We start from the raw sequence: 72,089 nt of genomic DNA, 5'->3' as shown, positions 1-72,089 counted from the left end.
TGCATTACAAAATATTTCGCAGAGCGTGCTTACTTACCAACTGTCTTCATTTATAAGCTTTACCAACTTGCAACAATATAATTGTGTTTTTAATGTCAATGATAGATTGTTGGATCTTGTTCTTTCTGACTTGAAGTGCCTTGTATCTAGGACTCTGCCTTTGTCGGAGCCAGAGGATATTCATCATCCCTCGCTTAGTATAGTGATAAATATTTATTCCATGGAGAGGAATCTTAGCCTTAATCGCCACTTAGTCCGTAAATATAATAAAGCAGATTATAGCATTGTGAATACACAGCTATCAAAAATTAATTGGAGAGTTGAACTAGAGGATAAAGATATTACCGAGGCTGTTGATACGTTCTATAGTAGCGTGAACGATGTAATTGACAGATACATTCCATCTAAATTAGCCACAGAGACTGGGTATCCTGTTTGGTATTCCCGGCGGTTGATTAGACTTTTAAATGTGAAATTAAAATGGCATAAAAAATGGAAAACGTATGGAAGGATTAGTGATTATGAAAGATTCTCAGAAATTAGAGCACAAACAAAGATATTACAAAATTACTGTTACAATTGTTATTTAGAGCGAGTAGAAAAAAATATTAAAATTAATTCAAAAGAATTTTGGTCTTTTATTAAATCTAAAAAAGAACACATTGGTATACCTGATACTATGTATTTGGATTTGCAATCTGGCTCAGATGGACAAACAATAACCAACATGTTCAGTTGCTTTTTCCAATCTATATTTGAACCAAATATATCATTCTCGCTTAATACTATGGATTATAACTCTAATACAATCATTGCTTCTTTAGATATATCAGAGAATAAAGTACAATCATACCTAGCTAAATTAGATGTACGCAAGGGGAGCGGGCCAGATTCTATTCATCCTATGTTCTTAAAACAATGTAGTAAAACTTTAAGCATACCTTTAACTATTTTATTTAAAAAATCCTTGAATACGGGCTGTATACCTAAAGAGTGGAAGAAATCTTTGATAACTCCGATTCATAAGGGTCTTGACAGGAGGAATGTAAGAAATTATCGTGGAATCTCTAAATTGTCCTCTATACCAAAGCTTTTCGAAAAAATTGTATATGACATGATATACCCGGTGTTGAGACCCTTGTTAATGAGTAGCCAGCATGGGTTTATCAATAAGCGATCGACTGAATCTAATCTTTGTGAGTTTTTAGATATTGTACTTAATGCAATGGACTCAGGACACCAGGTTGATGTTATATGCACTGATTACGCAAAGGCTTTTGATAAAATTTCACATAGTCTTCTAATAAAAAAACTTGAACATATCGGAATTCATGGGAATTTACTTAGGTGGCTGACATCCTATCTGCGTGATCGGTCACAGGCTGTGGCGATTAAGGGTTACACCTCTTCGTTTGTTCCAATTACTTCTGGAGTACCACAGGGCTCACACTTAGGACCTCTACTATTTAATGTATTTGTTAATGACATTGATAAGTGCTTTTTGAATTCAAATGTAATATTATATGCGGATGATACAAAAATTTTTAAAATTATAAAGAATAAAAAAGATTGTGATGAATTGCAGGATGATTTAAATAGACTTGAACAATACTGTAGATTTAATAGCTTGTATTTGAATTTAGAAAAATGTTGTACAATTACATTTTCGAGAAAGAGAGAACATATTTTGTATAATTACTCAATCTCTAATGCCAGTTTAAAAAGAGTTACGGAGGTAAGGGATCTGGGAGTTCAGTTGGATAGCAAGCTCATTTTTGACCAGCATATAGACAAGATAACAACCAAGTCGTATAGAATGTTGGGCTTTATATTTAGGCAAGGGATGGTTTTTAAGAATGCTCAGACCTTAATTCTCCTGTATAATGCATATGTTAGATCAAATTTGGAATACGCATCTACCGTTTGGAATCCTCAATATAAGAAATACATAGACATAATTGAAGGAATACAAAATAAATTCGTTAAAAGGTTGAAAGTCAAATTTGGATCTGATTGTTTTTCTGAGTTTACTTCCCTTGAAAATCGTAGAGAACACAGAGATCAGCTTTTTCTTTACAAATTGATTAATGGTTTGGTAGACTCTCAGTACCTACTTAGTAGGGTATCGTTTAGGTGCCCCAGTTATTGCACAAGATCCCGAGCAACTTTCTCCCCCTCTGTCACTCGGACAAGGTATTGTGGCAACTCATTTCTCGCAAGGTCATGTAAAGTATATGACGACCGGTATAATGACATCGACTTGTTCAGCAGTGGGTTCAATGAGTACAAATACTTTTTGAAAGGGAAAAGGAAAACTAATCGAAATATAGTGTAATAGTGTTCGATTTGTATAATGTATATTTGTCTTTGTTTTTTTTTTTTTTTTAATGTTATATATACGCCCTGAGTACATCTATATTTTATTGTATTGTGTAGTATGTATAAATTATAGTTATTGTATTGTCTAATTTATTTGTTCATAGTTTTTCTGTGGAAACTTTGTTGGCTTGATTATTTTTTTTATGTTTCATGAACGAATTTATTCTTTGTGCTGTTTGTTTCCCAATAAAGAAAAAAAAAAAAAAAAAAAAAAATTAATGTATACATATAAAATAACGCTTGGAAGTGTGTATGTTAATTTGTGCTGTACATTGAGGGTTTACTAGAATAATTAAAACAATCAGCGTTGTATTGTAAAGCTATAGAATATGTGTTATATTTTTTGTCAGAAATTTTAAGTATTAAAACATCACAATACAAGCGTTACTTTAAATTAACAATACGTATTGCTAATTTAAAGCGCGCGCTTTTGTCATCGTTTCAAAATTGTTTTTTTTTATGTAATTAACTTTTTTATTATTAATTTTTACAAGCTTAAAACGTTTTAAATTATATTACGTATTTTTTTCCAATTTTGTATGTCACTCGGGTGGCAACAAAGCCTTAAATTCGTATGATGGTAAATGATTATCATGTATTATGGACATCTTTATGATGGTCATCTCGATAGCGTTGCTAACCCATTTCCTGTTGTGAACACAGTAATTTCATGTAAGTGTTATAGTTTGAAGCAAAGAAAAATTGACAAATAAAGAGTGACATTAATGGGGCTCTCCTTCACCCCTTTGACATGGAACTCTAGAAACTACCTAATATGGAAAAAGATTGACTAATTACAAACCAAACTGCCACACGAGCAGCTTCTTAATTAGTTTCGACAACCGTATTTCCGATATGATGATTATATATAGAACTTAATAACTTAGTTAGGAAAGTGATTTTGGATAAGGTCATTATCTTGTAATAGTTTCGCTTAGTTAGTTAGAGGTCATCAAATATCTGTTTGTTGCGTAGGGTTTTATGTACAACTTAATATTGAACACGGTATACCCCGAAAATGTGTTTCGATACTTTATTTTTTATTCTTTATTTTTGCAAGAAAATCAAATTAAATATCTAAATAAATATTTACAAATATCTACAACACACACACAGATGGTCGTCTGTTCCTAAAGTAAGCAACTTAATGCTTGTTTTATAGGTAACAGCCGACTGGTATAGCTATTATACACGTATATATATAAATACTACATATATAAATAAAAATATATTACACCGTATGTGTAGATATTTAGATATATATTGGGTCACTACAAACTGCGCCAACGGGCTAGTCATTGCATTGTAGTCAGGATTACTGTAAGTAGCTGCAACTATAAAGAGTAACTTTTTTGATTTTTTTCTAGGAAAAATCAGATAGTTCATAAGCTGCTTGGGTAATCAATGTAATACTAGCCCGTTGGCGCACTTTGTAGTGGCCCTGCTTTCTGTTATGCGAGTTGCGGGTTTGATTCCCGCCTGGGTCTGGGTGTAATATAATATTTCTATTTATATATATTTTATTTCTATGTATGTTTATGAAAAAAAATGTTATAACAGTCGGCTGTTACCTGTAACACAAGCATTAAGTTGCTTATCATAGGAACAGACGACTGTGTGTATTTTATATGAAATTTATATTTATAATATTCATTTTCTCAATCGAAAAATTTCGCGATATCATCGTCACCGACAGACGTAAAATAAGATCTAAATACTGTATTAGGCATTTAAGAATTTACGACACGAAAGCCCAAATTATGACAAAAATTATATATTTCCTATATATACATTTATCACATGCGGAAATCGGACCTACATTTGTGGAAAATCCAGTTGCTGAGAAAAATGCAAACACAAGAGTAAATACTAAAATAACTGTATTCAACTATTTTAAATAATTTTAATAAAATACTTCATTTGAAAAGGCCTTGTAAACACTTAATGAAAATTGCTTTTTGATGAAACGCTCTCGATACCCGTTTTTAAGACACTTAGCCTGAATAAGTTGAAGAGTTAATCAATTTTTATTAATTTTACCTTCGCTTTACTTTACTTATTCAAAGTGGATTTTAGTCTTAAGATTGCATGATTAATAATAATCATTTTAATTAGAACGAAAAACCGGTTTTATCCGGATCAAACTGGTTGAAACTAGAAAAAAATATAATTATGATCTTTTATTGAAAATGGAATATCAAAGCTGTCATTGATCTAATGAATAAATCATGTTAAAATACTTATTAAGTTTGTAGCGGCCGTTTAATAATCTATCTGACTCTGGTTTTGTTTACCAGCGATAGGTGTTTGGCACAATTTATGTTAATGGCTTCAGCCTTTAACAGTGAGATATGTTGGGCACAGGGCCTCTTTCCCAATGTAGAACAAGGATCAGACCTTAATCCACCATGCTGCTTCAGTCGGGTCAAATATCTATATAGCCAATAAAAATGTTTGTCATATGCGGGAATCCATGCCGCAACCGCCATCGCAATAGCCACAGACCAGTTTTGTGACCGTTGCGCCAACGCAACGCAACAAATTCAGAGATAGATAAAGTATTTCAACTGGCCGTTAATCATCAAATAGCTATGAATATTTAGGTTGTCTTGACTTGTCGATGTAATTGAAGTTGTTTTTATTTAATTTGCAAGCAAATACAATTATAGGAACAGACATTGACGGTCACGTCGAGGAGCACAACATTATCATCATCAAGAACAGACAACTGGGTATTTATGTAATATTTATAGGCTCGGATATTGAGTGCTGAACTTCAGCTTTTTACAATTATTTAATATATAAAATTCTCGTATCGCGGTGTTTGTAGTTGAATTCCTCCGAAACGGCTTGACCGATTCTCATGAAATTTTGTTTTCATATTGGGTAGGTCTGAGAATCGAACATCATCTATTTTTTATACCCCTAAGTTATAAGGGGGGGGTATATATTATGGGGCTTTATAACATATATGGTAAAACAATGTTTGCGGGGCCAGCTAGTAATCACTACATAGTATAAAAAAAACAAAGTCGGTGTCCCTGCACATGTATGTACGCTTAAATCTTTAAAACTACGCAACGGATTTTGATGCGGTTTTTTTAATAGATAGATTGATTCAAGAGAAAGGTTTATATGTATAATAACATCCATTAAATAGTGGAGAAATACTGTTATTTTTGAGTTTTCTAATATTATGTCGTAAATAATTTTTTTTTTCGCTTAAATTGCAAACGCAGGCTGAACCCTACGAGATTTATCAAAATAATGTACTAAGTATTGTACACATTAAAAAGGTCTACAGAAAACTCCGCTATGGTGTATCTCTATCTCTTATGGATATCCCACAATAACATTTTTTTGTCATTTACTTTTTACGACAAATAATGGCTAATTTTCAAAAAGATTTTAACCAACACAGCATTAATCCTTATCTAATTAAATACCTTAAGTACATTGTTGATTTAATATAGATCTATATGTCCCTTTACAGCATATGATTTAAATGAATATTTTCGAAGATATTACAGATTTAAAAATTGCGGTTCGTAGCGTTTGCGGCGGTTCCGGCCGGCTTTTACTCTAAAGTTAACGCGAGCGGGCCACGGGCAGTAATGAATAAATCAAAATTACTGGATCGATTTTAATCATTTTTTCAGTGAATGATATAGGCTATAATTATATTTTATATCCGTGCGAAGCCGGAGCGGGTCGCTAGTTGTATATAAAATAAAAATATAATTACAGTCCTCTATTTCTTAGACGTTTCTACATATTACAGACACGCGTACGACGTATATATCTGTGTGCACGTTTGTCTACTTGTGTCAGTATTTCTAGCAATATCCTACCAGCCTTAGGTGGAAGCAATTTCCTTTAAACTCCTCAGAGAATACAATCCGTAATACCTACTTGGTATAGGCGTGGTTAATTAACTATATAATTAATTGGTTACTTGTTCACATGTTGTAAATGTTTAATATGTTTATTATAGATGTAATGTATGTGTGTGTGTGTGTGACTTCGGAATCTTTATAAAGAGGAGGAAAAACTTCTTGTTCTTTTTGATATAAAACTTCTTTACGTACGCTTAACTTGGGGAGTAAGCTGGCAAATTCGTGACGAGAGCGTTACGAAAAGTGAGATCGGGTGAGGTGAACGGAGCAAAATAGAGATGCGAGCACACATTTTATTTATTTTACACTCTTTCTTTCATAGCGTAACTGACGTTTCGTATATCTAAGACAGTGCCTATTGTGCAGAAGTTTTACGTCTAAGTACATTTTATCGTGTAGAGCACAGCATCCTGTATACGCCGAATAAACATACATCATAATACAGATTATTTCAGCAATCAATAAACGTTAAAAATGTCATGTCATGTCAGTACAATTTAGTAGTTTTTAACAGGAGAATGCTTTGGAATCTCCTTGATTTATTACAATGGGATAAAAAATTTATTATTTTCGAGTCTGATGTAAATATTTATGGCTGATTAACGAGACTATCAAGTTGTCGCAGTTTGTAGTGGCCCTGTTTTCTGTTCCACGGGTGGCAGGTTTTCCCGCCCAAGTCTGGCTGTAATATTTGCATTTATATATGTATTATTTCCATGTATATTTGTAGAGAAAAATTGCTATAGCAGTCAGCCGTTACCTATAATACAGGCATTAGTTCGCTTAGGAACAGAGGACTTCCTGTGAATGTTTTAAGATATTTATAAAATAATAATAAATAGTAATAACCCATATTTATTTATCTTAATATATATAAATCTCGTGTCACAATGTTTGTCCTCAATGGACTCCTAAACTACTTAACCGATTTTAGTCAAATTTGCACACCGTGTGCAATTTGATCCAACTTAAAAGATAGGCTATATTTTATTTTGATATATTATGTTCTTATTATATTTCAGAAAAAAATAAGGTGATACGAAGTTCGCCAGGTCAGCTAGTTGTTTTATAAAACTCGACGTACCTAAGTATTAACTTAAATATTTACATCAGTTACGATTTTTATTCAAAATCTGGCTCTAAATAATAAACATTACCATAAAAGAAACAAAGTAGTAAGAAGTTTCATAGTTTCATGAACTATGAATCAAAACTGAATGCAATTTTAGTGTTTATTCCTCGTAAAGCCTGCGAGTGAACGAAGGCAACTAATTTAAAATTCTTAACAACGTCTTCCGAGCGAGATGTACTTATGGCGGTTGTATGAATTTTTCCTTCACAGAAATACACCTAGATACAGGTAGACATTTTTCACATTTATATTATATTTACGCTTAAACTGTGTGGTTACGGCAGTCCACCACCCCCTTTCTTCCTATGGGTGTCGTTGGAACCTTGAAACTTAAAAAGCTCACCGATGGCAGGATAAACATCCAACTGCTGGTTTTGAAATACACAGGCCGAAGACAGGCAGCAGCGTCTTTGGTGCGACAAAGCCAGCCCTGCCCAGCGTGGTGACTATGGGCAAAAAACATGAGTTCAGGCCGTTTTTGGCGTGAACTTGGGGAGGTCTATGTCGAGCGGTGGACTGCCATAGGCTGTCGTGAAATTTATGTTTATGCAGTGGCGTATTTTAAGGTTCAGTGCTCTGGACAAATAAAGCTTATCACCCCCGAATTTTTCGGTTTACCATTTTTTTTTAATACGTATGTTCGGTCCTAGGGCAAATACGCCCATGCGTTTATGCCTAGTCATTCTAGTGTATTCGTTAAAGTAGAGGCAATAAGGTCGGTGCTAAGTGGTTCGATTTTCACTTCAAACAGTTATTTGTTTTCATCCATATATAAGTTTCTAGTGTATTTTTTTTTACTTTTGTGGATTTTCTGTCACAGAAATCTAATAGCAGTAGCAATGGTAGGTAAATAATCCTTTTACATACTAGGAGTAAAGCAACGTACCGAGAATTTGGCCTTTGCTCAGCAATGATACACTTACAGATTGATTCGATTAAAATATATCCTAAAATGGAAACCAAATCCGTAACCGTTCCTTTATTAGAACTTCTATTTCATCATACCAGAATGGTTCTCACGAGAAATTAAAACAAATATTGAATCGTTGAAGATAGTTATTGAAGAAGATTTATAATAAACATATAATTTTAATCGCAAAACAAAATTAGACAAGATTAATAATAACTATATTACAGCAAAAAATCAAAGTAAGACAAACCAGAAGCTATTACATTATATCTCAAGACTCTATCATTATTTCACTATACAAAAGTATCAAAGATAACTTTCCAGACTACTCTCCTAATGGATTCCGCTTCCCCTAAATATAAAAAGAAAACTTGAGTCGTCAGCATCGATGGACATTACTCGCCAAATATAAAAATACAGAATAATAAATATAGACGCAGAAATTAATTTGTAATTATTTGGAGATATAATAAATTCGTGAACTAATTTACTGTGGATGGGTAAAGCAGGAAATGTTTTGTTCAAATTTGGAAGAGCTCGACTGGGGTAGTGGCACAAACTTAGAGAAATGACAACCAAATAAATCTTCTTTCAAGTAGTGCTGTGTTCCTGTGATGAGTAAGATAGACAAAGTTGCCGTCGAACACTTTTTTTTATTGACACAAACGATAAAAATTATATGAAAACGAGAAGAAGCAATGACATTTCAGCTTTCGTTTATCTGTTTTTGCAAAGTAAATGTTTAATTTCTAGAGTTCTGAACAATGACGTTCCGAAGTGCTTTTAAAGTCTAATTGAGTAAAATATTACTTTTTCAATTTGCATTGATTGCATTTAACTACCACAGCTTCAAAAGATTTTCTCTTAGACGACCACTTAAGAATGAAAAGCAGGAAAAGTCTAGAAACACTTAAAATGGCTTTATTCATGACACAGGCTGGTATACCTAATACCAACTCCTACGAACAACGAAAACTCTTGCGAGGTGTCCATGATCTATATATGTCTGTGGAGTAATTAACTAACTAATATGACCCAGAACAAACAGAAGACCTTTCTGGCGTTTAGGGCGACTAATCGCATCACTACACCAAAGCGACCAACTGCAATATATGCTGTAAATTAATCAGCTCATACTACAAGATCAGTAACCAATAACTTCTCTCAAGAATCTAATTCCCAAAGAAACGAAAACAAGAGTGAAAAGGCAAGAACCTAATTATGTATATTTGCACATAATATAAAAGCAGGTAGAGCTGATAATAAATAGGGGTGACGGGAGAGACATTGATTGAGTCGGGACATTTATACACAGCTAGGGATTTCGCTCACGTACTATCCAGTTTATTAGTTACGCTAAAAAATTACATGTCTTTAACGTTGACGCTAATTTCCGCGTTATTTTGATGCTAAGATACCTTTTCCCTGTTTCGCGCTTGAAAAGTCTTGATAACGATTTGTTTGAATGATAAATTATTGTACTTTATTATTTTTAAATTGTACGTGTAGGGTTTTAAAGGTTGACAACGCTTTCGGTGTACAGATGTCGATTATTTTGAATTTATTTATAATTATGAAGATTTTACGCGAACGTGTATATTTTTTGGAAAAAAGAGAGAATTCTGTTTTTCTAATTTTAGAAGACTTAACATTTTTGAATATCATATCAAAAATTGACCGCTCCAGCGGGATTCGAACCCGCGTCTCCGACTGACCGTGTCGGCGCTCTAGCCAATTAAGCTATGGAATGATGTACCCGCTGGAGCGGTCAATTTTTGATATGATATTCAAAAATGTTTAGAATTCCTAATGTGTGGGTAACACAAAAATAAAATCGTACATATTAAAAATAGCATGGTATCATCTCCTGTCAAAGATTTTCATTGTAATATGAAACTTTGAATAGTTACGGGTCTCTGTAAAGAACTCACTATAGACAGCGCCACGGTTCGCTTAAACCGAAAATAAAAATCATCATATCAAAAATTTCGCTCTAGTGGGTACATCGTTCCATAGCTTAATTGGCTAGAGCGCCGACACGGTCAGTCGGAGACGCGGGTTCGAATCCCGCTGGAGCGGTCAATTTTTGATATGATATTCAAAAATGTTTAGAATTCCTAATGTGTGGGTAACACAAAAATAAAATCGTACATATTTAGAAGACTTATTAATAAAACTTAATATCTAAATCTTAATATATTTTTTTTTATTATTGAAGCATCATATCGTATTACAGATACTTTATGATGAAGAACAAAAAAATTGCTTGGTAAAACAATTAAAAATTGTTTCATAAATATTTAATTAAGTGTAATATCAATATGATAACTTATATTACTGTATATTATATTTCATCATCATCATCATCACCATCATCATCATCATTCCAGCCTACTGCAGCCCACTGCTGGACATAAGGCTCACAAGTACGCATCAAAAATGCGCGAACTCATGTGTGTTGCCCATAGTCACCACGCTGGGTTGGTGACCGCAGGGCTGGCTTTGTCGCACCTAAGATTCTGCTGCCCATTTTCGGCCTGTGTGTTTCAAAGCCAGTGGTTAGATGGTTATCCCGCCATCGGTCGGCTTTTTAAGTTCTAAGGTGGTAGTGGAACCATGTTATCCCTTAGTCGCCTCTTACGACACCCACGGGAAGAGAGGGGGTGGCTATATTCTTTGGTGCCGTAGCCACACAGCACCATATGTTATGTTTAGATTACGTTTTGTAATATGATTATGTATATAACCAACAAAGAGATAGAAGTGCTTAAGAAGATAATTTATTGTGTATGAAATTTATTTTCTTCTCAATATAAGGTCCTACCAACTATACATACATATATACTTATATGGATACTTATATGGATCTTATATACTTACATGCATGACTAAAAATATGTATCAAATATAATTTCAAGAGTAAGCGCATACATTGTTAAAATAATTAGAAATTCTCATTTCAATCAAATCATACAATGGTTCATTAAAATAACATACAAAGTTTCCATCCAAACAAATACACATGTTATTATATTACACAAAGAAATGCACTCAATATTGCGATCCATTTGAAATCGAACAAAAACATGGTAAAATTGCTACTCATTTCTCGATTGTTGCCCGCTAATGACTTTGAGCACTCAAAACGTGAATTCGGTCGTTATAATGGCAGGGAACTGACCTTGAAATGATACTGTGAGTCTAGTACGACACTCAGGTCGATTTAGATTCAGATGCGATGATCTTGATCTTTGCAAAAAAGAAATATAATTAAAATCTGCATTTTCAAATAATTTGTAAATGCTTAAGCGATGCTTTTTTGCGATAACTACTAGGTACCTTTTGTCTGTCTTTCATTTTATTTCGTATACTATATAGATATATAGATTTTAGCCGCCTTTTACTGACTAAGATGTCAAAGAAAATTTTTGAAGTATACTGGATAGAAAAATTTGTCTAATCTGTATCATATACCTATTAAACATATTGTTATTTTTTTAAAGTAAAAAACGTAATATAACCTATAGCCTTGTTCGGTAAATTGACAAACTTAATAATATTATTATAGTATCGATAAATATTTCCTAAATATCAAAATTGTTCAAGCATCGTACGACAAAAAGAAAAGTGTAGTTTAACACTTCGTGTAAAACTACATATATATAGAGCTATAAGGCACCCTCAAGTTAGAATTAAGTTTATTCACCACGAAACAGTCGATGTAGTAACGCTTAGATTAGGAACACAGTCATAAATATGTAAAACGCACGAAAATGACTAATTTGAAATGTAGTTGGAAAAATTTAAAACACAATGTGGCACAGAGCTCTAAGAAACCGGATTTATTCCAGTTAATAATGGATAATACTGAAAACCTTAAACGAGAAAAGGGTGAGTTCTGATGAATTAATCTTCTCAATATTAACCCTATTTCAGAATAACTGTAAAAAAAGACAGTTAATTTTTTTTAAAGCCTTGCTATATAAGAAAACTTAAATATTCTTGTCGTTACGATAAAAGATGAGATAATAAATTGTAGTTTCAAAATAAAAAAAAATTATGCCGTGTCATGGGACACCAGGTAGGAACGAATTCCTTCGGATAGTATAGAAGCAACACAATTTGAAAAAAAAATGTTGAATTTTATATGGAATTATATAATTATGTATGGACTTTGTCTGAAATAAAATTATTATTATTATTATTATTATTATTATTATTATTATATGCATTTTCTAGTTCTTGATTTTTTTTTTATTTTGTTGATTCGTTTTTAACTAAGTACATAAAAGTACTTAGGAAATTTAGTATTTTAGAAAATAAAATAATAATAATAATAATTCAAACTATTAAGTAAAATAAAAAACATATGTCTTTATTTATTTTGGTCGACAGTATAAAATTACATAAATAATTTAAAAAAAAGTTTACTAGTAATATTTTTAGTTTTACAAACGTCATATTATATAGTCGTGTGACTGATATTACGTCACTTCCGTTATATATTTTTCTTACGGTTTTAGTATCACATTTTTTTCAGTTCGCTCGTCCAGCTAAATGTTAAGCCTGCCATAAGGAACTTAAAAATCTTTTACGACACCTATACTTAATTGTTTTGTTAATTATTTAAAAGTAGAAAAATGGGCAAAAAAGCAACCAGTTATATATATTTTATAATAATATATTACACATATATACGTATTTGCAGAAACATTTTTTACAAGCTATCCGGAGAGACTTCGTTCAGTCAAAAGTTAATAGTAAAAATTATTTTTTTTAGTATTAAAACCTTCCGTGGGCTTTAAGGAACATATAAAAAAATAAATTAGCCGAATCGGTCGAGCCATGCTTGAGTTATGCGCTTAGCAACATTCATTTTTATTTGTATAAGATTAGTTCAGTAGCATTTTAGCAAAATTTATTTGTAGTTACCCACACATATATTCACACACATTTATGTATATATTTAAATTTGTTTATGTTTCAAAAACCACACTTTTAAATATTGTTATATATTATTATCATAGCAATAACATCGCTAATTATAAGGTCACTATGTACGATCTAATTACCTCTTTTACTCGTGGTTTATTGAATATTATAGCTTTAAACATGAAATTAATTTTCGTCACAACATGACGAACAATGTTTCATGTGTGTAATATAATTAATCTTTTTTGTTATGTATTTTAAATATGTTGTTCGATGTTTCGAATAAACATGACAAATTTAGTCAAAACGTATCGTTACGATTAATAATTAATTTAAAAAATAAATAAGTATGTTTGTTGTCAAACGAAATAATGACTTTATTTTAAATTGACTGAACTGAATTTAATTGATTATTAGGCATTACTCAAAAACTACTTTTCCCTTCTCGCTCAAACTTTAATAGTTCATTTCAAAACGTTATGAGGAAACACATATACTGACTTGAGATAGGGCACAGCAGGAAATATCCAGCTCAAATCTAGAGCAGCACGATTGAAGAAGTATCTCGACTTTAAAGATGATCACAGCTAAATAATACTTAACTGAGGTAGGGCACAGCAGGAATTTCCTGCTCAAAATATGGAGCAGCCCGAGTGGGGTAGTACCTCGACCTTACAGAAGATCAAAGCTAAATAATACTGCTTTCAAGCAGTATTGTGTTCCTGTTGGTGAGTAAGGTGACCAGAGCTCCTGGGGGGATTGGGGATTGGGTCGGCAACGCGCTTGCAATGATTCCGGTATTGCAGGCGTCTATAAGCTACGGTAATCGCTTACCATCAGGTGAGCCGTACGCTTGTTTGCCGACCTAGTGACATAAAAAAAAAATACTGCTCTCAAGCAGGGTTGTGTTTTTGTGGTGAATAAGGTGACCAAGCTCTTGGTTGTATATAAGCTACGGTAATCCTTTACCTTCAAGTGAGCCGTACGCTTGTTTACCGACCTTGTTGTTTAAAAAATACAGTCGACGCGAGAACCTCGTCCTTTTTATGAAGTAACGTAAATGTTTTTAATGGTTACAAGTATCCTTATCCATTTATTAAACTGAATAACAATAATAATTATTTTCGACTAGAGCATATATCTTATTCTATATAGAGGAAGCGTATAAGCATAATTAACCACACTACTGCTAAGCGGATTAATGGACAATATCAACAGGCAATTAATAGACATTCGAGATAGGAAACGGGGTCGATAGTTTAAGAACCACAAGAATAATCCAGATCAAAAGTAATATATTTTTTTTAAATATGAATGAGAAAAGCTGAATACTCTAAGCGAAAATCGCCCGCAATTATAAGGTTGTCGCTATAATTAAACTTTTACAAGAATTGGATGAATAATTTGGAAAAAAAATATTATGTTAAAATACTATAATAACTAACATCCAAGATTAAAGATCAAGTAATGTTGAATCATTAAAATAATTAATAGAAATAAAATGTCCATTTTATGATAAATCTTACTTGTTTTAATATACGCGTCGCGAAATTCGTCCAATGTTAAAGACCCCGATCACTACGAGCTGACGAATTGATTACCAAGAAAATGTGAGTGGCAGCAATGACACTTTAATAACCCTGTTCCTTTTACCATGATTAAAAAGAAACGGCGGTTTAATTAGAATTCACTAATAGGGTTAAATGCTAATAATTACTTATACTTCATATGGAAAACTGTTTTTTTTTGGAACCATGATAGGTTGACACTAAAGTTTTCTATTTTCTTGTGCCACCTTGTTGGAAAACCAGTGCATGGTCTGTCTGGGCAAACAAGCGCTTAGTGTTGCGTGCATGCTTGTTTCCCTTTTTATTCTTATTCAAATTATTCATTATTATTTCTAGCTTTTTCCAGAATCTACCTTCCGAATAACATACCCCAAGCTTAGTCACCATTACGTTAGAACTGGCAGAACTTTCTGTCAGTGTGCACTCCTACGTGACCTTAATGATTAATTGATACAGTCTAAAACATCTCACTGGTACACATAGTTCTCTACTACCGATATAACAAATTTTGCCTTTCTAACTCCTAACCTATAATATTTACACGAATATATACAACACAGGTTTCTAATTTTCGGTCACAGTCCCATGACATGAGTATTAAATGAAGGGATTTACTGAAAGCATTACGAAAAATGAAATGATCTCACTCTAAATTCAATATAAACATCCCAAGACGACTGACAAATTATTATTTATTCACAAATATCGGATTACGGAAATATAAATTATTTTATGATTTTATACACGTGAATCCGTTTTTACCAAAAAGTTATTACAAAACAATTATTCAAAATTCGAAGCAGCCCAAATGGGGAATTACCTTATTGAAAGTCACAGCTAAATGATACTACTCTCAAGTGGCGTTGTGTAGCGTGTTATCATTACAATGACATGCGGATTTAATTAAAATGAAAGTATTCAGATTGTAAATACAGATCACGAAACAAATTAAATGTTTTTTTTTTTTTTTATAATTCTATTTATTTTGAATCATTTAACAAATTCACAAATCGGCGTGTTACATTGTAATTGTCCGCAGAACATTTCTTTGGTTACAGCTTGTTTTATAGCTAAAGCGTTTATTCCCACATGAAGTGTTGCCAGCTCGGTAGTGTTTAGCGAATGGGCGTTTTCTAAATCTAATCGTTAAACTTTTATATGTACTTGCAAATGAAGTACAGGGATTGTAGTAATTTTAAAATATATTTCTGTTTATATAATTGTAATATTTTGACTGTCACGGCGCTGGTTTATGTCTGCTGCGATGGCGGTTGCGGGTATTCCCGCACATTGCCTACATTTGTATTGACGACACATATCTTTGCCATAGTCTGGACGTTTGTTCTTGTGTATTGTGTGTATATTCGCACCCTAGACACAGAAGTTAATTCTTGTGAAGGACGTTAAGTATAAAGCAAAAAAAAAAAAAACGGGCAGAAGTGAAAACTTAAATATTACCGTTGTGCATTTTTGATATTTTGAAATGGTTAGGGAATAATTTTGCAGGAATTGGTTTATTATCAGTATAAAAGTACCTACTATCATTTATGTGGTTAAATACAATATTCATTTATTGCACTATCGTACACAAACATGAAAATTTATATTACATTAAAAATTTAACACTTCAGAACTATTACAATTATTTGACATTAAAATAACACACACGAACATTTGCGCAAGCGCCCTGCGCCGCCTAAACGAAGCAGCAGACGCAAGCATACATTTTCGCTGTACGGTAGAAAGAGAGGGGCATACATCCTCTCCTACGCCACGCCAGCCACCGGTCTACGAATCGCCCTCTGTCTTACGAATTTTCGATCCAGCCACGCGTCGTGAGGGCTGACGCGATCAGCTGACACGAGCTTAACATTTTTTACCCATCACAAAAAAGTGCGCAACACCGCTAAAGAAGTTTTCACTTCAAAAGTAATACAATTAGATATATATTTTGGTGTTGCCGTACTTATAATCGTAGTAACAACTGTTGGCAGTGGATTCGATTCCCGATCAGGGCTTATATTTGTCTTGTACTCATTGTATTTATTTATTATTTCGTATGATACACCAGCGATATACTTTACTTTACTTTTGACTAGTCCGTTGGCGCAGTTTGTAGTAGCTCTGCTTTCTGTTCCGCGAGTTGCGGTTTCGATTCCCACCTAAGTCTGGGTGTAATATATGTGTGTATATTAAAAAAAATAGTTCTAACAGTCGGATGTTACCTGTAACACAAGCATTAAGTTGCTTATTATAGGGACAGACGACCGTGTGTGTATGGTATAAGATATTTATTTATTTATTTATTCTGTATAATTATTATTACACTGTTTTCCAGTCCAAGTACAATTACCATTACAAGTGTATCATTAGGTAGAATTTGTTCGGTTAAAACAATAAATCAATCCGCAAGCACACACTAGAAATAAAACAGTAACGATTACATTGTTTAGATTAACACGTTCGCGGACACTAGGGCCGATTTTGCAACGCCACTTTTACACTTCATTATTGTATGAAATGCTGTAGCCGCACCGTCACTAGTGAAAAGTACTAAGTATTTAAATAAAATCATAACGGCTATAGCCTTTACCTGCTTTAGCCGTTCCGTCACTAGTAACGATATAATAACTATGCATATAGGACGCAACGGCTATAGCCTTCGTCTGCTATAGTTGTTCCGTCACTTGAAAAAAGTATATAATTATAGAGATAGGACGCACCGGCTATAGCCTTCACCTGCTATAGCCGTTCTGTCACTGTCAAATAGTTTATTACAATCAAATAGGGCACACCGGCTATAGCCTTCGCCTGCTATAGCCTTTCCGTCACTGTCAAATAGTGTATTACAATCAAATAGGACGCACCGGCTATAGCCTTCGCCTGCTATAGCAGGTGCGTCACTAGTGAATGTCTACTACAATACCGATAAGACGCAACGGCTGTAGCCTTCGCCTGCTCTAGCCGGTGTGTCCCCAATGAATAGTTATTACTATACCAATGAGACGCAACGGCTGTAGCCTTCGCTTGATATAACCAATGTTTCACTAGTGAATATATATAACAACTATATAATAAGAGGTACTATGGGATTCAACGCAATGAAAAAACAAATATATGTTTTTTATTTTAATTTCAAGGAAACTACGATAAATACTAGACAACGCAGCAAAGAACAAGATGCTGGCTTTTAAAGAACATAATATTTTCTCCTTATTTTAATTTGACACTCAAGTTTTTAATGGTAAAATTTTGGAAAATGACAGCCAGTTTTATATTATATTTTTTGGCAGATTCGTAAAACTTCAAATTGTTTATAATTATCTAATAACTTAAACTAATTTATAATGGCACTTTTATCACATTTAGGTAGTTCTAAAAATTATTATTAAGGAAAAATTTAACAAAAATGGTACTTCAAACCTCAACATAATAATATTTTTATTCCTATATTAATTACCTATATTAAAAACTTAATATTAAACTTTGGAAAATCACAGAATTTTCAACAATTGGAAGGCATCGTTAGAACTTGCTTATATTAATTAAACAGTACAATTTTAATCACAGCACGATATTATATCAATTAAACTCTTATAATTATTAGGAGGTAATCATAATTATTATCAGTCGATATTTTCTATTTGGCAATGCCACTGCTCAAAACATCCAGGACATAATGGTGGTTTACTGGAGCATCCCTTGCACCGGTAGCTAGTTTCCTTTTTAATTTTGTTTTTAGAGCATAAGCGGCACTTTAAAAAAGCCTTATTACGTTTACAGTTTTCTGTTTTTGGTATTGGTTCAGGCCAGTGGTTTAACGCTTGCAAAGTCGTCCCTTCTTGGCCCCTGTCCTGATTACTTGTAGGTAGGGACATTCTCGGGTTCCCTGATGTTCTTGGGTTTGTCGGTTTTTTAGAAGTAATGAGATCAGTGCAATTTAAGTTGTCAACACCTAGTAAATATCTAATGACATGTTCTCTGAAACCGAGCATCGTTTCTTTATCGTTACAATGTTTTCGAAACGTATAATAGGCATTCCATAAGGCCATATCAAAAATATGGAAAAAGACTTTCTTATACCACCGTACTGTCTTTTTTGGAGTCGAATAATAAGACAGCATCTGGTCTGAAATGTCTATACCAGACATATATTTATTATATACTTCGATCTCTTTAGGCTTTGTCAATTGTTTGCCAAATCTATTCCGAGTTACGACCAGTCGAGGGTGGTGTTGTGTTGTGATCATAGTCACAATTCGTTTATCTTTCCAGGCTGAAACATACACCTTTCCTTTTCTCATCCATACATGTTCATCTTTTTTAAGTACTTTGCTCACAACATCTTTCGGATTGTCTTTTCTATCTTTCCTTAAAGTACCTGTTGTATGTGTCATGCAGTTTAAAAGTCTATCAGATAAGGCCACGCTATTGTAATAATTATCCATGTAAAGCTCATGACCCTTGAATAAATATGGCTGCATCAGATTCATAACCAGTCTTTCAGTTTTTGATTTTGTGTTAGTGTCTATGTCATCGCTTGTTTCGTTCTTGCCCTGGTAAATTCTAAAATTTAAAATGTAGCCGTCACTGGTAGTCAGAATATAAAATTTGACTCCATATTTCGCTTTTTTCGTTTTGATGTATTGTCTGAAAGACAATCGTCCGCGAAATAAAAGCAGTGATTCATCCAAAGAAAGCTGTTTATGTGGATTGTATAAATTCTGAAAAGTAGCAATCATTTGGTTTGCAAAACCTAATACTTTATTTATACCTTTGGCATTCCCTTCATAAACACACAAGCATCTCAATAATTGTTCGAATCTTCTCCCAGACATACAGTGAGTGAATATGGGATGGTAATATAGTGGATCAGTGAATGTAAAGAGTTTTCGAATATTCGGTGTTTCGACATGAGATTGCAAAATGCATAGGCCTAGGAATCGCTTTATTTCTTCTATGGAAGTTGGATTAAAGGTTTTTTTCGACTGCCTCTAGTGTGTGGTCTATTAATATTGCATAATGCAGCACCGTACTTGTTGGTGCGATCTACAAGTTGTTCAATTATTGAGTCAGAAAAGAAACGATTGAATACTTCTATTGGAGACGTATTTGCATCAACGAAAAACTGAGGTCCAACAGCGCTGTCATTGAATTCAAATTCTGGTATAGGAGCAGTTGATGTTTGCCATTCTTCGTCTATGATATGTGGTGACCTAGGACGTTGATGATTGGCACTGGTTATTATAGGTTCCTGATTGTATACTGTGTGCGAAATTGGTATTTGTACTGTCGTCTCAATATTTTGAGTAGATACTGAATTTTTATTGTCCGTCCAGTCAATATCCTGTAAAAGCGTATTTGAGTCTATTGATCTTGGTGGAGATGTATCGGAATCAAACGAAGGTAAATTAATAATATGTGTATGTGATTGGTTTGAATCAGGTGCATTTTCCATATTAGCTGGGGACGAAGCAGCAGTAAAATCGGCAGACTCAACCGAAGCAGGGACACGAACATGTATTCCTAGGTCTTTTAATGTAATTGGAGAATCAACATAAAGCACTTGTTCATCTTGCCTATTACGCGTAATAGCGGCAGACGACATGGCAATAAAGTTATCTGAACATTCAGCCGACTCAGAAACATGAACGCTCCCACCTTCTAAAGTAACTGGAGATTCCACAGAAAGCACTTGTTTGCGTTGAGTTGGCTCCTTAGATCTTTTAATAGTATCTATATGTGACTGAATTGCATCAAGTGAATTTTTCATATTAGCTGGGGACGAAATAGCGATTGAAGCCGCTGACTCATCCGAAGCAGAAACACGAACATGTGATCCTAGGCCTTTTAAGGTAATTGGAGAATCTACTGGAGATTCTACAGACAGTACTTGTTTGCGTTGAGTTGGCTGCTTAGGTGTTTTGAAATGCTTTACCTTACCACTGTCCTCTTCAGAGTCAGACACATGAGTTGTGGATGACCCGCTATCTTCATTAGGTATATAGTTAGTGTCTGAACCGTAGTCACCATCACAATCATTGTAAGGATCCTGTTCCGACTCACTTGACAATGATTCGCTATCACTCGGCATTTCAGGTTCCTCTGAACCAGAAGACAGCTCGCCAGAGGAAGCATCACTGAATAATTTCAATAATCGTTCGTTTTCTCTTTCGTATGGATCATAAATTTTTCGTTTACTCCCATTCGGTTCTTGTCTAGACATCTGAAAAGTAGCCATGTTTTACTATTAGTTTTACTCAAATAAGGTAAACGTAAATAGGTAATTTATAGCAAATATTGTATTAAATGAGTATTGTTATATAATATTAGTAACAGTTTATCCATGTTTACTTTAAAAATTAAGTAAACTTACCACTATAGCAGTACGAAAACCGCGTGATAAATACACTCACGACACCTCCGCTCCTGGGGGCACTCGCCGGTCGACTAACAAATTTCCATACAATTGTCGCTGCTATGACAGGTGCGTCAGTGTGCGTGCGCACACAACGACACAAGTGTAGTGACCTTTCGAAGGTGTAATAAGATATGTTATATGACACCTAGCGATTTGAAAGTTCCAATTTAGGGGCACTCGATGATAAAATATACGGTAGTAATATAGAAAATCGTCTGCTAAAGCCGTTGTGCCCCAAATTGCGGAAAGAACATAAAGGCTATAGCCGGCGTGTCATTCTGAGTAAGTCACTGATGCCTGTTATAGCCGGTGCGTCCGCGAACGTGTTAATTACACAAAACAATAATAATAATAAATAGCAAATAGTTAATTAAAAATTCTTGCATTACAGAATTTATAATTTCTATACACAGATTGTCATTCATTAGTATTATATTGTATTATTAGTATTATATTGTTCATTAGTATCATATGTATTGATCGATGATAAAAATAAATTATTACGATTACAAGTCACAACTATGAATGCGAATATAATTTTTTCCTAAAACTAAGCAGCGTCATGAAAAATTATACAATAATAAACAAAGTATCATGACATTCATTTCTGGTACAAGGACATAATTCCCTACCGCAACTCGGAGGGCACGTAAAGATGGCGGTCTTGGTTTTATAAATAAATAAATAAATAAATAATAAATAAATATCTACACAATACACACACAGTCGTCTGTTCCTAAAGTAAGCAACTTAATGCTTGTGTTATAGGTAACAGCCGACTGGTATATAGCTACATATATTTTTTTTTTTTATCGATAACATACTTATAAATAATACATATATAAATATATAAATAAATATTTATATTACACCCAGACTCGAGGTGGGAATCGAACCCACAACCCTCGGAGCAGAAAGCAGGGTCACTACAAACTGCGCCAACGGGCTAGTCAAATATATAGTAAATAGTCAAAAGGTTTTAATTATAGACGTTTGGTAGCGATAATTACTTATCGTAGACAAATCCTATCTTTTGTTTAATCTTTGACCCTTCTCTCTGGGACGTTAAAGGCTAATTCAGCTCAGCTCTGTACTAACTTTTTATACCTGTGATCGTTAAAAAGTTTTCATAAATCTGATCTTTTAGTATAGCCATTGATACAGATATTGAGCGTTCGGTGACAGAGCGGGGATCGCAAGAGGCAAGGCGTGTGTAGGGGTCACACACAGTAAATAATTTTTTTCTCCCTCATCAGATATATATAGTATAAAATGTTGAAGTAAAACTTTAAGGTTTTATGTAAAGAAAGCTGTATTTCATATAACTTTGACATTCTTGTATATTATTGTACATGTTTCCATTTTTTGTAAGTACGCTTTTTCTCTTATTTTCAGTTCAACGGCTTTGTTTGTAATAATATTGTTTAATGTAAGTTTGATAAATGTCACACTGCTCATTATTTTAGTCGTACCTCATTTTACTACACGTCAACGTATTACACTATAACTAAATAATAATTTAAAATTTAAACATAATACAGGACATAACGAACGAAATTCATGTACCAAAACTATTCAAGCGCTCTATAAATGTCACTGTCAAAGTTCGAAGCGCGATAAGCTCGCTTACGAGTCGTATACTGACAAACTGCAGAGTCAACCAACACCTGTGTGAATATATAACGTAAATACCTACTTAATCGCGTATCATTGTATTAATTATTTTACAAAGCATTCGCGTAGAGGTCACAGCACGCACATGATAAACATTTGTATAGGGTATGCAGGTGTTAGTCGTGGTCTGGGCGTTTGTGCTTGTGTAGTGTGTGTTTCCGATCTCCCAACATAGAAGATAATCCTTCTGGGGTGCCGTTGAGAGTGAAGCGTTTGACGTCAATCTATATAAAACTGTCTTCACAGTACAAACCTAAATATTAAAAATACAGATTTTTTTTTTTACATATTCTTTAATTTGCGATCATTTGTGGTTGTGGTTTCGATTCTAAGAGTTTTCAACTATTTTTAGTTGTTTAGTCAGTTTTCCCCGTAACCAATATATGTAATAATGTTATATTTTACACAGGAATAATTTACTATGGAACAATTAGTTCTTTATTTCACATAAAAACTAGATGAACCCGTGAGTTTAGTGTCGCCACATTTTGTTTTAAATTATTTTTTCTTTTTAACCGATTTCAAAAAAGTAGTAGTATAATTTTTTTAATGTATTTTCAGGGATAACTTCGTCGTTTATGAACCGATTTTGATAATTCTTTTTTTGTTGGAAAGGAAATATCTTAGGTGTGATACCATGATAAGGAAACCAGGATCTGATGATGAGACCCCCGAGAAATCGAGGGAAATCATCGAAAATCCCCATAACTTTATACTGGGTGTACTGATTTTGATGATTTTCAATTTAATCGAAAGCCGATGTTATCGTGTAGTCACATTTAAATTTCATCGAGATCTGAATACAACTTTTGGATTAATCTTGGAGAATGCGAATTTACTTGACTATTTTTTCGTCTACCTACGTTGTATTACTTGTCGATGTGATTGAAGTCGGTTTTTTTTTCGTTTACTGGCAAACACAATTATTGTACAAATACTTTCTATTGATAATAACGAATAGAAAAATAAAGATTCATCCAATTTAGTGTAATAGTTCGGAAGTAGACTCGTATATAAGCTGTTTTTTTTTATTCACACATCAGCGATTAATTTATTTCTATTCCAATATTATAAAGCTGAAAAATATGATTATTTGTTTGTTTAAACGCGTTAATTTCAAGATAGTTCCTGGTTCGATTCGAAAAATTATTATTGTGTTAGATAGCCCATTTACCGAGGACGGCTATTGGCTATTTTTATGTATATGTATATATATGTGTATATGTATATATATGTGTATGTGTTTGTATATGTGTATGTGTTTGTATGTATGTATTTATGTACCCGTGTTTGTGTATATGTATGAATGTGTGTATATAAATATATATAAATTTATATGATTTATTTATTTATTGTATTTTAGTTGCATGTGTATATATGTATGTATGTTTGTAGAAATTTATATATGTATTCTGATTAAACGTTATTACTATTGCGCAAGCCCGTTACACTGCTAGCTTTTTTCTGTTGGGTAATCTGGAAGAGATCGCTATTTAGTGATAAGATCGCCCATTGCACTATATGTATCTAGAATTAAGGTTTGCTATGTATACTATCTTTAGTTGCAATAAAGTGGTTTATTATTATTATTATTATTTTCTCGAATTAACACGTGTTAAACCGCTTGGGGGAGCTAATGGATAATATACTTAGAAATTTAATGTAATGTAACTGTCCCTAGTATGTAAGAATTAAGATCATTGTCCACTTATATGTAAGGTCACTCGAAAATGGCGATTTAGATGTCACTTAGGGGTTTCGGGCGTGATAAATGTATCTAGATAAGTGTTATCGTGGGGAAAATTCGTTAGGACCCAAACATAACTTTAACAACCAGACCAATGTATTTTTCTTGATTTTTTTTTAATTCTATAAAACTAATATTTATAACACATTTAATAAGCCTATGTATTTACTAAACAAGCTATTCAATTAGTTACCAACAATTGGTGATAGGCTTTTTGAAATCCAATCCGGTTAATTCCGGTTATAGCTGGATCGTAATTATAATCAGTGCTGTTGTTTGGTATAAGATATTATTGTCGGATCGTATTACAGAGTAGCTACCGGGTCACTACATAAAGAGAAAGATGTTACAAATTACTCTAATTTTACGTAAAAAACGGTCGTCGAAAAAAGGGCAAGGGGAGATAAGAAATATCGTCGAGAATTGGACGTTACTTTCAGATGCTTAACACACGAAACGCGATTCGACGCTTAGTAAATATCGTGTTAGCTTTTGAATTTTTAATTCTGATAATTATGAAAATATTCGATTTTGCGTCGATATTACTCTTTTTGTTTATTCGTTTAATACTGGAACAGTACAAATATGGTGACACCTTCTTTCGAATGGTTAATATTCATTTACGATTAGTCAGTCGCTATCATTGTTGTCTGTTTTGTAGGGTAGTTACACAGTAAATACTGTTATCATTTAAATTTATGCTTCTAATAATTTTATAAGATTGTATTATTCTTACTGTGATTATTATTTGTTGGAGTTTGGGTTCGATTCCCGCTCGGGGTGGATATTTGTGTTTATACAAATATTTATTCCTGTCTGGTTGTTAGTCTTTGTGGATTTCCCCACCGTGCCTTGGAGAGCACGCTGAGCTGTCGGTTTCGGTTATTATCATGTACAACTGAAAGCGATCCCTTACTCATAACCCGTATTGGAGCAGCATGGTGGGTTAAGCTCTGGTCCTTCTTCTACATGGTAGAAGATGCCTTTAAGCAGTGAGATATTACAGGCTGAAGCTATTAAAAATTAAACTACGACACTCTCTAAATTTTCTATTCTTGACTTTCTGTATCTACTTGTATATTTTCACCTTGATATTCCTATATGAACGCTTGAGTATGATAGAAAGCGTTGATTTTAAACTTGAAAAACTAGGTTTTACTACTGCGGATCGGCGGATAATTTTATTACTAAGAGCAACAACGGTATTTACTATTATAACAGTACAGTATAACAGAAACAAAAACAATAGAATAGTTTTGACATAGTTTTTGATTTACTTTCACCTAAAAATTTATTTTAGAATCGCCATAAAAATTTAACGCGCCGCACTGATTCGAACCGCATTCAATCTGCATCACACTTTATATGATTTTCCTTCGAACCGCAAAAGGTCTAAATAGACGCGATTATGGGATATCCTTGTATTATCCCATGACCAAATAAATAACTTACATCAACAGTATATTTCGTTCCAAGATTGCTCAGAATTTTGTATGTTTCGCTTATGATTCGGATTTACTCTGAGGAAACAATGCAGGCAATTTATTATCTCGTCAAGATTATTAGACGTCAGCACATTTCTCTCCACGTGTCGGTTTTTTTTATTTGTAATTGCGGCTCTTTTCTTTTTCTTTTAATTTCTAACCTAATAGGAATTTCGGGAATTTGTAGTTTCACCTGTCTCGCGCATCGACATTCGTAAGATTTAGCATATTTATCTTTCGTTACTTGTACTCCCTTAAAACCCATAAGCGGGTAGTTAGTAAGTCTACAAACTTCCAATATTCCATCTTATTCTTCAAAACTTGGTTATGATACTTAACTAATTCTAATTTCTGAAAAGAGCATTAGAAATGAGTTTATATAAAATGAGAAAAAAAAAACAAAAAAAAAGTTAACGACTTAAACGTTTAATTTAATAGCGTTTTTTACCTTAGACTAGAGAGGGTGGGTACCTTTTGTTCAAAATTAACCAAAAGGAGGATAAAGTAAGAGATTAATGATTAAAAAAAAACTAAGCGGTTTTATGTAAGATACGAGAGATACTCTATTAAAATACGAAAATATCAGTAGAAACAGTTTAAAGTACTTAAGATAATTAAACAATAAACAATCTTCTAAATGTATGAGAACACGAATTACTTAGAAATTGTATTTAAAATTTAAAAATTCGGTAAAAATTTTCGTACGGTAAAATCCGAAACACTGTATGGAGTTGAGCAAAAAAATTTGAATCAATTTGTAACGCCGGCGGTCCTGCCGTTTCCACGTGCAAACCTGAATATTTAAGCATGCGAGTATAGGAATAACGCAAATTGTGATTTGCATAAGCATTCTGTGCCACATTGTGTTGGCGTTCACAGAATTATTCCGCCATTTGCGGCGTTCGCACCTTGCACAACATTTTATCTTTACTGTCTTATGTTTAAATTTGTCAAACTGAACGTAACAAAGTATTTGCACCACGTAACATCTGCGATCAGTTATCGATCTGAAATCACCTTATTCGCACGAATAACTTTAGACATTGCACTGTTTTCGTTATAATATTTGACACGTCCAATTCTGGATTGTATCTTTTAATACAAATAACAATTCATTTAATTTTGAAACCAGTTCCACAATATCATCTAATTTCATCGTAGATTTGAAAGCTACTGTAAATAAAAAGTTTATTTCCTAAAATGGATCAGTTAACGAAATTTCTTGTGTACAATAAAACCGATAAAAAAGTTCCGCAACAAAGAGAAGGTGAAATCGACAAAAGTCTGCTGCTTCTGTCGCCTGATTTACGAAGAAAGTCTGAAGGTAAATGTTCCATTTATTTATTTATCAGGAAGTAATAATACAATTTTACCAATCATTGATTGCTTAGAAATTTAATCATGGTTAGTAATTAACTAATTACTTAGCTGTGTGGTTACGGCAGTAAAGAATATAATCTTTATACGGCACCCCCTCTCTTTCCGTGGATTTCAAGGTGTCGTGGGTGTAAGAGGTGACTAATAGATAACACAGTTCCACTACCACATTGGAACTTAATAAGGTAACCGATGGCGGGATAATCCAACTGCTGGCCTTGAAATACACAGGCTGAAGATGGGCAGCTGCGTCTTCGGTGCGACAAAGCCAGCCATGCGGTCACCAATCCACCTGGCCAGCATGGTGACTATGGGCAAAACACATGAGTTCACGCTGTTTATGGCGTAAACTTGGAGAGGCCTATGTCCAGCAGTGGACTGTATAGGCTGTAATGATTGATGATGATGATCATACTCGAGCGTTCATATTATATACTTTATTGCACTAAAAATAATGTACAGAAAAATTATACAAAAAAGTTGATGGCAATATAGCAAGGCCTAGGCGAAAATATATCAGTAGATACAGAAATTCAAGAATAGAAAATTTAGAGCGTCTTGGCTAAATTTTATTAATAAGAAAAAAACTTATGCTAGCAAATGTAGAGGAAACCAACTTAAGGATATTTTTATTTCTTTTCTCATTCTTTGAAAATATCTGAGAGATTTATAATAATGGGCGTATAAACAGCGTTGTGAATTACACTCTATGGAACCTTCATAAGTATTTTTATATTATCTTTAAAAAAAAATAACAGTTTCTGATAGAAACTAATATATTAAATGCGTATAGTATACAAATATTAAATTCAACATACGCTCATTCCAAGTACATTTAACTTAAAATTGCCACAACCAAGAACTTCATTTTTAATAAAAACAGCCGGAGCGAAGGTTAAACTTGCACATGCAACACTGAAAATAAAGCGTTAACACCATTACATGTTGCTTATCAAGCCGATTAGTTTGATGGAAGCTTAGTATCGATCTTTCTGTTATGGTCCAAGATACAACCTGCTGATCAATTATTGATTTTTATTTTTGGAATTCTATTCTGGCTTCTATATATACTGAATTTTGCATGGTATATTCCATCACGCTGTTGATCTGCAGAAAACGTCTCAGACAAACTTCGTGCTAAGTACAGTGATCGCTATATTGCCTATTGCACGAATTCCCTTGTTGATGATATATTTGGATGTTTCTAGTTTTATGGGAATTTGTGTTTGTGTTGGTTTCCTGTTTGAAACCTAACCGAAACCATATAATTTTATCGTGTATTTATTGCTTATATTTCTTTAGTTGATAGTGATTCAGTATGTAAGGTTCCATAGTTGGGCTAATTCACCTTGCTTTCCTTTATGTCGGTGATTATTGATTTCGCTACCAAGAGTAACATTCCTATTACGTTTCTTATTTTAACAACCGTTACCGACAATTTACGTGCTCTCCGAGGTATAGTGGGGATTTTTATGAGAACAAACATCTTTACCAGAAACAAATATTTATTCAAATACAAAGTCGCCATGTGACCATCCTCTTTAAAGGAATTTTCACACATCTACAAGTTACCACAAAGACAAACCAAATGAAATCAACTAAATTATCAGAATATAAAACGTCACACCATTTCACAGTTAGGGGAATTCCTAAACCACATACTAAATTTCCAATTAGTTTCATGAACCAATTTCATTAAACAATTGGAATAATAATTTCTAGTATGACTCATAGATCAGGTGTAGTGAATAAACCCAAAGCAATAGTAACCTCAAACAGATCAACAAGTAGTTGAAGAAAAAAAATAATCACAAGTTTTAAGAGCTCTGAGCTACTATATCACGTGTAATTTTTACAGCAAAATATTGACTTCACACACCATAAACACGAAAAGCGATAAACTTTGAACATTCATAAATTTCATGCTCTCTTGTCTATGGTAGAACTAAAAAGTTTTTATTGAAGAATCGATATTGCACCAAAATACTTGTATAGCTTGGGATTATCCCGTAGCAGAGTAGAGTGGTTACTTAATCTTCAACCATTATAACATAGGCGAAGAGGTCTTTCTCCAATGGTGGAACATTCTAAGTCCTTTTTGTTTATTCAAAAAATCAAAGTTTTTTTTTTATGTCACTAGGTCAACAAACAAGCGTACGGCTCACCTGATGGTAAGCGATTACCGTAGCTTATAGACGTCTGCAACACCAGAATCGTCGCAAGTACATTCCCTACCCTATCCCTTATTCCCCCCAGGAGCTCTGGTCACCTCATTCACCAACAGAAAAAACAAGACTGCTTGAAAACAGTATTATTTAGCTGTAATCTTCTACAAGGTAGAGGTAGTGATCCAGTCGAGCTGCTTCATTTTTGAGCCGGAAATATCCTGCTGTAGCTACCCTACCTCGGTTTTTTTTTGGGAAATAAGAGATAATTGACGCGTTTATTTGGAAAAACACTGAATCCCTACTAATATTATAACTCACGCGGTATTTCACGCGGAAACTACTTAACCGATCATCATGAAACTTTGTTCACATATTCATGCAGATATTAGAAGTAACATAGGATACTTTTTACTAACAAAAATTCGATGCGAGCAAAGCTGCGGGTAAGAGCTAGTTGAATATAAAATTGACATTAAATACTTTTCTAGAACAGGAGAGATTTAGAATCAATTGGTACGTTCCCACTCTATGTCATAGTAGACAAAACCCCTAAAAATTGTGGCTTATTGCTCCGCTCAATAACATTTCAATAATGGATAATGGAAAATTTCAAATTGTATATTACGATATTAAACTCAATTAGGTGAATATTCAAATGCATATGATTTAGTGACATTATCACAGTATAACATTATTAAACCTTTTTGAAGTATAATTTCTTTACTCACACTTGAATTAAGGAGTAAGCTGGGGAATGAGTGACGCGAGCGTTACAAAAAGTGTGATCAGGCGAGGCGAATGGAAATTGAGAAGTTCTACGTAAGTCGTGTGCTCTAAAGCACCCTCGTTTTTTTTCTAAATTGAAAGGACTTCAAAAGAGAAGGTCGTTCACCGTTCGATTGCGTTTTTCTTAATGTGTGACATTATTACTTTTTACTGAGTGTACGGATTTTGATAATTCTGTTATTGAAAGCTGGCACTTATCTAGTGGTCAAATTTTCGAATTACTTTCAGCAAGATGTGACAGCTTGTTGAGTTAGCCTTAATGATCTGTATCTGATTTTTTTTCAATACGAGCATTTTTTAAATCTATAGTCAGAATGTATCTCACCCAAGTGAAATTTGATATTTATGCTTTTTTTTTTAATCTTCTTATTGTATTACGTTTTCTTTTTTAATTCTTCCGGTTTGAAAGCAGATTATATCGTGAGCCGGAAACTCGGTCTCCAATATCAATTCTGTACTTTATTTTTATGTATACTCTAAGAGCTAGCTTTTTTATTAATTATTTTTTGACCGTTCATAGTTTCTCTCAAGTAGAGTCAAAGTATACATTTATGAAAACAAAAATTTTTGAGGTTTATGCCTTATTTATGCTAATGCGAGTATACTTGATCGTTTAATCATTCTATTTCATTTCGTAATTGAGTTCTTTTAGCTGTAAATAAAAAGTTAAACTACTGTCTTGAACATTAAAGCTTTATGCGCAATTTTAGTTCTCGATGATTTGTTTTTTTTTTTTACTAACAGTGTTATGCACAAAATACCCTGAAACAAAAATTAAAAAACTAAACACAATGAACAAGTGACTTTACTGAACCGTTTGTTTAATTGATTATTAATATTATATGAAAATAAAACGAGTGTGCTTTTGACCACACGACTGAAGTAAAATTTCTTTAGCAATAGGCCCGCACTGTGTCTTAGATAAACGAAATGTAACTGGCTATAAGAGAAAGAGAGAAAAAAAATCTATGCTCGCTCTTTTCTTGCTCCGTTCGCCTCACCCGATCACACTTTTCGTAACGCTCTCGTCACGCATTTACCACTTTACTTCCCAAGTCAAGCGTGCGTAAAAAAGTTTTACTTAAAAACTTAATCCGCGCTACCGCCTACGACTTGGTACGATTGTCTAAAAACCGTTTGTAGTTAGTTTATCAGCTTAGTTTGTAATTGACGTCTTTCAAGCAGGTCTTATATTGGACTTCGCAACAAAATATTTTGTAATATTATGAACAAATTAATATCGTAGTTTCTCTTCCATTACAGTTCAAACGAAATTCTAATTTATAAAATATTAAATATGGATGATGATTACGAGTACAGGCCGAGAGGTATGTCTTTAATATTATTTTAATATTCGTTTTTGTGTAATAAAACTGGTAAAAACCTTGAAAAAAAAAGGGGTAAAGAACAGAAGTGCTAATAATCTTATGTTTACTGAGCTTGTATTGACATATGTCTAGAGGGTACAAAATTCCATTATTAATTTTCAACTAGATGGGATGAAGTATATTAGTTCAGCAGTGGTACATTTATAGGCTTTTATGGCTTATAATGACACAACTTATATTCTTTAATGGTTTTTCGTAGGTTTCTTATCCAAGTCGTGGAAAGTTTTCTTTATGCAGCGCGGACCCACGTCCGCTTTTTCCTTTCAAAAGGGTTTAAAATTTTACTGGTCAGTAGTGGTAGTAAAGTTGAAAATTAAAAGTTATTATATTTTAAAGAAAACAAAATATTATTACTAACTTATTACTATAATTATGACTACGTTATAAATTACATAAGCTTAGGTAGGGCACAGCAGGAAAATATCCTGCTCAAAACCTGGGGCAGCCCGACTGGGGTAGTACATCGATCTTACAGAAAACAGCTAAATAGGCTTTCGCAAGCTATAGCTGTTCTCAAGCAATGTTGTGATTCTGTAGTAGTACTACAGTGACTAGAGCTCCTGGGAGGGATTGAGGGTACGGTCGTCAACGCACTTTCGATGCTTGTAACGTTGCAGGCATCTAAAAGCAACGGTCGTCGCTTACCATTAGGTGAGCCGTACGCTTGTTTACCGACCTAGGTGTTTAAAAAAAACCTTATCTATATTTCCTAGACAACTGAACTTGACCTATGTCTCTAGGACTGAATGTACTTCCTTCTTTTACGATCATAAGCGTATATAATTTTTAGAAGACAAAATAATATATATTTTAAATATATATAATTCTCGTGTCGCGATGTTTGTTAAACTCATCCGTAACGGTTTGACCAATTCTCATGAAATTTTGTGTGCATATCGGGTAGGTTTGAGAATCGGCCAACATCTATTTTCCATTTCCCTAAGTTATAGGGGGGGGGGGGGGGGAGTTGAAAAGGTTAATAAAATATATGGCAAAACAACGTTTGCGGGGCCAGCTAGTACTTTAAATAAGAAAAAATAGACATAACACTTCGCAGTAAACAACTGACGTAAAACTTCTAACATTTACGAAACGAAATAAAAAGGTACATTTTTCATTTTAAATAAATTTCAGCTTACTTTTCAAACCGTATACACTACGAGTATTATTCGATACGAAACACATAAAACACAAGTTCGTTAAATAAATCGTTTTAAAATATAACGGTCTCTTTTTTTAAAAATCGAGTGACGCCATTTTGAAATATGGCGGCGGTTTATATTGCAATGGCACACGAAGGTGCGAACGATTCTAAAAATAAAAGACTAATTTTCTATAAGGTCGGTAGGTGGCGAAACATCAATGTGGGCCTTCTTTCCCTTGAATTGGATTTTCGAACGTTATGGCGATTGATATGACTATAATATAATGGAGCTTGGAAACGAACGATAGATTCCTTTACTCATTTCTGTGGTTTTGCTTGTGTCAACTTATTTATTTAAGTATTGATACTTTATTGCACAATACATTAAAGAATTGTCTACCAGCATTCTCTACCAGCCAACCTTAGGACGTACAAGAGCGGATGTTTGTAGGTGTGCAGAATTGAGTATTACTTAAATTCACTTCACACTCACATTTATGTTATATTCTTACTAATATTATTTATACAATAATACGTGAAGTAAAAATTTTGTACCCCTTTTTACAAATATTGTGCCGCCGTCGAAGGAGTATGAAATTTCGCACACTTATAGTTTATACGAGTATAGAAAAGGAGTGCAAATTGCTTATTTTTTTAACTATGCATAAAAATACATTAAACTAATAAAAAAAACATTACACACACTACCATGTATTTGACACACACACCCAAATGCAAATATACTCTTTTGTTTAATATTCTAGAAGTCTTTGACAACAGAACCTTAATAATGTTCAAATTTAAAATTTAAATTAATTATGGTCGAATTTCGACCACTGGGCGAACACTACTAAATTTTAAATTGAGTTTTTTTTTGTACTTTTGGAACTTTACCGGTTGCCACTTAATTCATTATGCACATAAGTTATAACGGATATACACGAAAAGAGTAAGTCACCATCCTGTACAAATCTAAGGTTTCCTATTCACAGCGAAAAAAAATTATAAGCAAGACAACGTCGCGACGTTACACGCGTACCTTCCGGATGAATGCATTAAATTGTATGATTCTTTTTGGTTTTCGTTACAATCAGGACTGGATTTGAATGATAAAAATTTCGAACAATACTGATTCATAATTAAGTTACTTAGTATTACGAGTATAAAGCTTTCTTTAACCCTAAAATTATCAAAACGATTGGAAATTACACATAAAAAAATAAACTTATAGTTATTTAAAATAACGTAAAAGATAATTTACCACTTAATCGATATTTAGTATGCATATACAGTAGTAACGATATTATTCACACCACAGTCCTGCCAACAAAAGCCTTGAAATTGATTGCTCAATGTTAAAAGCTGTTCTGCGTGTAACATAGGCAAATTGCATCAAACCACTCGTAAATGCATCCATTTGATATCAACTACCGACTCTGGTGTGACGTGTTTTAACACCAACAATTGTGCATCACCAAGAACCTTATTTTCAAGACATTTAGAGCTATTTTCTTTCAACGCAACAGTTTTAAATCTAGTCAGTGCTTAATCACAATTTGCGTCCAACGTATGAGTGGTACTGAGTTCGGATATAGCCATACTAGGTTATCATATTTTCTGAAATCGATATTGAAGTTTTGAACCGCTTTGAATAAGAATGATCCGAGGAAATGATCGGGCTCCAGTATGTATGGAAGGTGATGTACTTTAATATTCCTTACTATTCGGTGTGACTTGATGTAATATTTGTATTTAACTGAGGTAGGGCACAGCAGGAATTTCCTGCTCAAATTATGGAACAGCCCGACTGGGGTAGTACCTCGACCTTACAGAAGATCACAGCAAAATAATACTGTTTTCAAGCAGTATTGAGTTCCTGTTGGTGAGTAAGGTGACCAGAGCTCCTGGGGGGGATTGGGGATTGGGTCGGCAACGCGCTTGCGATGCTTCTGGTGTTGCAGCCGTCTATAAGCTACGGTAACCTCTTACCATCACATGAGCCGTACTCTTGTTTGCCGACCTAGTGATATAAAATATATATATATATATATATTAATGTTTTATTATTAATTGTAGATTTGTAGTGTAGACTGGAGCTAGTACTACGAAGTATACAGAATTATCATTGTACAATATCATTTTTTTTTTGTCTTTACATGTACCTAGATCGGTAAACAAGTGTACGGCTTACCTGATGGTAAGCGATTACCGTAGCTTGACGCCTGCAACACTAAAAGCATTGCAAGCGTGTTGCCGAGCCTACCCTCAATCGCCCAAGGAGCTTTGGTCATCTTACTCACCATAGGAACGCAAACTGCTTGAAAGCAGTATTATTTACCTGTGATCTTCTGTAAGGTCAAGGTTGACTAGCCCATTAGTGCTGTAGTGGCTTTGCTTTCTTCTCCACGGGTTGCGGGTTCGATTTCCGCCTGAATCTCGGTGTAATATTTGTATTTATAAATTTATATAATTATATATATATAATATTTCTATGTATATTTATAAAAATAAACTATTTAGCAATATTAGTCGGCTGTTACCTATAACACAGGCATTAAGTTGCTTACCGTAGGGACAGACGGTCGTGTGTGTATTTTTAACCGACTTCAAAAAAGAAGGAGGTTCTCAATTCGACTGAATTTTTTTTTAATGTATGTTACATCAGAACTTTTGACCGTGTGGACCGATTTCGACAATTTTGTTTTTAATCGAAAGGTTGTGTGTGTCAATTGGTCCCATTTAAATTTATTTGAGATCTAACAACTACTTTTCGAGTTATATCTAATAATGTGTTTTTACTTGACGCTTTTTTCGTCGTCCTACGTGTATTATACCGCATAACTTTTTACTGGGTGTACCGATTTTGATAATTCTTTTTTTTGTTAGAAAGGAGATATCCCTAGTTTAGTACCAATGATTTTTTTTTTTTTTTTATTATCTTTATTAGGGACTTTTATACATATGTACATGACAGTCCTATACTAAACTTATCTATTATAAAACTAACAATTTTAACATTTTTAAATAAACTAAATTATAATACTAAATTATTACTAGATCTTAACTTAATACTACTAATTACAAACTCTAGTATACATTTGGCACATTGGGAAGTTGGTTCAGACAAGATCTGATTGAACAAGCCGACTTCCAATAAATTCAGGCCTAACTTGGACACCAAGTTTCGTCTGCTCCGTTTGTAACGGACGCATTCCTTCAAAATATGTTGTACGTCTTCTACATAATTACATACTTCGCAATTTGGCGTGTCTACTTTTTTCATTAAATATGCGAATTTATTTAGAGGAATGTGTCCGCACCTTAGTCTTAGTGCCGTTACAACAAGAGTCCGTCTCATATTCGTCTTAGCAAACCATGGAATACGAGGAGGCTGACACTGGATCGTTTTATACCAAATACCTTTTTCAAGAGAGCGTTCGTCAAAATATTCTTTAAACTTTTTAATAATTTTATGTTTATATTTTGGTAAAATTTCCGAAAAGGTTGGTTTTATGCAAACAATTGTTCCATCAATGACTTCTCTCTTAGAACCAATGATAAGAAAACCAGGATCTGATGATGGAATCCCAGAGAAATCGAGGGAAACCTTCGGAAATCCGCATAACTTTTTACTGGATGTACCGATTTTGATAATTGTTTTTTGTTGGAAAGGAGATATCCCTAGTTTAGTACCATGATAAGAAAACCAGGATCTGATGATGGAATCCCAGAGAAATCAAGGGAAACTCTCGGAAATCCGCATAACTTTTTACTGGGTGTACCGATTTTGATAATTTTTAATTTAATCCAAAGCTGATGTTTATCATGTTGTCGCATTTAAATTTTATTGAGATCTGATAACAACTTTTTGAGTAATCTTTGATAACGCGTAACTTGACTATTTTATCGTCGATCTGTTGTATTACTTGTCGATGTAATTGAAGTCGGTTTTTTTTTTCGTTTGCAAGCAAATACAATTATATATGATATTTATTATTTATTATTATACTTCCTCAGTCTTGATGCTCTTGATTCGAGCAGGATATGTATACTTTTATTTTTGTAATACTAAAGTTTTAACAAAATTTAAGTAACTGCATTGTTTATAATGAGAGCTTGCAAATATAATATTAGTATAATATTGCCTAACAAAGATCTTCAATTCGATATGAAAATTACTGCTAAAAGTTTCTCACATTTTAACAGTGATACATTATAATTTCTGCTTACAGCGGATTTTTTTACAATATCACCCTCACTATCACGTACTATCGACAAGATATATTTAAAAACAAAACGCGCTGAAAATTCAGCGTTTTTAAGACTTGATTGGAAATCACTATATATTGTTTAAAAATCGTGTGTTTTATCAAATTTAGTTGCTTGTGATAAATAAGCAGAAACACATTTTTACTATACCTATGCAAATAAATAAAATTAGTGTGTCTGTTTGTAATATTAAAATAATTGCTTTTTACTAAATCCAAATGTATACACGGTACATATACCAAAATAACATTTTTTTTTATAATTTTTGTCTGTCTGTCTGTCTGTCTGTTTGTTCCGGCTACTCTCTGAAACGACTGAACCAATTTTGATGGTACTTTCACTGGCAGTTAACTGATGTAATAAGGAGTAAATTAGGCTACTTTTATTTTACTTTTTTTTTATGACTGCGAACTGAATAATTATTTTGTTAAATTCTACGCGGACGAAGTCGAGAGCACAGCTAGCTAATTAAATAAAATTGATGTGGTGGTGGTGTGGACAAAACCACATGCTTAAAATAGTCTAGAAACGTCTTTGTCTTCACCAACCTTTGTCGTATCCATTGTTTCTACATCGGTATTTTACGCTGTTGTTATGTCACGACACGAATGCAATTACTACCAGGCAGTTCACATTTCATACTTTCAGTTATATTCCTACGTTTCACTTAAAATCAATTCCGTATCACCTTGTTTCAATAAAAGCCATTCGAATGGCAATTGTATCAGTGGAGCTCGTACGCTTGAACCATTCGCATCTTGCATTTATCTATCTTTATCTATATCTGATTTCAGTTAACTAGCTGTTTTAATCTTTTTATTTTTCTTTTCTTTGTAGATGTCAAGTTTGTTTTTTCGGTTTGTTCGAAGTGAAGCCACTTAAACATATTAAGCTTCGATTCAATGAAGTCGATATTCTTTTAACTTTTAACTAATTACTGTTTCAACTTTAAGTTAGATTTCTCTGAAAGTTTTTTTTTTCTTGTTATTAAGTTAGTTGCAATTGATAAGAGAGCTTTCAAATACTTCGCGTTATTGTATTTAAAAAAAAAGTTTAATTATGATACGAAAACATGCTCTAGGAACATCTCAAGAAGAAATGTATGGTGCGAATCGATTTCAATAGACATTGGCTTCATTTATATATTTTTCATCTGTAACTCGTCGTACTCTATCGTTAGATATAGGCTTTATATATTTTTTTCCTCAACTCGTCGTACTCTATTGTGGTTCAAAAAACAGACGAATGGTTATATTAGAATGGGGTTTGAGTATAACCAAATTGAAGGCGTTTTAGGCGGAATATTATACCTTATATTATATTCGTCGTATTCTTAGACAAAAAGTGTAACCAAATCTTTACAATTTGTTCCAAAAAAATCATATTAATGATAATGATACGAATTCACGAAGAAAAAAAAGTGTAGAATATGTATACTTATTTAAATTACATAGTTGTTACTTTACTGTATCAAAAAATGAGCTTAGGTATATGTTATTTAAACAGAACGTGTCATGTACGCGAGAAACCGCCAGCCGGGTGCGAAGCCAGCTGTAGTCGGCGGGAAACCAATCACTGAGGAATTAGCTGCGGTAAGTTTTTAACCAATTTTTAAATTAAGTAGGTTATAATTATTTTTTTATTACAATATATACTTCATGATTTTACTTGATAAATGTATTATATACTGAACTATCCAAAATTCTCAGCGTTTGAGTTTCCAATTACAGACACATTACGATACAGGTCATATTTTACCAGTCACTAAGGCTTATTTAAACTATAAGATATTAAAAGATATAATAAAGAAAAACATAAAGAAAATATAATCACTTTATCCATTGGATACCGTTAAACGTCAGATAGCTTTATCAGTAAATGGCGAGATTGACCCTCAATATAATGTGTGATTAATCCAAGAAGATAATTCATTAAAAATTTTAGGTTCCTTGCCTTCAATATAATTTAAGTAACAAAAATAAAAACAGAGCTTTGTATTTATCTAAGTTTATCTTTTAGGAGCTTCGCGTAACAGCATTTGGTACAGCCTCCTGTCCACCCCGTGGAGAATGGATCCACACCCCTCTAATAATGAGACCCTCAGACCAACCGCTCGCTTATGGCCTCTCAGCACCAAGAAACGGGACCAGATCTCTTTTGGCTGGTCTTCAAGCACACATCATTAAATGGCTGCTATTTGATTCTCGTCCCATGACCAAGGATAATAAGTCCGTGGATCCCCCAGACAGGTATGTTTTTTATACTATAAAAGTGGGAAAATATTCGTACGGTCTGAATGATGGTAAGTAGATACCTTAGCTTATGGACGCCTGTAATACCAGTAGAATTTCAAGCGCTTTGCCAAACCTTCAAAAAATATATTGTGACCAAAATTAACTTCATTACTACAACAATTAGTGATTATTAAAAATCGAAGGTATTTGGAAAATATTATAAGGAGCAGTGTATACTGCCCTTAAAATATATCTCTTACAAAGCTCATAACATTCTATGACAGACAACAGTCAAAAAACAAACAAACACAATAAACGAAACATCTAAACTTACACTTAACACTTTAAAGGAAACATCATATCCTCAGTCTGTACAAAGATATAAAATTCTCTTCAGCCGTGAAATATCAGCAGTGTTTATATCGAATACCTCCAAGACTTCACCTCACCACAGGGATTTCGCTAAACAATTTTCAAAGCTTAAGTACATTTTCACACGGTGTACCAAACAATAATTCAGGAGGAGTGGCTTTACTGATATCCGGACAACAGCGTTGGACCAAGCGAAAGAATAAAATTACGGGTGTTTCCTTTCAAAACAGAATGTTTACAGCGAACGGGGTTGTTAAAGAATCGCGGATTATATTCCGAGGACCGATGTATAAATATATATATTTATTTTAAAATTATCATTATTTAATTTTATTTATTTATAATATGTGACAGCTCCAGTTTAAGTTGGATTAATGTGAATACCTACTATGATTAAGCAAATTGTTTTGATTTGATTGCAGCAATTGATTTTCTTTTGTCTTTGTCTATGACACGATTTAATATTCAATATGGTTTGCTGTGTGCATTGAATTTCAAAATCGGTTATAATGTGGTATCGATCCAATACTGTTATTGATAACAAAATATTCTGTAAGACTCATTTAATAAAACATAAGAGCTATAAAAGAGCTAGTTATTCGGGCTAAGGAGACAACAAATCATCAATCAATATCACTTTAATAACGTTTTAATATCGTTCTCATACCATTCCTCTAAATATTCTCCACAACGTACCTTCAAAATGCCGACCATTATTCTTTAGGATACCACGTGCTTTAGCATAAACCCGAACGATGTCATGACGATATTTCACTAAAATGGAACATTATACCGCATCCAACGATGTTTTAAATTGACAGTATCTCATAGTTGAGATGACACGTCAAACGGACCCTATACGCTCGGAGCGTGGTTCAGATTTGCTATGGAATTATCTCGTGAAATATTTTTCTAGACAGTTGAACAATCTTCTTGTTTGAGAATTGGTTTAGACCTTAGTTTTATTTTAGAGAAATCGTACGGTCTGTCTACTTTGTAGTGTACTACAATGTAAGTAGTGGCTTCAGTAAGGTTGTAAGTCAGGTTTTTATTAAATCCAGATTTATTTTGCCGTGGAAAAATTTGCAGCAGAACTATTCAAAGCACTCGAAATTTATTTATTTTTTTATTTTTGTAAAAAAAAATCCTTTCATTTTGTTTTCTGTATCCGATATGTACGTAGATATAAAAAATATTTGACTTTCCAAGTCCAAAAATGAACATCAAAGGTGTTACATCACGTTGTAAACAACACTACTAGTATATTGATACAAGTTCTAGGTTATATTATGTTATAAAGCATATTGGTTTTGTTCGTCGATACTGATACGGAATAAAATGGCGCTGTAAATTTGCCGTGAAGTGAAGATGTGGCGAAAATATTGCCTCTGCTTCTATTTTTAAAATGGTATTTATTACGTTGGTATCGACTTTGTTTATAATGTTGGCGGTAGGTGATACTGTTATGATGACAATGATCGGAAAGTTGCGAAGCTAAAATAATTAAAATATAAGAATGTTTTGTTAGTTTAAAGACTTGATTTATTGTATATTCCTATTTTATTACTTTTATTATATTGCTAAATTCTACAATCATGAATCTATTTCTAAAATGAGATATGATGGATAAAAGACTAATGTATTTGACACAAACGATAGTAAAAATTAAATTAATTATAAAATAGTGAATGCGTACAAACTACATATCTCAGAAGTAAAACTTCTTTGGCAAACTAATTTTTAAGTCTCGTTTATATTTATACAAATCTAAGGGTTTAGATTGTCGTTCCAGCGCCATCGACAAAAACGTTACCGTTTCATTAAAGCGTTGCCGTTTCATCAAAAAGTTGCCGTTTCATCCGCAAAAATTTTACCCTCATTCGCCTTAAGAAGTTTCACTTAAAAAACTGAGTATTTCACCGTTTTTCTCTCGGCTGTGTAATCGCACTACAATTGAATACCTCATATCACTAAACTTTTTTGCTCTATGTTTGTATTTTTAAACAATATAACGTGATACTGTAATTAACTTTCCAATATAACGATATGAAGCTTGACTATTTTTGAATAGCCCGTTGCTGCAGCTTGTAGTGGCCCTGGTTTTGTTCCGCGGGTTGTGGGTTCGATTCCCGCCTGAGTCTGGGTGTAATATTTGTATTTTATACAATATTTATATATGTATTATTTCCTTGTTTATTTATAAAAAATTGTAGCTATACCAGTCGGCTATTACCTGTAATACAAGCATTAAGTTGCATACCATATAGTAGACACGTGGTTCAATAAGTCCCGAGACTAAGTACTAAAAAAAGGTCTTTTTTATAAAATTAATTTTTATTCATCAACATAGTCTCCTCCAAGAGCGATACAGTCCCTCCAACGCTTTTCTAACTTTTCTATCCCATGTGTGTAGAACGATTTGTCTTTGGCTTCAAAATAAGCCTCCGTTGCTGCGATAACTTCACTATTTGAGTCAAATTTCTTACCCTGAAGCATTTTTTTGAGGTCTGCAAACAGCCAGTAATCGCTGGGGGCCAAGTCTGGCGAATAAGGGAGATGAGGAAGTAATTCGAAGCCCAATTCGTTAATTTTGGTCATCGTTCTCACGGACTTGTGACAAGGCGCGTTGTCCCGGTGAAACACCACTTTCTTTTTGTGCATGTGAGGCCGTTTATCCGCAATTTCGTACTTCAATCGCTCCAATAAGCACATGTAATAGTCACTATTTATATTTTGCCCCTTTTCAAGGTAGTCGATAAAAAGTATTCCATGCGCATCCCAAAATATAGACGCCATAACCTTACCGGCCGATTTCTGAGTCTTTGGACGCTTCGGGCGGCTTTCACCAGCCGCTCTCCACTCCGCTGCCTGCCGATTGGATTCCGGAGTGAAATGGTATATCCAGGTTTCATCCATTGTTACATACCGACGTAAAAAATCCTTTTTATTATGATTCATCAGCGCCAAACATCGCTCTGAATCATTGATACGTTGTTCCTTTTGATTAGTTGTAAGCAAACGCGGCACCCACTTAGAAAAAAGCTTTTTCATGGCCAAATTTTTATGTAAAATAGTGAAAACACTACCAGCTGAAATCTTCACTATCTCTCGCACTTTTACCTTCCGATCTTCCAATACGATTTTGAGGACTTGGTTAATATTTTGTTGAGTCACTGCTTCATTTGGACGACCTGAGCGTTCCCCATCATTGGTGTCCATGCGACCGCGTTTGAAGTCGGCATACCACCGACAAATGGTTGCTTTAGAGGGAGCTGATCCTGCATAACATTTTATAAGCCATTGCTGTGCTTCAACGGTATTTTTTCCCATTAAAAAACAATGTTTTATCAACACGCGAAACTCGTTTTTTTTCCATTGTATCGAAATTACAACCGTAGAGTCACTTAAATGTTTCAAAATCAATAATTTTATTGTTCCATTTTTAAAAATTTGACACATATTCTTGTATTGATAGCCAGTACTTTTTAAAAATCAAAAGAGTTTTTAATATATGCGCCATTTCCAGGTTAGTCTCGGGACTTATTGAACGATCTAGTAGGAACAGATTACTGTGTGTATGTTATAAGATATTTTTTTATTTATAAGCAAATTTATTTGTAACTAAAACTTAAACTTACTGGAAAAATATCTATCAACTTCCGACTTAATAAATAATAAGACTAGACAGTAGCACACAGATAGACAGTAGACAGTATGAAAGCAAAGATCAATAAAATATTCTCAGATTTTCTTAAAAATCTATTAAATTTATTTTTATTATTAATTTTTATTTCTTTTATATATAATATATATATATATATTATTTAATATTTTTATTATTATTAGTATAACTTTTTTAAGCTATTTATTTTTATATCTATACATACATTTTATTACTTTATATTTAATATTTTTATATCATGTTTGACGATGATTATATAACTTGTTCCTCGGATGAATACGCAAGCGCTGAAAATAGTTTTAGCTCTATGCTATCTGATTCTGATTTACTAGAAGAGAAACTATCAAAGGTTTTTTTTTTAAAGACCTTAACTCTCTCTCCTTTGTGCATATCAATGCGCAGAGCATAATGGCTCATTACTCGGATCTTCTCACATCCTTTAGCACCGGCATAGTCGACGGTGTCCTCGTTTCTGAAACTTGGCTCAATCCCTCAATCCCATCCACATACTGTTCTATTCCGGGCTACCAACTATACCGAAATGACCGTGCTGATCGAGGTGGTGGTGGTGTGGGCATTTACCTGCGCAGCCACATTCACGCCAGTGTTGTTTGCGCATCTAGTTCTCAGGCGACTGGCTCTCTGGAATATCTGTTCTTAGAGTTAAAAGCTCGTCACAAAAAAATACTGCTCGGCGTTTTGTACTGTCCTAGTGACAAAATTAATTACTTTGACACACTCGAAGATATTCTAGAGAGATTGGTTCCCATATACGATCATGTGATTTGCATGGGTGATCTCAATACATGCTTACTCAAAAATGATATGAGAACTAACACCTTAAATTCCATCTTGTCATCTTTTAACCTCCAGACTCTTAATTTTACCGCACCTACACATTACTTTCCCAACTGCAGACCTTCACTCATTGACCTCATCTTTATCTCTAACCCTAACCTTGCTATCTCTCATGGGCAGATGACAGCCCCTTTTTCACACCATGACCTTATTTTTCTTGCTTATAAAGTTCGCCCACCCAAGGTTAGAGGTAAAGTTCTTTTTCAGCGAAATTTTAAGCATATGGATTTAGAACGCTTGAGAGAGGATATTAAACACACTGATTGGTCCACTATACTTGCGGCAAACAATATCAACGAAATGGTCACCTCATTTACTGCTGAACTAATTAGAATTTACGATACACACGCACCAGTAAAACCTGTGCGTATTAAACATGTTCCTGCTCCCTGGTTAACACCTGTTATCAAAAGGTCAATGGCTAAACGCGATAGAGCAAAAACAAAAAATAAGAAAAATCCAACCGAAGAAAACTGGAATGTATACAAAAAACTTTGTAACATCTGCAACAGATTGTGCAGGGATGCTAAACGCCGTTACATCCACTCTTCAATGCAGGGTCTCTGCCAAGCGCAAGCTTGGAGATTCTTGAGGTCACTAGGTGTGGGCAAATCCACGGTAACTTGTAAAAGTTCCGTGGATCTCAACTCTTTAAATACTTACTTAATTACTCCTCCTATAATTGTGGACTCCAACACAAAAACATCTACTCTTTCATTTTTATCTACTCTTGTTTCACCTGACCTACCTCTCTTTTCTTTTGAAACAGTCTCGCAAGAAACTATCAAGAAGCATGTCCGCTCCATTTCAACAAAAGCTATTGGTAGTGATAGCCTCAGCCTCGGCATGATTCTTCCTGTGTTGGAGGACATTGCACCTGTAATAACACACATTATTAACTTTTCACTTACGTGCAATGTCTTTCCTTCACTATGGAAGAAAGCCCTTGTCATACCCCTTCCTAAAACCACCAATCCTACTAATCCTTCTCAATTCCGTCCAATATCTATTCTTCCTCTTCTCTCCAAAGTCCTAGAATCCGTCGTCCATAATCAAATTTACAACCATCTTTCCTCTCACAACCTCATGTGTCCGTTTCAATCCAGTTTCCGTCCATCCCACAGCACTGTCGGAGCGCTGCTGAATGTTTCAGAAGATGTGCGGTGTGCGATGGATCAAACCAAGCTCACTGCCATGATTCTACTGGATTTCAGCAGTGCCTTCAACTCTGTTGACTACGATATTCTTCTTGGTACCTTGCGAGCTGTTAATATCTCTCCCACAGCTATTGACTGGTTTCACTCTTATCTTTCTGGACGCCAGCAGTGTGTGACTCTTGACGATAACTCATCATATTGGATGGACCTCACTGCTGGCGTTCCACAAGGTGGCGTATTATCTCCTTTACTGTTTTCTGTCTTTATTAATAATGTTTCACGTGTTATCACTTCTCCCTTCCATCTGTATGCAGACGATCTGCAAATATACCGACACTTCGGGCTGACTGAGTTGGATGAGGCTGTTCGAATTTTAAATGATGATCTTGCGGCTGTTCAGGCCTGGGCTAAATCTTTTGGTCTGTTAGTAAATCCTGCTAAATCACAAGCCATCATTATTGGCAGCAGTAGATTAAGAAGCAGACTGGAATGGGAATCCGTCCCTAAAATCTGTTACTCTGGGGTCCCAATCCCTTACGCTGATAAAGTTAGAAATTTGGGCCTTATTATGGACTGCAACCTTTCTTGGAAAGCTCATGTTAATGAAATCAGCAAAAAAATACATTACTCGATCCACTCTCTCAAGCGTCTCCAGTATTTTCTTCCTTTCAAAACCAAATATATGCTCGCGCAGTCCCTTCTACTACCTATCCTTGACTATGCCGATGTATGCTATCTGGATGTGACAGAGGAGCTGCTTAGAAAATTGGAGCGACTTCAGAATCTCGCAGTACGTTTCATTTTTGGCCTACGAAAGTTTGATCGTATCTCTCACTTCCGTGCTCAGATCAAATGGCTCCCTATTCGCCTTCGCCGTGATATGCATATCCTTTCTACTCTGTTTAACATCATACGTAACCCAAACTCTCCTTCTTATCTTCGATCCCGTTTCCACTTCCTACCCTCTCCTAATCGTTCCAGGCGCCCTGGCATTACACCAAAGCTGGATGTACCAAAGTGCAATACCAAATTCAAACTAAATTCATTTGCGGTACGCGCCTCTTTACTGTGGAACAAACTCCCAGAAAACATTCAAAAGAATCCTTCCCTTGTTTCCTTCAAACGTAAATTAAAGGAGCATTTTTTATATCTCAACTCAATTTACAATCATCTACTTAATGAATATGTAAGTATATAATTACCTATAATATTATATCATATATCTGTATTTATGTGTGTACGTATGTATGTATATATATATATATATATGTATGTAAGTAGTGTGTGTGTATATGTATATGTATTATATCTATATATATCTATGTAAGTGTATGTATTTATACCTGTAAGTATGTAATATATTACAGTTCTTTAGCTATTACGTTATTAATTCTTGCACTGTGTTCCCCGCTATATGACACTCTCTCTCATGAACATTGGTTGACTGGAAGAGATCTCTTCTAGAGATAAGTCCACCTTTGCCATCAACTTTTTTGTATAATTTTTCTGTACATTATTTTTAGTGCAATAAAGTATATAAATTAAATGAAACTTATCCAACCGTCGAACAATTTGCTATTTCCAGACTATTAATACTTTTCACAAAAAAATGTTAAAATTTGTCACTTAGTACATTTTTCATTAGGTTTCAATTATTCTAAATATATTTTCAGCTATTTACGTCCTAACGAAGATCGTCAAGAAGAAGCGCTGTGGCGAGCTTGTAGCGAAGTTATCTGGCGGTGCGCTGGTGGCTTTAACAACCAACCCGATGTGAAAGCGGTGGTAGCTCTACCTACCACCAATGTCTACGTGCAGCACAGCTCCGCGTATTACCAAGATGGTATCACCGAAATGGTAAGCTAATTAAAGAAATGCAACGGTCACAGCACTAGATTATGGCCGCTTGTTGTGTTTGTATTGGCCGTACAGTTTGCCTGGTCTGAGAGCTTGTGCTTGTGTATTTTATGTTTCTGGACCCCCAACACAGGAGTAAATCATAGTGAGGACCGTTGAGTATGAGGCGTTTGTTTAAAAAAAAAAAGCAATACTAGCCACAGTAACCTAACTGACGTTTTAAATTAACTTGAAAAGTAATAGGTCAATATTTATAATAAAATTCTTCTACCACTTAAAAACTATATTATGAGCTAAAAAACATTTAATTATATAGTAATTATAATTAGCTGATAAAGCATAATTATAATTATATACAAAAAATATAATAATAAAGCAAATAATAGCCCTGCGGCGACCAACCCACCAGCGTGGTGACTATGGGCAAAACACATGAGTTCACGCCATTTTTGGCGCGAACTTGTGGAGGCCTATGTCCAGCAGTGGACTGTAATAGGCTGAAATGATGATGATGATGATAACAAAAAATAATTATTATCACATCAAAATGCAACATTTAATTACACACGTGCTCAACAATTAAAAAGCCATAATTGAAGAACAATCATATCATATCTTCCTAATGATCCCTAGTTGGAGATTTTAATTTATATTCAAGAAAAATTTCACTTACAGACTAATTTGGTTCTCCATGTTTCAAGCTGCACTTATTCGAGCATAAGAGTTTGGAGGATTTGCAGATATTCCTGAAGAGATACTTATATTTGGTAAGCATTGTTTTTTTATCATTAACTATATTTTCCCTTATTTTATGCAGTTGTGTTTATCTTTTACAATCAATTACTTCAATTTTCCAGAAACATTACTGTTCTTAGTTGTTCCCATAAAACATTTTTTTTTGAAATATTAACAGTAGCTTCTGGTGTTTTATTCTAATCCGTTTTGTATGAAGTGATGAACATTGTCAATGAGCATTTCATACTCCAAAATACCTACAAATTTGTTACTAGCTAAATTTATGAAGTAATTACTAAGTACTGGAAAGAATGTTGATTTTCATGTTATTGCATGAACAGAATTAGTTATTATTGTTCATTTTTCTATAAGAGAAGAAGTCATGTTTAACTGAGGAGCCCGACTGGGGTAGTATCTCAACCTTACAGAAGATCACAGCTAAATAATACTGTTTTTAAGCAGTGATGTGTTCTTGTTGGTGAGTAGGGTATCCATAGCTCCTAGGGATTGGGGATAGAGTCAGTATTATTTAGCTGTGGTCTTCCGTAATGTCAAGTTAGCCCAGTCGGGCTGCTCCATATTTTGACCAGCAAATTTCCTGCTATACCTCAGTGAAAGCTTATATTAAATATATCATTAATTATATAATTAATATTCTAAATATTATTCTTCTCGTATTCTCAATTAATGAGACGATTTGTAAATGTCGTCTTTTCATTAAAATGGTTTCACTTTCATCTACAGACGCTTTGATTTTTTTTACGGATTAATTTCAAACAAACCGTAAATAATAGGTTTTATGTAAAATATAATACACAGAATAAGAATAAAATACGGAAATACCGGATTTAATTTAGTCATCTATTTTTCTTTAAAAATATAAAAAGCCAAACCACAAAACCTCCCTCAACCAGACTTAACTCCTAATACTTACACTGTCGCTCTGCTTAGAACTTTAATCGTTAAGGCGCGTTCAAACTGTTTGATAATACCACGTATAATTGTAATAAATTCAATTGAAAAAGGAATTTCGACCTTTTGGATTTGATAATAAATTTCACATTAGCATTGTATTTGTTTTTGACCGTTATTACTCATAAATGCTCTCATCTTGTTTATACCATTGCTGTGTTCAAGATTGTATTTCTAATCTTTGGTCTATTGTCACAATATATACTAAAATGCTTTAACGCTTATGTCTTTGACATTATAATTGTCTAAGGGATATTTAAGTTAGGATGGTCAAATAGATCTTAATTCTATGCTAAAGCCCTTTATATTATTATACATAGTAGTGTCCCTTAGAAATGAATTTAGCGATTAAAATAAGCTGTGTAATGTCGACGTTACATTATTCTGGATACGTTTCGGACTTCTTTTATTCAAATAATGTTTTTAAAAATTTATATTAAATAGAAATATTGTGAATTTTTTTCTTGTGAATTTTAACCTATTTGAACGTATTATTTGCAATTAAAAATCATGAGATTTTACGAGAAAAAAAGTAAGCGTGTTATGAAGTTAAATTTTTAAATGTGTTTTTCGAAACAATTTTATACGAATACATGGAGAGTCAGTGTTTTTTTTTTTTCGGTTATACTGTGAAAACTACTGAATCGATCGGAATAATACTTATACCATAAGTTGCAGCATGTTTCGGAGGAGCTTTTACTATATGATATATTAGTGATTACTAATCATGTAAAACAATATGGTCAAACAGATGTCGCTAGTACTCATTCAAATTGTATATTATGCTAAGTTTTTAAACATACATTTCAGCAATTCAAATGTTGATAAAGATATCATCTCCAGATGACAATTCTCCAGATTCCGATATAACATAACTTTTATTTTCTAATTAAATATAATTATAAAGTTAAAAATGTCAATGTCGTAATAAAAAAAAAAACAAATAAAATATAAACCCCAAAACTGTAGTATTATGCGCTTCATCGCTGCTTAATTATGCATTTGCAAATGACCGCTGTTTTACATTTTATCTGGATTATGCGTCGCGCAACGATCATTAAACTTTGGCGTATACGAAATTCATTTATTCGAAATCGAATGAACGTTTGCGTAGAATATAAGATTTTATCTGTTTATTTTTTGGATTCAGATAAATATTTAAGACTTTTATGTGGTTGTTTGATGTCCCACACGTTTTGCTTTTCGTATTGTGTATTTCTATTCTGACCAAAAGATTTCACGATAACAGGCACTGCTTTGTTTTTTTTTCAATCATATTTTTTTTAAAACTATACGTAACCAAATATATAATTTGATTGAAACTTCTAGACGGTATGGGTCAATGTGTGATAGGTCCAGCGTTTGTTTGTATTTATTTCTGATCCAAGTGTCCGTCATTGTATGTTTTCCCACCGTGCCTTGAAGTGCGCTTATAGTCATAGCTCTGTGTTTTCATCATTAAATCATTTATAATGAAATTAATAATTTATTTTTATTTTTATATAAAAGGTGTATATTTCTTTATATACGTATATTGATTCATTGAATTTAATTTACGTTCTTTACGAGTACTGTATACAATATGTAGTTTAAATAATTAATTATTATCATACTTTTTTAACCGACTTCCAAAAAAGGAGGAGGTTCTCAATTCGACTGTATTTTTTTTTTTTTTTTTTTTTTTATGTATGTTACATCAGAACTTTTGCCCGTGTGGACCGATTTCGACAAACTTTTTTTTAATCGAAAGGTGGTGTGTGCCAATTGGTCCCATTTAAATTTATTTGAGATCTAACAACTACTTTTCGAGTTATATCTAATAATGCGTTTTTACTTGACGCTTTTTTCGTCGACCTACGTTGTATTATACCGCATAACTTTTTTCTTTTTTTGTTGGAAAGGAGATATCCCTAGTTTAGTACCATGATAAGGAAACCAGGATCTGATGATGGGATCCCAGAGAAATCGAGGGAAACTCTTGAAAATCCGCAATAACTTTTTACTGGGTGTATCGATTTTGATAATTCTTCTTTTGTTGGAAAGAAGATATCTCTAGTTTAATACCATGATAAGGAAACCAGGATCTGATGATGAGATCCCAGAGAAATCGAGGGAAACTCTTGAAAATCCGCAATAACTTTTTACTGGGTGTACCGATTTTAATAATTTTTAATTTAATCGAAAGCTGATGTTTGTCATTTGGTCACATACAAATTTTATTGAGATCTGATAACTACTTTTTGAGTAATCTTTGATAACGCGTAGTTACTTGACTATTTTTTCGTCGATCTACGTTGTATTACTCGTCGATGTAATTGAAGTCGGTTTTTTTTTTCGTTTGTGAGCAAACACAATTATTTGTTTATTTTATCAAAATTTTCTCCATTTTTAAAGATGCCGCCTCTAAACTTTATATGTGATAATATCGTTTGTCTTATTTAATTTCAAATGTGCAATAGAGTGTTAAAATGAATAAATGAAATCGTGTATATTTACATCACTTGGTAAAATTAATTTGAACTGAACCTCTGTTTTTTTTTTTTTATGTCACTAGGTCGGCAAACAAGCGTACGGCTCACCTGATGGTAAGCGATTACCGTAGCTTATAGACGCCTGCAACACCACAAGCATCGCAAGCGCGTTACCGACCCAATCCCCAATCCCCCCAGGAGCTCTGGTCACCTTACTCACCAACAGGAACACAATACTGCTTGAAAACAGTATTATTTTGCTGTGATCTTCTGTAAGGTCGAGGTACTACCCCAGTCGGGCTGCTCCATATTTTGAGCAGGAAATTCCTGCTGTGCCCTACCTCAGTTAAATGATCTACAATAACAGATCATCAAAACAGTTTCCAGTCATAATGTTTTATCAGTTCATTAACGAAATAAATTAAAGGACCTTCAAAATGACCACGGCCTAGCAATTCATCCGAATAACACCGCGTCCGACCTGTCGAAACCCGGCGTACTCTTTTGAAACTTTTTTATAAATGCGCGGAACATCGCCACGAGAGTGAGAGGCTTTGAAATAGTCTATAAAACTTTTATCGTAAGCCATTTTAAAAATAAAAAAATTGGGCTGAATTAATATAATTTAACTGAACTGAAAAACTGACTGAAATATCCCACTGTTGGGTCATTACTTTAGAAGTTTTGGATTCTGTAACCCGTCCAAACTACTGCGCATTAGATAATATTTTTTCTGGAAGAAGTAATTGCGGAAGCGCGTGTATTATTCATCTTCACGTGTGTCTTTAAGCTCTGGACTGTTTTAAATGTATATATTTCATTTATTAATTTCAGTTATTTTTTTTAGTGTAAATAACATATTCGAATTTAGTTTCAGTCTGAAGATGGCTCGGGTTCTTTGCTGTTATTATACGCCTGCATCTTATCCAGAGGCTGCGAAAAGTAAGTGCAAGAGTTTAAGGTATTGAAAAAAATGTAATAAAATAGTTAATTATAATGACCAAGTACCTACATAAGTAATTTTGATAAAAATTAGTCCATCTATTATATTTTTATTATTACTATTTTCTAACATATTTCGAAAGTAAAAAATTTGAAGAAACTCATACGCCACACTATGGTCATCCTGGTTCAGACGTAATCCTGTTAATATCACATCATCATTGGTCGTTAAGTAGCTTTATAATAATCGTAATACTATGAAACACCTGTTTTTGTGTTCGAATATTTGTATGTTTGTGTGTACGTATGTGTGTATGTGTGTGTGTTTATATATATGTCCGTAGTGTATTTATATATAGATATATATGTTTACTACCTTATTGTTACCGCCTACAATATTTTCTGTTTGGCCCAAAGGTTGACTGGGAGAGAATGCCACTGGGCATTAAGTCCGCCTTTTGTTACAACTGTTTGTATTGTTGGACAATAAAGTATATAAATAAATAAATACCATCACGAACTTACAAACGATATCATCATTGGGCATTGATCATTGATACAGGCAATTTGCTAAAAAGAGCTAATTGTCATAGTTACGTTTTCATAATATCATTTCGAACCCACATCCTGCTATGAACTGAATATTTTTCCCATAGTATCAGCAATGAAAAAATACTCACTAGTTTCCTTTACTTTCTCAACCTCTACGCATTTACGTATCCACTGCTACAAGTGGTTATGAGTGTTGGTAAACATTGAATGTTACGTTGACAATTTAGTCTTTTGTCGAATGCTTCCATAAAAGAGAACGTGACAATTTGGTACTACGGTAATTTGATACTATCTTTCGTTCGTTCATTGAATTGTGTTATTTGTAAGAGTTCGAATATAAAGTACATAATTGTGTTTGCAGGCAAACGAAGAAAACCGACTTCAATTATATCGACAAGTAATACAACGTAGGTAGACGAAAAAATTGTCAAATACGCATTATCAAAGATTACTCCAAAAGTTGTAATCAGATCTCGATGAAATTTAAATTTAACCACATGATAAACATCGACTTTCGATGAATTTAAAAATCATCAAAATCGGTACACTCAGTAAAAAGTTATGCGGATTTTCGAGAGTCTTCCTCGATATATCTGAGATCCCATCATCAGATCCTGGTTTCCTTATCATGGTACCAAACAAGGGATATCTCCTTTCCAACAAAAAAAGAATTATCAAAATCGGTTCTTAAACAACGGAGTTATCCTCGGACATACATTAAAAAAATATAATTTTGTACGGTCGAATTGAGCAACTTTCTCCTTTTATTGAAGTCGGTTAAAAATCGCAAATGAAAAATCTTTGTGTAGTTCGAAAGTCTTATTTCTAACATTTTTTTTAATTTGTATATAATTAATTTCCTCAGTGTTAAAAAAGACTTGGACGGTAAGCTGACTTACCTCGTGTCGACTCAAGTGGAAGGCTCCGTCAACGTGACCACACTCCTCCTGTCTGGTCGCGCAACGCCTTATCTACATAATGGAGTACAATATGTAGGCGATGAAGATCACTATGTAAGGAAATTTTGATATTTCTAAAATTTTAAATGCCTTACTTTGAATTTCTATAAAAAGGTCATCAGTAGTATGAAAATCTCTGTATAACAGCGTGTGTAACACTCGTAACATATTATAAGAAACAGGCAGGTTGGGTCGTTGACACAGTTGGCACTGATGCTGCCTTTTTGCTACGGTGTTGTGGTTTCGATTATTGCTCCGAACGTGGGTGTAACGTTTATTTAAGGCTGTATTGTGTACATTCAAATCAAAATAAAAAGGTTAGCTGTAAATAAAGAGAATAAGTTACGATCTAGGAAGCCAAACTCAAAGACAATCGCGCGCGTTCGTTTATTTACCATAGCTAACAAATTTACTTTCAGGCTATGCCTCAATTCGGCGTGCTGTCACGTAGCCCCGTGGGTCTTCTAGTTTGGTATGGCAATGAGGACAGTATCACTAAGAATGTCTCGAAGCAGTACCCGGGATCCAGACTCAAAACTCCAGCTTTGCCTATTTGGGTTCAGTATAAACAATTGTCACTTAGCATCTGTATGTTCTAGCTTATCTTGAATACGTAATGGATTTTAATGTGGCTTTTAGTGTTAAATAAATAGGTTGAATTCGGAAATGTCTAGAAACAAATAAGGTGTTATGTTTCCATTTAATACCTATTACATAATACTTATTTATATTTATAAAAAAGTACAAAAAAAATGTGAAATATCGTCGTTCTTGAAATACGGCATTTAATTAACGTATTTAATCAATGCCCAGATATTTTTACACCGCATAAATTTTGCCAAATTTTTACTGTGATTGTAAAAAGTAAAACTTATAAAACTTGTAAAGTATAACTTGAATCTTTAATTAATATAATATTTATAAATACTTATTCTTTCTGTAAAATATATTATTATCTGAATGACCTGGTGGACAGAAAATATGAATTTTAACCAGCTTTTATACGCTCACTGGACATTAGAAATTCAACAGAAAATTTCTAATTGCGTGGGAAATCTTGTACCTTGATCTTTGTTATAAATAAATTTCGTTGCTGTCATGATCACAATTTTGACAGCGGACGATTTTACCAAGTTAGGAATATAATAATTAAACAATTATAATTGAAATGTTTAAAACACTCACTAATTAAAGATCAACTGAATTCACGTTAAAAGGGACGTGAATTTAAACTTTTAATTCAATTCGCCAATTATAATTTGCCAGATTAATTGTTATTAATATATCAACTTTATTCCATTTGAAACAATTTCAAATGTGAAATTAGACGCTACTGTTTAAAATTTAATTATATATATTAAATTTATTTGGTTTGGAAACGCCATTTGCAACATAAATTATTGTTAAATAATGGATTATCAGATTAATGGTATTTTGGTCTAAGCAAGTAATTATTTATTAATATGTAACTTAATAATATGAAAGTAATTATATTCATACATTTTTACTCTACCTTTTTAACTTTGTAAATATTATACGTCCTGTTTTAGTTGCTTTATTAATTCTCAAAGAGTAATTTACGGTAGAATACTCTTTGCACGAAACTCATTATGAAATTCTCAGTTTAAATATATCTCTCATAAGGTTTTCTTAATAAAATACTCATATTTCTTTAGGTGACCAGCTGCTCCGGCCACTACGGTGTACTGTTCAATACTAATCGTGAACTTCTAAGAAATTATCACGCTGAAAGAAGGTAGTATAAAAAAAGTAAAACTTGTAACGTATAACTTGAATCTTTAATTGATGTAGTATTTAAAAAAACTTGTTCTTTTTATGAAAATATAATAATATCTGAATGACCTGGTGGATAGAAAATATGAATTTTAACCACTTGATAGCAGGAAACAAATTCAAGTTAGAATTGTTAAACCTTTAAAATCCATCCATAAGGAATGAATTTCGGCAATACGAGTTTCCTGACGAATAAACAACAAACTAATAAATAATAATAATAATAATAAATAAAAAAATAACATAATAAATAGGTAATAATTCTTTTCTATAGAAGAATAAGATTTGGCAATACTTTTAAAAATTACAGGTTTTTGCAGTATAGAAAAGTATTTTATCATATCAAATTATATATTGTTCATCCTTGTCCTGTACTTCTATTTCATCGATGTATGTTTAATTTATCTTGTTGTTTGAAGACACGTTAACGCATCGGTCATAGGCTTACGACCGTTGCGCTGGCGGTTGGGAGTTCGATCCCCGCATATAGTATATGTATTGGCCATACAGGTGACTGCCGTGGTCTGGAAGTTTGTGCTTGTTTATTGTTTGTGCTTGTGCTTCCGGACACACACACACAAGTCAAAATCCTAGTGGAAACTGTTGAGTGTGAATCGCTTATTATATTTATTTATCTTCATTTGCTTTAGGTTCGACATTCACTACTACACTTGTGGTGGCTGCCACGTTCTCCTAAACGTGGATACTCGTGCTCATGAAGATATGGTCTCAACGAGAAACGATGAAATCAGCGCTACACCGCTGGAAAAGCTTATTCATACAAAGTAAAAATATTTATATCAAATTATTTTGAACGCCCATTAAATAAAATCGAATCTAACCAATAGTAAATACATAGTTATTGATTTTTATTTAGGGAATCAAAAAATTGCGTGCGTCATTTCCGATAATGCGACTGGAGTTAACTCCTTAATTTTACCTCTTCATCACAAGAAATGTTGCGGAGTAAAAAGTCACTTTTATTATTTATTAGAATTCCTATTTTACACAATTTCACTCCGCATGTTTTTATAATACCACAGGGCTTATATAACTCTAAAGGAGTAAATTTAAAAAGGTATTTGCATAACTTTTTATTTAAGAGTCGAATTAATTGATCATATAAAATATTTATGTAAAAATGACTTGAATATCTGTTGAACGAGGTGCCTGATTAACGCACGCCTAAATATCTCGTCTGCTAGGTTATGTTATTTCATTCCAATGTTACGCTGTTACACTGTTTTGACGTCCTGCTGCATTCACTTTAAAGAAAGCATCGGGCACTCTGTCAACGTCATCGATCATGTAATAATTGAAATTTTCTGTTAGAAAAATTATTACCGGATGCTTTCAATCAATATTTGAACTTTCATTCATTTCATTGTGCCTAAGATTGAATAAATTTCTAATCTTTAAATTTACGTATTTACCTATTTTTTGATTTAACTGCATATTCAGAAATTACAAAGACACATTTACTACATTTCTTCACTCCCGTAATTTTTATTCATCCATCATTCATTGTTGTGGAAAACTAAATAAGAAAGCTGTCACTGTAGATTGCCCACTCACAAATCTCGAGTCAGTTTAATTTTACCAATTTGGGAAATTATACGAGAAACTGTTGTAGTTATTTCGTAAAACTATCTTGCCAACTTAAAGTGGCGTTGAGCCAGAAATAACTTGGCCTAAGCTGCCCTTAGTAGAGAATTTGGGTAATGGATCTCCGAACTTTGTACTATAACTTGCGAGTCTAAAAATTAATTCATACGTCTATTATTTTAGTTAATCTTATAAATAAATAAAAAATTAAGGAGAATATTTTACAAAAATTGATTTATGAAAAAGCTTAAAAAATATTAAGACCCACATCCAAATACAAAACTAGAGCTGATAAAATTTAATATATATTATAATTTTATACAAAATTAATATCTGAAATATATAATTGTGATAAAATATTTTTACTTCTACAGAAATCTGAGATATCCATAGCTGCAAATTCGTAGCATACAAAGAAAAAAAGAGGGGTAATCCTTATCTAGCAAATTTGTGATCATAGTTTGTCTAAATTTTCTTCAGCTCAGACGAAACAAAAAAATATAGAAATATTTTTTAAATAATCTCTTTCCGTTAAAAATTTATCACTCGGGAATAAAACAGTTACGAGAACTTTAGTAAATATTCCGGGGACAGCGTGCAATAATAAATTTCATCTTCCTAAGATTTAATCTTCTAAATGTTTACAGCTTTAACTGAATTATACAATGAGAACACTCTTTGAATTTTAATCATTTTTTAAATCATAACGATAATATATTCGTATCTAGTTATAAAGCTAAAGCAAAACAAAATTCGTATTTTATGTCAATGATAATAATATAATCGTCCATTTTCAATTTAGGCAATTAGAGAAATTTTGTGTACATACAAACGTAATTGAAATAAACGTTTCATTCTGACAAATATACTGAATAGGTGAAATTAAATTACTACGACGATGATGCTACGATCGCTAATTAAATCAACTTTGTATAATATCAAAGCTATTCCTGTGTATATATTAATGTATGAATATTATATATTTTTAGGAACCGGAGGTAAAATTGAAATAAAAAAATCAGTAACGACTTCTACACGCATTTATATTTTTTATAGAAATTGAAATAAAATCAGTTACAAAAATAAAAGAGTTCTAACGTATAAATAATTTTAAGGAATACAAATCTAAATTACAAAAATAGGCAAGTTGACTTTCCAAACAGACAAAGGTTCTCCTTTTACTAGTACACAGTACACGAAATTCGTTGCGAATGAAACGCGCACAGGCTTATATAGCTTCGCTGACACCACCGCCACTTGTTATCCTTTCCACGATGACGTTTCTTCACTATTCTCCTAACAATATTATATATTTCATTCGAACATAAACTAGTGTGAACGAAAGCTTTGCACTTAAATAGACATCATCAAGATCTTCAATACATCCAACTCCATTCAGTTATATAAGATCTTCAACAGACCGTCCCAACAGTTCCAAATGCAATACGTTGAAATACAATTGTTCATTGTTTCACAAACACTAACCTGTTTCAGGTGGCAGGACGCCAAAATCACTTGGTCTGGACCCGTGCCCTTTGCGGGGGACTCGCCGAACTAACGGCTTAGCGTCTAATTGCTCTAGCAATCGGCTTCGGTCTAGTGTGCCGAATCTGGCTGTTTTAATGGCTTTACGATATCATTCGACTTATCTCTATGATTTATTGTATGTATTTTGTATTATTTTTATTATTTCGTCGATTTTATTTTATTTACGAAATAGATTATTACGTTTTCGTTATTTTTAGTATTATTTACTTATTGTGAAATAAAATGTCGAAGAAATTGTCACCGCAATTTTTTTAGGATCTCCAAAATAAATATTGTAATTAGTTCAGCATAAATAAAATAAAACCTTAGCATGAAGATATGTGTTTGTATTACTTAATTGTCAATTAGGAAACTGAGTCTTCATCAACAAATCCATTTTACCAACTTAGTTTCAATTTCGCTGTTTATAAAAAAAAATTGCAGTTTCTGAATGATTGCATGAATTTTTGTAATTAGTAAAATAATAATGACTGAATTGTTTATTTTCTAAATTGGATATGGAAACAACTACGAACTAACTCATTAAGAGTTAGAGATTAGTACATGTTCTAGATTTGAACTCCAATCTCATTCGAAATAAGCTTACTATTAACGCATTTACGAAGAAAAGAGGTATTATATTTGACATGTTTGTTATGTGATTGGTAGTGGAAGATTTAAGCAGTTATATTTATGGCATATTTTTTAGACTTTTTATGTTAGACTGCCATGAATAAATTTACTGAAACTCACAATCTCCCCACAAGAGGTTCTAGTGTACTGTATTGTTCGATTGAATCAGATTCATTGGTTTAAACTTTTCTTTGTCTCAACATTTTTGAATATCATATCAAAAATTGACCGCTCCAGCGGGATTCGAACCCGCGTCTCCGACTGACCGTGTCGGCGCTCTAGCCAATTAAGCTATGGAACGATGTACCCGCTAGAGCGAAATTTTTGATATGATGATTTTTATTTTCGGTTTAAGCGAACCGTGGCGCCGTCTATAGTGCGTTCTTTACAGAGACCCGTAACTATTCAAAGTTTCATATTACAATGAAAATCTTTGACAGGAGACGACACCATGCTTTTTTTTTTTTTCTTTGTCTCTTAAATAAAATAGTAGTTTTCTAAAGTACCTACGTTATATACAAACTTGACATAAAAATCCATATCATATTTCATCATATTTAATAATAACAATATTTATTTTCAAAAAAGGTAATAAAGAGACACAATTGAATTAAACGAAAAAAATCTTAAATAATATATCAAAATGATGTCGTAAAGGGACTAACTCTAAAATATCGTTTAACTAACCATGATAAATGGGCCCCTTGACGAATGTAATATAACGTCATTTATCATAACTTGTGTCAATCGAAACGTTTCCTCACTTCCGACGTTTCTGGATAATATTTTTTTTCTGATGTATTATCCACGTTTAATCTCAAGGTATGATGGATTGCATCTCGATGTGTGTTAGGACATCGGAAGATATAATCAATTTGAAGACGATAAAAGTAAATTGTGTTAGTTTTAAATTTAAAATTCTATATTTTTCTATTTAATCACATTTCAAAGTGAAAATAATATAATTGTGTTTGCTGTACACTATATTAAAATCTCTTAATTAACCCAAAAACATTGTTTAACATAAACAGTGCTGCAATTTCCAGATATTTGATCACATCGTCGATTAATTATGCACATTTTATTAAAAACTTTACCCTACACGAAATTTACCGAAAATCCTCAGCTGACGTTTTTATCAGTTTACAACTTTCGTTTTAAAATTTAACGTCGGCATAATCGTAACGTTGATATGGGTAACTTCTCTGCATATATTAAACAAGTTTGATCATCGAATGAAATTTTATTGGCATCGATCTTGTACGCTACGGTCGACCAGTCCGGGGGCAATTAGCGATTGTTACGACTCTGTTACAGACTATCCACATACCAGATACAGATAAATAAATATAAATAATTAGCGTCTGATGAGTTTTTTATGTTACTATATTTTATAGATATCTTATAGCACTTGGAAGCCATAAAAGCGTACGAGCAGTTTGAAAGTAATCGGTTCCAGAAAGTTGTGAACGTCTGCAAATCCCGTAGCATCACTAGAGCATTTTAAGCTTAACCTTTAAGCATGGACGTATTTTTTTCTTAACATTACTGTGGACGTGTAGTCACAGGCTCCTATATACACACAATTTTTTTTGGAGAATTTGATATCAGATCGCTTTAAAACTAATTACATATTAAAGTTATGTAGTTTAGCAATTAAATAACGTGCTTATATAATCAAATTTTATTTAGAAAAATTTAGAAATATTAAAAATCCAAAATTATGGCTCTTTTCAATCGAAATCTACTTAGGTTACATTTTTAGGTAATAAAAGCAGCCAAACTTATTCCTATAACAAAACAAGTCTTTTTTTCTCAAAATATAATGTATTACAAACCAAAAACACAAAAGAACTACTTCATATAACAAATATAAAAAATTTTGACAACAGTCAAATAACGTTTTATTGGCAGTCAGTGCACAGAGGTCTAGAACATTGGAGACACACAGGTTTGTTGCACCCAATACAAACATGGATAATCATCATATGTTTTTTCGTGGAACAGATTTTATATGCTCTTCTGGTTTCTTGACTGGTTTCTTGATCCTAGATATCTTCTGTAACCATATAAATACCTAAAACTAGAGTCATGGTCAACCTCAGCTCTCCTGGCAGTCGTGTATTTATAAAACGTCTTTGCACGTAAGGCACCACAAACACATGTACTAATTTTTTAAATCTCTTTCCGCAGCTTTTGTTTGGTGCATGTTATATAAGATGTACGCATTCATAGTACTCGAGTCTAGGACACGATATAGCAACACCATAGGCTATCTCTATAACTACAAGATTCTTCTCCTATGTCCTTGGTCTTGGTCCTGGTCATCATCACTGTCACTTTCATGATTTTGTATCAGTTTGGACTCCAATATAAAAAAAAATCTTCAGTACTCTCTTCATTGTCAGACTGATCCGAAGCTAATAACAACTAACTCACTTCACCACAAAAGTGGATCTCCTGCACAAATTTTTTTCTCACAGGGCCCTGAACAGAACTCGTAGATGATCGTTTTGATTTAGAACTACCGGCTTTATTGTTTTTTGACATTTTGTACTTCAAAATCTGATACAAACGTAATCGCTCTTGTAAAATATATCATAGGGCAAAAATGGACGTGTAGCCTGACAGGCTCCGGTCAATATTTTGATGGTCATTACTTAGGTGATATTCATTGGAAAACGCAACCCCCTCTCTCGTTGGTAGTTTTACAACTAAAACAAAAGCTACTGAGCCGCTCAACCGCTGGGAGTTAGGGCAAATAGGTGAAACTAGGAAAACGAAAACATCGAGTACCCTGTGAGACTCCACGTCCATACTTAAAGGTTAACAACTAGCAACACAGTGCAAATAGTAATTTTTTCGGTATTTTAATCCCATTATAGTGAAATTAATATTATTTAGTAACTTATTAAAATTTATTTGGTATTTTCGGCTTCCGAATAGCAAAAATCAACTCAGCTTATTTTAAAACAGAGATACAATTAATATACAAACGTAATATACTACAGTTATATTACGTTTATTAAACTCAGTTTAAACACTGGTTTGAAATTTTCCAGCATTATTTTAATTTAATTCAAGGTAATTTTATATTTGAATAAGTTCATTCGGTACTAATTTAATTTAAATAAATTGAATGTGAAACTCGGATCGGATAACGAGATAATGATCTAAATAGAATACAACAGATTGTAGGATGAGAAACTTGGATCACATTACCCGAGGATTAAATCAATTACTAAAAGTTCAAATTGATGAAATCAAAAACATATTTAGTACTATACTTTAAGTACAAACCTTTTTGTTCATTCCGAAAACAATATATTCGAAATTCAAATTTTATTCTTTTTTATATTCATTTTGTAACATCACACTGCTGCGCATTTTTTTTTTAATATAGGAAAAGATTTCCGCTGCTTTACCGTGAATCAGTTTTTAATACCAATTTAACGGTTAACTAGGGTATAAATTATGTACTTCTTTAACATTATAAAACATATAGTATAGTCAGAACTTTTACCCTTTATCTTTTCTTAAAGTAAAATATGCGACAGAACTACACGACGAGATACAAAAACATCAAGTTTTAACTGTAAATGAATAATTCTAAATTGTCACTTGTCGCATTAATTCATTTCACTTGAAATATCATTCGATCTAAGTCAAAACTCGTCGCGTATATCACCTGCAGTCGTGAGAAATGAATTCGATACAACTATACAACGTGACGTGGAAATGTCAAATAGTATTTATGCCTATTAATTGTTGTATCAAGATTGTTTACGTCAATTATAACAAGCGTTTTATTGTATTGTGCCAATCCTTTTTTGTACGAGAGGAATTAAATATAAGTTCATAATATATTGTTTCGAACGATAAATAAGCCATCTGTAAAACCTCATTATACTTCTCTCCTTGGTCCCATATGTTAATTATGGGTACTTGGTTGTCTATAGTCCCCTGGTGTTATAATAATTCTAGGGGACAGTAACTGTTCGCTTTTTTATTAATTGCTCTAACAGTAATTGAATTTGAAAAGGTAAATTTCTTTTCTTTTCTAATCTTATTTATTCACTTGTTTAATTTATTACTTTTGTAACATTGACAGTATTTAAGATATCACAACAATAAATATATATTATATTATTTGACAAAATACAAAAAAATCCCGTTAAGCATAATATGCCTCTGTCAGAAGGCTTCATTCTACTATTATGATTTTCATAAATAATGGAATTCTTAATTAAATAAAATATTTTATCGAGAAAAATAAAAAGGTCTATGTAAGCTACAGAAAATATTATCTAGAACAGTATCAAATTATTTTACAGGCATACACAACATTATTATAACCTCATTAGAGGGATTGCAAATAAAATGATTTCAGTAATAACAATTTTTGGGATCTGTTTATAATCATATTAAAGTCTCTGTATTTACGACCATCTGTGTCCCACGTTTACCGACAAATTCCGTGAATGGTAGCACTTTGCTCGGACTATACTGATTTATGACAGGAGCCAGCCATTTGGCCATTGTCCCCGCCGATTATTTGTATGATTTGAACGTACAACATATCTTGGATCAAACTTTATCACCAAGGGATGCTGTTATGTCAGAATACGTTAAACTTTAATTTCTTGAAGATGAATCTGGCTTTTGCAAATTAGACATTAGTCTCAGTATTATGATTTTTAAAGCCAATATTACAATTGTTCCTATAAAAACATAAAGATTAGTTTCAAAGGTTGATAACAAGAAAATAGAAGAAATGGTAATAGTATTTTTGGTGTAAAAATGAACGTGTGTACACGAAAATTTAAGGACAGTTTTAGCTATCCCTTGTAATTTTCCTGTATTTGCAGGTGTCCTAAATAATCTATAATTTATGTAGTTAGCTGTTAAGGTGATACAAAAACGGCTTCAGCTACCTAACATAAAAAGCATGCCTCACAGGTAAATACGAACTAAACATTTAAAAATTTTACCAATAATATAAATTCCAGTACGAAGATAAAATAAATTATTAATACAGATTATATTTAAGCTAAATAATACTGCTTTCACTATAGATATTATGGTCCGATATTACTGAAAATACGACCTTTAGCGCCGTCCAGGACAATAATCACGTACAATTTCACAATAACTTCGAATCTATAAATTTTAAGTATCGCCTGTCTTAATTCTATTGTAATAAAGTCTAAAATTCAACAGTGTTTGATATCTGAAACTAGATTTAGTAATCTTATCGCAAGCTGTCGCTTTTGGACAATATGTGACAGTACGATGGTGCTACATTATTGCTAAGTGGTCAACGCTTGGACATCAAATTTTAACTTGGAATTTATTCATATCGAATGCAGATAGTTTCAAAGTATTCGACATTTGATTTTACGTTCATGGCATCTGAGTGTGAGTGTGTATTTGGATATGTGTATTTGGATATGTGTATTTGGCCTTACAAGTTCGTACGCTTAGAGTATTGCCTACATTTTATGTGATCGGAATGATTTTAAAGTTTGCGTTTAAACTATAAACGTTGTGAAACTCTTTCAAGGCAATTTGAACGAGTGAAATTTTGTATTAATTTATTAGATTACATTGTTGCGACCTATTAGTTATTAACAAAGACATAATTTCATACTGAAAGATATAAAATATAAACTGTTTTGTCACAAGGGTTATGAAAAAGAAGTAGCACTCGACGCCCTCTAGTAGGATTCTTAGGATTATTTATTAACATACAAGAAACATACAACCAACGGTCACAGGATGATCCCCGCTTTCGACAGACATTTGTATTAGCCATATAGATGTTTGTCGTGGTCTGGACGTTTGTGCTTGTGTATTGTGTGTGGACTCCCGACACAGAAAAAAATCCTACTGGGGATCCTACTGGGATGTGTTTATTAACGATATCACATTAGAAGCCTCTAAAACTATTAGTGTTCCTCTACTATTATTATACATATAAACCTTGCTCTGGAATCACTCTATTTAATAAAGGAAATTGCATCAAAATCGTTGCGTAGTTTTAAAGATCAAAGCATACAAAAAGCGGAAATAAACTTAGTTTTATACTTTGTAATGATTTTTAAAGGTATGAAGTACGTTTTATTTTAAAATCGAGAGTATAAAATCACTTTCAGCTAGAAAGCCCAACTTCAATGTATTATGTCACGTATTTTGAAACCCAATTGAACCGTGATTTACCGTGACATTTATTTAATCTGAGCAATAAAAACTGTAGTTATCGTTTAAAATCTGTCATCACTGTGACATGTTAAAAAAAAGCTATACCAGCATATTTGTTAGTAGCTTATAAAAAGCGTGTTTCCGCTCCATCGGAGTATCAACGCGACTGTATATAACTGCTTGACTAGTGTGATTTTTGAAGATGAAAATGATCCATTTTGAGGGTGATTGGTCTGATTTTTGACGATGAAAATGATCCATTTAATCATCAGCCTATCACATAGTATTCTCCATTGACATTAACGCCCAGTCCATCCGACGATAATGCCTTATAGACGTTATTCAGTGCATCGGTGAAGAGTTTCGGGGATATAACATCATCCTCCCATATGGAAAAATTTCATAAAACATGGACAAATGCAGACCAAATTCTCATATCGAGTTATAAGAATCTATCAGATCTCATACACTCTCATAACCCTGTATGAGAATTTGGCCTGCATTTGTCCATTTTTTATGAATTTTTTTCCATATCCTCTTACACCTTGAAGCAAATGTGTTTTATCATCCGCGCCAGATGCAACCGTGATGTTGACCACGATCCTCAGATATGAGGGATCGACTCCAAAAAGAGAGAGAGATAGAGAGAGACAGATAATGATTCGTGCACAAAATTTTAACCGTGCAGTTACCAGGTTAGCGTATAATTGTCGTTGTGATGGGCAACCAAAAATTCTTTGGCTTTTGATTGGCTCAAAAAAAAAAAATTCCTTCGAATTCTCATTTTCTTATAATTCAAAACAGCTGATTTTAACGTGTGATTTTCAAATCGTAGCTGCACGAATTTCCGTGACTTATAAGAGGATAATAAATCCAGGTGAATTGATTTACAACGAGAACGCTGTGCGACGATATCGGAGATATAGGCCGGTTTCCTGCACAGAATTACGTGGAGCAACGATTTGATTCTGAAATGCTCTGACCATTTATCATTTGGGATTTTATAATAGCTGCGTGAATCTTTGTTTCATTATCTTTTAATTCTTAAATTGTTTTATTTTCGTTGGTGATTAATTAAATCTAATATATAAAATTCTCGTGTCGCGGTGCTTGTAGTTAAACTCCTTCGAAACGGCTTGACTGATTCTCATGAAATTTTGTGTGCTAATTGGGTAGGTCTGAGAATCGAACAACATCTATTTTTCATTCCCCTAAATGTTAAGGGTAGTCCACTCTTAATTTTTTTTAATTTTTAGATAAATTATTTATTATTTATTTTTTTATGATACAACATTAAAAAATACATACAACCCTAAATTTTCAACCCTCTACCACCAACTCCTATTTTTAATAGTGTTTAGCGGCAAGACAACGATTGCCGGGTCAGCTAGTAATTCTATATTATTGTGATTTTTTTAGATAGGTATATTTATTTTTGTTGAGAAATATTTTAGTAGAAAACATATTTTACCATCTTTTGATTATGTTACTTTATTTAAATACACACAATTTTATAATTTTTAGTACTTAACTAACTGTACCTGCAACTTCGTTCGTGATTGCCGTTCATATTCAGTTCATTATTAAGCGCAGATAACAAAGTTTGTTCTCCAGTTTAAGACGAAACGTACTTTCAAAGGTTCCAGATAGATTCAAAAGATTCAAGCTATTTTGGACTTTGTTCCATGATGTATAATATCTGTAATTTAGGAAATAAATAACTTAAAACCTTAAAACGTTCTCAAAAGTTCATATCGGACTTTAATACATTTTAACAAGGTATACAATTTCACTTTTGTTCTCTTTTCCAAGGGAATTCCGCTTAGTTTTGAAATACATTTTGATGGTTTAATTGGCCTTATGGGGCCATTTAACCAACAAACAGGCAGATCGACAAAAATTAAAACATGCGTAAAATTACTCCATGCCTACAAATGGGACTCTTATCATCTGTTTTGGTAAAATTCAGGAAAATATGCATAACATACTTTCCACAAGTGTTATAGTTAGTGCTCACGCATTCAGGAACAACAAGAAAACTGAGATATATTATATTCGTATATGTTATACACTTATTAGTTGTATATTTAAGATAATATATATTTTTTGTAATATGCAATTTTTATTCGGTTTATCTATGTTACTATATAATATTTATATATTTTACTAGCTGATCCCGCAAACGTTGTTTTGTCATATATGTTATTAACTCCCCTAATCCCCTCCCTGTAACTTAGGGGTATGAAAAATAGATGTTGGCTGATTCTTAGACCTACCCGATATGCACACAAAATTTCATAAAAATCTGTCCACCCGTTTCGGAGAAGTATTTTAACTAACATTGTGACACGAGAATTTTATATATAAGATTACGTATATACGGACTTGGTCTTGCGCTATATGTAAGTATAGTAAAAAAGGATATAGGAACTACCAACAACTGAATTTTTAATCAAATGCTTTAGTTACAAAGATTAAGAAGTTGTATATCTACAATGTCGTCATCATTTTTTTTTTACCTTAGTAGTACATACTTTGAAAAATGATGCCTAAAAACATATAGCAGATAATTATGTCGTAGTATTAATATATAAAAAAATAACTAATTTAAACTTCCAAAATATAACCGCTTTATTTGTTAACATAAATGCGGTTAAATTCGTTACCAATGGATGAAAAATTAAAACCAAAAATAAAAGGGCACTGGCACAGATTTTAAAAGTAAGTCGGAAATGTGAAATCTCTTTATCTGTTCGTGCAAAATGCAGCGTAAAAATTATTTTCCAATGGATTTCGTGATTAAATCTCATATTGTTCTGGATCCAGTACTGGAGTAAAACCTTTTACTTCTTTAACTGTATTAACATCAAATTATATTTTAAAACAGAATTAATATTGGAAAAAGTTGTTTGTGAAAATAAACGAATTTTTAACAATTTTTTTTTTTATAAAGCTTAAGATCTATTAGCAGCTACTTCCTTAAAAAAGAAGCTTAAACAAAATCACTGCATATTGTTTTGGATAGTAACTTTTTTTTTTTTGACGTGACAACGTCTAATAAATCGATGAACGCTGACGGCATACACGAAAAAGGATGACTCATTGCATTACGCCCATCATTGTCCCATATGCTCAAGTCACTTTCCGCTGCCTGTCCCCATGTATGCTAAGATCTTTAAAACTACGCAGCAGATTTTAATGCGGTTTCATTTTAATAGATAGAATAATTCAAAAGGAAGGTTTATATGTGTAAAACATTCATAATATGGTAGAGAAACTGATAATTTTCATCATTTCAGCCTATCACAGTCCACTGCTGGACATTGGCCTCCAAAAGTTCACGCCAAAAATAATGTGAACTCCTATGTTTTGCCCGTAGTCACCACGCTGGGCAGGCGAGTTGGTGACCGCAGGGCCGGCTTTGTCGCGCCGAAGACGCTGGATAAGAAAATACTGATAATTTTACAGGCTTCTAATGTTTATATGTCGTTAATAAATACATTTTTTGAGCTTACATTGCAAACGCTGGCTGTACCCTACGAGTTAAATCGAAATAATTTACTACAGTATTGTACACCTTAAGAAGGTCTACAAAAAAGTCCGCAATAGTATATGTCTACCTCTTAGGGATAACCCACAATAACCATTTTTTATCTTTTACTTTTTACGAAAAATAATGGAAGAAATAATGGCTTATTTACGAAGCGATTTTAATGAATACAGCATTAATCCTTATCCAATGAGAAAATAAATAAATGCATTGTGCAGTTAGTATACTTAAATCAATATGATCCTTTACAGCACGTAATTTAAATTTATATTTTCGAAGATATTACAGATTTATAATTTTACTAGCTGTGCCCGCGGCTTCGCCCGCGTTGAAATCAGTATGAAGCAAAATTTTCCCGGCAAACTTCCAATGAAACTTTCATCAAAATCGGCTTAGCCTTTCCGTAAACCTTCCTCTTGAAGCCCTCTCTCCATTGGTGTAACCACATGAAAATCCGTTTTGTAGATTTTGAGGGAATCGATCACATACACTTTTGGGGACTTTGTTTTATACACTAACTATTCGCGTCGAACAAAATGGTTCGTTGAATTCGTCAAAATTGAGGTATGAAATAATGTAGTAATAATAAAGTATTGTAGTGTAAATATGTTTGAAATATACTGCATGCAATTTAGTTTTTAAAATGGTTCCATGTAAATATATGCCACGGAATAGCGTAACGCACGCTCTTCCGTGACACCGTGACGACAGGAGTAAATAAAAAAGTATTCTAGTAACGTAGAGGTTAGATATTGTAAAAAAAAATTTTTTTACTACTTATAAGTGATCAATATAAATGTTTCTTGAACACATACGGTTGCAAACGCGGGTATTTTCCTTTAAACCGACCCTGCTGTATGTTTCATACAAACTATCAACCATAATTAAACCCCCTTAGTGGTGGAATATCGCAAAATCCGTTCTTAGCGGACGTCTACTAACTATAATCTATCTGCCTGCCAACGAAAAAAAAACGACTTCGATTAAATCGACAAGTAATATAATGTAAATAGACGAAAAAATAGTCAAGTAAATAATTGGTATCAAAGATTACTCAAAAAGTTGATAATCAGATCTCAATGAAATTTAAATGTGACCACACGAAAAAACACCAGCTTTCGATTAAATTATAAATCATCAAAATCGGTATACCCAGTTAAAAGTTATGCGGTATAATATAACGTAGGTCGACAAAAAAGTAATCAAGTAAAAACGCATTATTAGATATAACTCGAAAAGTAGTTGTTAGATCTAGAAAATAATTTTTAATGGGACCAAATGACACGCACCACCTTTCGATTAAAAAAAATTGTCGGTCTACCCAGTCAAAAGTTCTGAAGTTAACATATATTAAAAAAATACAATCGAATTGAGAACCTCCTCCTTTTTGGAAGTCGGTTAAGAAGTAACATTGTACTGCGATGAAATTACAAGGTGCTCATTTTACTCTTTTTATCCGTGTACCCTCATTTTATGAAGATCCGTGTTTAAAAATACATTTTGTATATTTTTTTACGAACTCACGTTATATAAATGGCGGTAAAAACGGTACATTTTTTGTTATTAATTTTTTACAATGAATTATTTAAGGATAAGGGAAATTATGATCTCGGTAATGTGGGGAGTATTACGCGTATTTTTAAAGCAATGAATCTCGATAGACCTAATTTTTTTTTCTTCTTAATTTCGAATTCGTATACGGCTCTAACCACGTTGAATTCTGTAACATTTCAATACGTTATATAAATTTTCGGTAATCGGCAAGAAACTCCGCAGTTACACTTTAATAAAAACTGTATCTATACTAATTTTATAAAGTTGAAAAGTTTGTTTGTTTGAACGCACTAATCTCAGGAACTGAAAACTGGTCCGATTTGAAAAATTCTTTCAGTGTTAGATAGCCCATTTATCGAGGAAGCCTATAGGCTATATATTAACACGCTAAGACCAATAGAAACGGAGGACCAGTGAAGAATGTTTCAAAATCGGTTTTTTTTCCTTTTGAGATCTTCCGCTCCATTCTGTGCAGTTTCGCAAAAATCATGTATGACAGAATTGTTCCTATTCCACGCGGACGCAGTCGCGGGCAGCAGCTAGTTTAAATATAAAATTGGTAATATCTTGCATAAAATACAGCGTCCATCATCAATTCATTCATCTTTATTAATAATATAATCCTGCACCGAGTAATGAGCTTTTGCTGGTAATTTCTTTTTAATACATAATTTAAATTTATTTTCTGCCAATTGCAAAATTGTTTGTGGGATTTTATTGCGAAAATGATAATCCACAAAGGAGATGTGCATACGTATCATACTTTATGTAATATTTAATTGGTGTAGTAGTTAGATTTTTTCTAAAAAATTAAGCTGAACTGTGCTTTTTTACTTTTGATTAGCGTATAAATAAATGTGTCAAAACACAAACGATGCTAACTTTCTAACTATGCTCTATTATCGCAAAAAAAATTTCAATTACGTCAGTTTTTGACAAATGTAATAATCAATCTGTATGTGAATCACATTGTCGATTAAAATGTATTTTGTGGTATACCTTTTTGTCTACTGAAACGTCTTTGACTGAATCAAGAATCATAAGTATGGAAGCTAAGTAACAGAACAAACGCAAATAACACAAGGCTAATTCCATTGTAATAAGTAACATTCACAAATTCAACGGGCAGCTATATGTCATTTTTATTTCTCTTATGACA

At 33.1% G+C, this 72,089-nt stretch overlaps 1 protein-coding gene across 1 annotated transcript; it reads left to right on the top strand.

The window, feature by feature from the left end:
* Positions 1-34,663: 34,663 nt before the first annotated feature.
* Positions 34,664-59,332, top strand: LOC123659650 (inactive ubiquitin carboxyl-terminal hydrolase MINDY-4B). The gene is made up of 11 exons (XM_045594853.1): positions 34,664-34,703; positions 38,782-38,867; positions 39,295-39,524; positions 47,252-47,435; positions 48,137-48,202; positions 52,485-52,555; positions 53,973-54,120; positions 54,486-54,623; positions 55,743-55,822; positions 56,511-56,645; positions 58,960-59,332. The coding sequence occupies exons 1-11, from the start codon at positions 34,664-34,666 to the stop codon at positions 59,021-59,023; spliced, it is 1,242 nt and encodes a 413-aa protein (XP_045450809.1). The 3' UTR covers positions 59,024-59,332.
* Positions 59,333-72,089: the final 12,757 nt, after the last annotated feature.

This window comes from Melitaea cinxia, chromosome 2, assembly GCF_905220565.1.
Source record: "Melitaea cinxia chromosome 2, ilMelCinx1.1, whole genome shotgun sequence".
NCBI lineage: Eukaryota > Metazoa > Arthropoda > Insecta > Lepidoptera > Nymphalidae > Melitaea > Melitaea cinxia.
This window is presented reverse-complemented; position numbering and strand designations above follow the sequence as displayed.

Bases quoted from the DNA above. Each gene is read 5' to 3' on its own strand.
- LOC123659650 (XM_045594853.1), top strand. From the start codon at position 34,664: ATGATCCGAGGAAATGATCGGGCTCCAGTATGTATGGAAG. The intron at 48,203-52,484 runs GTAAGCATTGTT...ATTCGAATTTAG, and splicing joins TGAAGAGATACTTATATTTG to TTTCAGTCTGAAGATGGCTC. The intron at 55,823-56,510 runs GTAGTATAAAAA...CATTTGCTTTAG, and splicing joins AATTATCACGCTGAAAGAAG to GTTCGACATTCACTACTACA.